This window comes from Tauraco erythrolophus, chromosome 1 (assembly GCF_009769465.1).
Source record: "Tauraco erythrolophus isolate bTauEry1 chromosome 1, bTauEry1.pri, whole genome shotgun sequence".
In the NCBI taxonomy this organism is placed as follows: domain Eukaryota; kingdom Metazoa; phylum Chordata; class Aves; order Musophagiformes; family Musophagidae; genus Tauraco; species Tauraco erythrolophus.
The window spans coordinates 51,282,696-51,354,784 of record NC_141465.1 but is presented as its reverse complement, the minus strand read 5'-3'; positions in this window follow the sequence as shown (position 1 = coordinate 51,354,784).

Below are 72,089 nucleotides of genomic sequence, written 5' to 3'. Positions count from 1 at the left end.
TGAAGCACTGTTACAAATACACTGTGCAAATAAGCCCTGTGCAATCCCACGGAAAAAAGAAATTGCACACCTAAAGCTGAGCAGATAGTCAGAACCACAACAGCGAGATAAGACATAAAAGCAGTTATTTCCATCTTAAAACATTTGTAATTTCTACTACACAACTTGTCATTTTCCTTTCAAAAAGCTTTTGCTTCTCAGTGCTGATGTAAACCCTAAATTCAGAGTCATGGGGAGAGAACTTCTATTCCTCTACAGTAAGCATTATAGAAAGAGTTTCTGCTTCCATCTCTCCTTTGGACCGCATTTCAGCCTGAATTTGACCTTGTTTCGCTATACAAAATAGTTGATGTGCATATAAGTGAATGAGATTAGAGGGGAAAGTATGTTTTTGCTTGGAAACATGCCATTACAACACAGTGTTGGAAAACAAAGTATATAATCTGAATAGACTGTCCTTTTGTGTTTGCTGAGATACTTCACAAATGTAGGACAGGTGTATTATCCTTTCTAATACATAAACTAGGCCAGAAAAATTGCTCTCACAAACACTAAAATCACTTTATTGATCTTTCACAGTATGTGCCTAGATTTCTAGATGGACTCTAAACTACAGGGGTCAATTAGATACAACAGATATCTTTAAACATAACAAATTATCTGAACAGGAAATGTTAACAAAATAGGTTACCATTCATGCGTGCTACATCTTTCAGAAGCAGGAAAGCAACTTTCAAGTTATGCCCAGGGAACATTTCAGTTAATACTTCTCTCGATTTTTAGCTAAGCTATTTCTTTCTTTCATGTACTATTTTTGAAACTTTATAAAAATTTCCTAAACTCTTCATGCTAATTAGATTCTAATCCAATTCGCCAGATGTGGGCAGTCATCCGTACTCTTTGCATTAAGGACTCGTGATTCAAAAAAATATCCAAGTTGCTTCAGTTCCTCCTTGGCAAGGGAGCACTCTTCAGTATTTCGCTCTAATAAAAGTATCAGCCAGGGACTGAAGCGAGCAGCACGGGGTACATGCCTACCTTAGAGGAGGTTTCTCTTCTCGGTAGCTTTTGTATCATTTACCATTTATTTATGCTTGTGCCTAAACACAACATCAAAAGCACGAACTATTTTCAGCTGCAATAGCAGTATTTTGTATTTTAACAGGTTATTTCGCAATGTTCCTTTTTTAGAGAGCATTTTAAGGAGCCAGAGGCAAATAGAAACACAGTTTTAAAAGTGAGATTGTTAAGACTTATACTGCACTTAGGAAACATCCATGCAGCAGACAAAATTAACTAGCAACTATGACATCACATTTAAATGTTGGCACCCAGTATTTACTGATTAGCACCCTTCTGGAATTCTGCTCCTTTTAAGAAGTTTTGTTCTTTTGCCTTCAAAATAGCTATGCTTTGTTAATACAAGATATGCCCTAATAGCCCTCTGACAAGGTCTACCAACACAGTCTTATTTTTGCACTTGCATTTTCACATCGTTTGAATGCATGGATCATCAGCCTCCTCTGCCCTCACCTCTCCTTTCCTACATTATGTGCAGTACCCGTTTGTTTCAGATTATAAAAAGCACTAGTGGATTATGAAGCCACTAAAAAGCAGCTGACATGCAGGATCTCCGTGGAAAATTTGTTCCAGTATGCGAAATGAGTCTCAACTTTAGAAGTAACTGGTAACTAGGAGAAAAGTTTCAAATAGTATTACTATAGGATGGGTTGGATTGTCCTTTTAAAGTTATATGGAAGAACTGTGACCACTGCCCTTGCAGAAAACTGCAAGAAACCTGGTTGGTTCTTTTTTTAGGAACAAGGCAGATGGCCTTGGCTTCAAACATAGAAGCCCTTCCTACACAAAACAGAGGTGCTGGCACATGATACGTGGGTAGAAGGATTTTTCTGGGTACTTTCCCAGGAATGTGTGCACCCAGGAGGTAAAATAGCAGGGTAAGAGAGAAAACGGGTGGGGGGGAAAGGCAAAAAACTCAGAAGGAAGAGGGAAGAAGGAAGCACCAAAGCAGCAGGCTCAGAAGGCATGATGACAGAAGTCTGTGGCAGAAGAAAATGCAAAAAGCATAGCTTTCTGAGCAGATGGGGAATGCAAATGCACCTTTACATGGGGATTCAGATCGATCACTATTTCTGAATGACTAAAGGGGATTTGAGATGGTGAGCAAAGAAATTACTTCAGTTCAGACACAGGAGGTGGCAGAGCTCTGTCAGGCTCCATCTACCTCCTATATGAGTGGGAAAGCAGCACCTCGAGTCCTGCAAGCAGGCAGGGTAGTGCCAAACCCATGGTGGGGTTTCACCCTGCAACTGGACCACTTCAGGAACCCAAACTGGAGCCTCTCCCATTCAAGCAGCAGCTACCAGCACTTGCCTTCTCGTTCACGGTCTTCCTCCCCCAATGCTCGTCGCCCATCACAGACATAGGCTCGCTTTCTTTGTCTCCCTCCCAAATAACTCCTCCTGCTTTCAGCCTGTGTTTAATCCTCCAGGAAACCTCACTCTCCCAAGAAGAAGAGTGCTTCTGTACGTAATCTCCAGACAGCAGCTGTGACCCCGGCACCCAGAAAGGGGATCATTGTGCAGAACCATGGTATCAAGGATGAACTTCCCCTCTCCCCCCACCACTTATTTAAGGGCTGCTGGAAGCACACTGTTAGTTTATGCACGCACACTGCCAGCAGCGATTTTCGCTGGCAGCTGTGGGGTGCTTGTCCCTTCGCCCTCGTTGCAGGCTACCCTCAGAATCTGCACAACCATCTATTTTTTTATTTTTTATTTTGCATCTTAAGGGATTGAACTTCCCACCTGCCAACAGAAGGAGTACTTGTTTTTTGCATTCAGTCCTCGAGGCTACAGCAGTATTACTGAAAAGTCACTTTGTCCATTTTTAATATCCAGAAATGCAGAACAGCTGTGCTTCCTCGTAGTCCTTTCGTATAAGAGCGGCTCAGAGACAATACTAAATTCAAGGCTGCTAAGGCTTGGATCTGAGCAGCCTTAAAAAAAAAAAAGCTTTTTTTTTCCATTACCCCCCCCCCCCCCTTTTTTTTTTTACACTGTATACTAGCTCTCAAGACAGACTACCCTACTAGCACCAGTCAGTAAAGCAACAGGTGCTACTTTAAGGCAGAAGAATTTGAACAACGTAATGCTTCATGGCAGGCTTATCAGCCTTTTAGCACACTCAGCTTTTATTATTCTGACACGAGATAAAGCTTACATAACCGCACAGAATGTACTAATTTACAGGATAACAACATGGATGCCGAGTTCAGAACACTGTTACTTTTGTTTCAGACTGTGGATACTTCCCATACTCCTAAGAAAGGCATATGCTGCGTAAACACTTTTAAAAGCATCCAAGTGGAATTCAATATATTGAAAGAAGCTAAAGTACTCCAGTGATTAACAAACCCGGTTCAGCATAATGGCACAAAAGGATAATTAAGGACTAAACCCACAGAGATACTGAGACAACTAAAACCTCTCTAATTTCTTCTGCCATTGATCAGAAAAGGCCACTTCCTCATTGATGGTACACAGGTGGATATAAAATATAAAAAAGATCACTGCAAGCAGCTACAAACCTTCCCCATCTTCTAATGCAAATCCTCACTTTTGGAGGATTTAAGTGCTCCTGTTTGGAGACAGTGAAGATATATGTGGCCACGAAGCTGAACAATACCCTTTCTCCGCCTCCTTCTCTGGCTAATGTTTCTTTCTCAAGTGCAGAAGAGCACTATAAGCCATCCACTCAGGAGCTGGTCTCTGGCAGATTAAGAGTCAGATCAAAAATGGTATTAGAAAGAAAGAGCTGTTTGAAATGGCAAAAATGACAGGGGGAAAAAAATGCTAGGACTTCTTAGTTTTACAAAATTAGCTCACTTGACCTATCCTTCATCCCACAGGACAAATACAAAACACCTCAAGGACGAAGAAATGTGGGGTTTTTTTCCCTCTAGCTCAATAAGTTTTCCAGACTCTGCCTATGCAATCCAAGGCATCATCTCTCCACTGAAATAACGCAATTCTGGTGAAAGGTAAACAGTCACCACTCACCTTACTGAAACAGACCACAGTAAAACTATTTTCTTTGCTCTGGTCCTTCACAAAGTTTCCTATTCACTCCTTGAACTACTGTTAATATCGAAGTCCTCAAGCAGAAAAGGAAAACAACCAAAAAGCACTCACAGTACTTCCTCAAAGGCTGAGACAGATTTCCAGAAGATTTTATACTGAGCTACTATTTGCCCACGTCTAAAAGACACCTTCCCTTCCCTCCTTGGAGAGACTTCTCATTAAAAAAGGTACATGCATGTACACATTCCTGCTAGCTTTGGCACACATCTTCAAGATTTGTGGGCCTAGTGATGAAGACACTTTGCTACCATGGCTGGAGAAAAGCTCCCTGCTGTAACTCCACATAGGTGAGCCCTTTCCACTCACATCTGTCTCCCTTCTCTCTTCAGAATACAGGTAAGCAGTTCTCTATCTGCCATGTCACTGCTGCATACACAAGCTGCCCTGACTGTCTAAGCATTTATACGACGATCCAAATGAGGTGCCTCCAACCAGTCAACCGGCTGAGGACCCCATCCCATAGTGACAAATCGCAGGCAACAACAGCCCATGAATATTCTTACATTGCTCTATCCGTTCATGTATCATCAGCGAGCACCAGTGCTGCTTCAGGTGGTTGGCACCAGCACTGCCTTCCTCATCAAGTGCTTTGCAGTGAGTAAGCAGCTCTGAGGCAGATCTGTAATCACTGCAGATGCTGTTTGCCTGCCTTCACCGTGTCTACATAAGTGAACATATGGCCTTCTAGCGCAAGGCCAGCTTATACAGTCATTAATTAGATGTAATTTCAGCCTGTTCAACATATCTGATACAAAAATCTGTCTTCTGGCAGGAATGCCCTTGTGCTGTCAAAACTTTCTCTCTTTTTGAGTTGTCTCGTGACAAGGAAGAGTTAATTCCTTTGCCTGTGACTGGATAAATTCCTGTTAATTGCAAAGGCAGGTGTAGCAGCGTAAACATACACGAGGTTCCCAGTGGGTTTCTTCTCACTTTCTCTAGTGAGCATGTTGCCTCACTACAAGCAGAAGATGGGTGCTCCCCTCTCTCCCTCCAGCATGCGGTAACATATTCTCCAAAAGCACCATATCACAGCCCAGCAAGACATGATGATGACAGTGATTCAGTCATGCTGTCAAGCTCAGAGAGCTCGCTCATGGAAGTAATCATCTCACATGTAGACGTATCTCAAGCCTCCATATACCAAAGTGGACTTGGTGAACTGTCGTGAGTTTGCTTGTTTTTAAATGAATCATGAGAAAGAGGACTAATTAAGGCTGAAGACTCAGAAAAGGTGGTATGCAAAATACGTTTTTGGTCAAGGGTGGTAAGATTTTGCTCGGATTTTTTGTCACTGCTTCGTTTTCTCGCACAGCGGTACTAAACAGCATAAGGCACATACACAGCCCCAGACTGGGCTGCTACTCAGAAGTAACCAGAGCACACGAGCACCTCATCAGGGTTTCTTCATCAACACATATACGAAGGAGGACTTTTAAGTCGCACTCTCTTCCTTCATCCCTCATAGCATCATGTGGAAGTCCGCAATATAGCACCATTTGCAGAAAAGCACAGCAAATGCACGGAGCTTTTGAGATTTTCCTAAAATCAGATGAGGCGCAAACTGCCAGTTTGTAAGCGGAAAGACCTGACCTACAGGCACAGCCTGGAGTTAGTGGAGGAGAGGACCTTCCACGTGAAACGTGGGGAGTTTTCAGCAAAGCAAAGCAGATATTTTTACAAAAGATTTAACAGTAACAACAAAAACAGGCATTTGAGGTATAGCATGCAATTCAATTACTCTACTTTGAGGGTACGAACTACTCCTGAATTACTATAAAAACTTTTTAACTTCTTGTAGTATCTCTTGATTAGGCAGCAGTTACAGAACAGAAAGACTCCAACAGTGGCCCTTCCAAATACAGTGATGAGTAGAGGTGCTTTTCTGTGGAAACAGATGGGCAATAAGATCTTTCCATCAGAAGCTAGCTGGTGCACTGGTTTCCCCTTGAACCCTGTAGTGTTTGCATATGCTTATTTTTAGCTGAGCAAATAAACTTACTTGAAAGTGCATTGAACCCCTCTTTCATGCGAACCCTGTCAGCTTTACTGAAATGTTTTGCTAGAGGTACAAGTCTCTCACAGAGCTGAGTAGTCACAGATTACATAAATCTACTGATTATTATGAGAGTAAACTAATTCTAACTTCTTTGTTGTGTTTCATTGCAATGGATTATTTTTTAAGACTGACTTCCAGTAGATTCTCAGCATTAGTAGAAAAGTTGCATTTTAAACATCTATGGTATACGAATAATGCTGTGCTTATGTAGTATATTCATCCTTTCTCAATTCCTGATTTCCAATTGGCTAGGATTTACTTAGTAGTCACTACTTTAATGTAATTCTTCACTATCAACTTCTGAAGTTGGGAATTGCTGCCAGCTGATCGCTGTTGCCAAGTATAGTTATTTTCCTCATACGTCTCTCCAGATAAGGTACCTTCAAGGAGGAACAACACAACACTTGGTAGTCTACGTACAATCTAGGATTGCCTATTATTACTTATTTTAATGTCTGCAGACTGTATCAAGATCTCTACAAAATGAGGAGTTGAAGGCTTGTTTGACATCTTTGCCATCTCTATCCCTTTCTCAAAAGAAAGATGCAAAGAGTGATGACAATGAGCTGGTAACAAAGAATCACCAAACGTGGTTGATATTCATATGGAAGGCTCTAGAGAAACATTTGGGACCTAGAGATCTCAGTCTGCCCTAATAGGGTGGAGACAAATCACCGAACCGGCCCAACATCTGGTGATAAGGTGCTATAGTACGTCAGGGTGTCGCAAGACAGGTAGAAGGACAAGACTGACTGCAACATCAGAGGATAACTTTTTTATTGGCATTTAATTGGCGGTAATACGTACCACATGGAGACTTGCCAAGCTAGACAGAGTCTGGTATCCCCAAAACCTACAGGACCTATGTTTAAATTATACTGCAGAGCAGTGAAGAAAATGAAAAGATTCAGAGTACAAGAGGTTTCAGTTTCGCTCTCAACATTTGCATGGTCTACATTCTGCATCTCAAACCACGTGCACCTACCATGAGAGGAGGAGAGCTCCTAGGAGGTCGGGTTTGGGAAAAGGGGATGCCTAAGTCAGCACAAGGTTAGCACCCATCTGAGTGTAAAGGACAAGGACATTCAGCTCTGACACCTGTGAAAGGGCACTAGTCCCAAATCAACACAGTCTAAGCAAAGAGAAGAAAGGCTTGCTAGACAACAGGAATATAAGAGCAGAGACATTTCCCATCTCTAGCCTTGGTGAGTCCAGCAGAAGCCACTCTCGAGCAGTGAGCATACAGCTTAAAACAAGTCAAAAGTGTCAACAGAAAATATTACATGACTTAGTAATCATGTAATGATTACTTTGCTTCTCAAAGTTTTCTGAAGAGTGGAACTTAACTGGACATAAAAGCCTCCAAGATCTAGTCTTGCCCTTTCTTCTCCACAGGGCACTGATCTGGATTTTCGTTCTGTATTTTCTTTCATTTCCTCTGATGCCCAAACAAATGCTCTGCTAGAACAGATTATAACGTGCATCATCCATTCCTGCGGTGAAAAGACTACGAAGCTAGCCCACATTTCCTTCCACTGCCAAAACCACTTAGACATTTTGGCAACGTAGAACACATTCTTTATATTAACTGGCAGCTACTGTCTAACAGCTGTTCCGCAGCCTATCTGAAAAAAAAAAAAACCTGATGGCCTCACTCCAGTTCCTGACAGACCTATTCCAGATCACAAAGCTTCCAGATCATTATAGCCCACAAGACTTCATCCAGCGAGTCCTGCATCATCTCACTGTCTTCTACCTTTACTACAAAGCTATACCGTTTCTTCTGGAGAAAGACAGCTAAACTGATGTCTTTAAAGACTTGGCCAAATGAGGAACCTACCAGATTTATGGATTAGTTCTTTCATAAATGAATAATCATCATAATAAAGAGTGTTACTTATCAGTAACATGCATTTTATGCTCCAATTTCCAGACATCGAATCTTGTTATGCCATTGCCTTACGAATCAAACTTCTGCCCGCTCCTAGAAGTATTCTATCACATATAGATTGACCTGGCAACACCTTAACCTTCTCTTGCATCAAAGCGAAAAGCTCGCTCCCTCACAGCTTTTCTAGACTTACTGTTCTCCCTGCAACTCTTGAGAATCACACTCTTTCACACAGTACTGAATCGTTATCGCTCCTGTAAAGAGGGATCAGCTGCGCTCCTTTATCAAGTACCTACACGGAGAGCTCATGCTTCGTTATTCATTGCAAATCACATGTGCCTCTCAGACTGCAGTTCTTCCCCCTCTTGGACTGTGATCTACGTTTGGTTTCTAGATACAATCTCTTTTCCAACTATACCAATATTCTACCGTCATCAATATTCTATCTTCATTAATTAAAAAAGCGATTATCCTTCTCCCCCTCCCGCTCTCTCCAAAAACCATTTACTTGAAGCTCACTGGATTTTTATGAAGCCATTTTGCCAAGTATAATTTACTCACAATAGGATTTACAGTTTAAATGGCATTACCAAGATTTTCTTATGGGCTTTTTTTTTTTAGTTATTGGTTAATAAGAATGTAACAGTCAGCCTTAATTAGACTTGTCAGACTATGCGGCCCAGGTACTCCAGGGACGGCTAACATTAAGTGAATTACTCTTCCACTTCTAGGGGTGATGGGAGGAAAGAAAAACATCCAGGTATTGCTTTTTGAGTCACAGCTACAAAAATTTTCATCTCAGCTCAGCAGTGTGACAGTTTTAAATGGCTTCTGCAACTTTGTACAGTATAGAAGATATATCTCAACACTACTTTGCTGAGTTCTTCCCAGAAAAAAAAAAAATGATTCTTCAGAAGCATCTCAAAATAAGAGACTTTGTCTTTCAGTGAACATCACCTAGTGCTTCCTAAGGTCTGTAGTCTTCCTCAAGTTACCTGTCACTTTAAAAAATAAGCAGAAGGACACCAATATGCAGAATGCAACAGAAAACAAAATCCTCTTACCTATCTCTCCCCAGCCTGGACCACACACTTAACTGATTTAGAAATTCTTTGACATTGAAGGCCTAGAATTTCTATGGACCCACAACAGGATAGCACTGACACATCTGTGTTAAAAACTAAGATATCTGAATTAATTAATTACTTCAGAACAGCAAGAAAGGAAACATCTAGAATATGGAGCCCAGCATTTTCTGGAAGCCATACTTACTTTTTGCTGAAACACTTAAAGTTGGTTAATGCTAAGGAATTTTCCCTTTCTGACCTGTTGGCCTGAAGAGCATCTACAATACCATGTCTTTTTGCTCATCTTGAATCTCTCTGGCAACCGGCAATCAGTATCCTCTCCAACAAGCATAAATCAAATCCAAAGGCTTACAGAGGATTAAAACTGGATATCCTTGCTACTTCACGTGTTTAGTTTAAGCCATGTGAAAATTTAACATTTAAACATGTTTTGAAACAAGTACTTACTTGGAAGAAGTCCTGGAGTTTTGCTGGGAGGAGACAGGTGTGTGAAATTGCTGCTATTTGTTTTTCTCAGCATTCAGGGACTAGTGCTATGAGACTGGATTCTTCTAAACTGGTCCTGGCAAAGGGTCTACACTAGGGAAAGTAAAGCTCTACAGTACTTTAAACTTACTATTTTCATTCACCAGTGCATAATGAAAATCAATCCTGGGCATACCTTTTCACAGCTACTTACAACATGACAATCCTCAGACAGTTGCAAAGGAGTAACAAACACACACACCCCCTCCATTTCATGGCTGCAGGATAACATCCTGAACACACAGCAGCTGGATTTCTGACCTCTACCAAGACCATCCCCTCTCAATTTCTTTGCGGTTGTCAGCTATTACACAGAAAATATGATCATGTGACAGAATGACAAACTCATGCAATAACATACACATTGCACATACAATGAAAGGTAATTTCACAGAATCAGAGAGTAATTTAGGTTGGTAGGGATTCCTGGTGGTTTCTAGTCCAATGCCTTGGCCAAAGCAGGGTCAGTTAGAGCAGATTCCTCCTGGCTTTGTCCAGTTCCATTCTGAGTATCTCCCAGGATGGAGCGTCCACTACCTCCCTGGGCAACCTCTCCCAGTGCTTAACCACCCTCATGGGGAAAAAAAGATCTCCTTGGGTCTCATTGGAAATTCCCATATTCCCATGACTCAGCTTGAGGACATGGCTTCTCATCCTAACACCATGTACCTTCAAGGTGAGCCTGACTTCTTCTCCAAACCCTTCCATTAGGGCATGAAAGACTATCTACCACGAAAAAACAAACAAACAAACAAAGAATATACTCGCTTTCTTTCCCCCCCCTTTAAAATATTTTAGTCAAATACAAAACTGATATCATCTTCAAAGCATTTTGCAATCACAGTTTTTATGGAAGAGCTGAAAATATTTGTAAAAAAAACACACTTTGAGAGGATGCTTCAGAAAAAGCCCCATTAAAGACCTTATTCTGCGCATTTGCAGATTTCAAAAGAAAACTGACTGTTCAGTATTAAAGGAAAAGCAGAGAAGAGGGAGAAAAATTTCCTTTGTTAGTGCCAAAATCTTCAACTCTTTCAAAAAAAGGAAATCACATCCTGTAGTTCGAAAAGCTGCTGCAAGAATCAACACAGTATTTTTTCTTCCAGGAAGAAGAAAGTTAGTTTCCCATCAGGCGATCACGGCTAAAACAATTCATCCGCATTGTGATTAAACGAAACTTTTAGAATGTCCTCAAAAGCTACATTCATTCCTGTAAGGAAGAATGACCTCCCTCATAATGAACTCTGAGGCTGGCAGCCAGCTTACAGAGGTTTTATAATGACCAGTTTTGGCTTCAGAGTAGCTTGTAGCTTCATTTTGCATGTAGCATAGCAGATTTGGGGACCTGCTGAGACATTGAAGAACAAGACTCTAAAATCTGCAACTGGGGCTGGAAAATGTTGTTTTCATATTTAAGTAATATTCTACAAACCTCAAATTTGGCTTTTATTTTAGTTTTCTATCTTCAGATAAGCACTAGAGCTGGATTACTGCAGGCAATCTTAAACGCTGTATTTTAATTTTAAATAAATTGTGACATGAGAAGAGAGCTCCATACATACTAAAGAACATGAGTTGGATCAGGGGAAGGACAGCACTCCTGAGCACAGTTTGCCTACTAAAATCCTAATTCACGTAAGAGCCAAAAGACACCCTCTATCTGCACCAGAGCAAAAGGCTACCTTTGAAGGAAAGATGAGGAAGAGCTGAGGTGACAGACAACAGGGCTGCACAGATCTGCTGCAGAATGGACCCGTGACACGAGACACGCAGTGGGGTCCCTCCGCACCCCACCACTGCACATCTCTAGTCCCAGCACTGCCCCGCTGCTGCTAACACAACAAACTGAACAGCAGAAGAGGTACAGCTGCTGTGCAGTTGGTCCATCCTGGCCTAGACAAAGCAGCAGAACAAATCTGAGGTACCTGGCTGGATTTCAGTACTTTGAGCTAGGCAGTGAGGTTCTGCAGAAGACGGCTGTTGCCTGCAGGCTGGCAGCCAGGCTGGGACCCAGAAGCATGTTCACACTGCGTGATGAGAACCTCCACTCTAAGCTTTATTTAGATTTCAGGTGAAGACTTCTGCACGCTCCAGACCCAGGCATGGAAAACGCTGGCTGAGAAGAACTTCTTGAGAGCCTCTCTTCCGAAGCCTGCGGACCACATGAAAAGAAGCCAACGGGTGGGTGACAGCAGTGAGAGTCACTGAAGTACACAGAAAGAATACATACATGCGTTCAAGTGCATGGTCCATGCCTGGAGCTCCTCCTCCATGCCCTCCTCCTCACCAACATTTTAGAAAAACACAGTGGCCATCAGTGCATGATGCCAAGTATCCAATCTCAGAAACCCACATTCACAGGAGACACAAACTCTCTTCTACATCCCTCCCTGCCTTTGGTACAACACAGGTCAGGACTAGGAAGAGAGACTGAGCTTGCTCAGATATAAACATAAGAAAACTCCGTAAGCTCCCCTGCACAAGGACGGATTCCCTCAAGTTTTCTGAATTTAACTGGGAAGGGATTTTCACATTTGGAAGCTCAGTCTTAGGTAGCTGAAGCCTCCTCTGGTGTGAGGTTTGGCCTGAAGTTACTGTACCTTATAATAATACCAACCCTGCTGCTGCAGCACCATTTTTTTTTTAAATTCAACATATTGGACACATTATTGCCACATTAAATCAAATCAGAACATAGAGAGCTCAGACATGTGTGTCTGCAAACACAATTAAATGTCAAGAGTCCAATAATCAGAAGTGCTTTTCCAATAGATGGATGCACAATTGGCAAAGTTGGAAGAGCAGTTTGCTTGTAAAGATATCTCTGAAGCAAAGCTCTGTATCTTTGGGGTCAACATCAAACCAACAATCCTCTTCCAGAGACCCTTCTAAAAGGATACATCCCTTTAATCTGAATTATTAAGAGGGCATTCTGTTAGTTAAAAAAACATCAAACCCAAAAAAGCTTTGTTTGTATTCTAATATTCGACGTTTATTTTTGTGGGACTCCTGGCTAGAACATCATCATCAAGCAAAAAACATTACAGGAGTAAATTGGGAGGGGGGACAACTGGAAGAATTCACACTGACCCGTACAGTTTTCATACATTTTTCTCCAGCACGCATCACTGTTCAGAGGCGCAACAGTAGCACAGGAAGGCATGCCCAGATTCTCTCTAGCTAGCATAGTTATTAACCACAAGCCAAGTCACAAGGAAAGAGATGCAAGAACAAGATGTACGAGTTCAAGTGCATGGGCATTTAATCTGAAATGAAGGGCAAAACACCACAATTTCACTGCAGCCCCCAACGAAACCGAATCTACTTTGATAAGTCTGACTTGACGTCCCTCAGTCTTGCCTGCATTTTCTCTACAGCCACATCCAGCAACAAGGATTGCCACAGACCTTCCCTCCACTGGCCTCTACCTGCATCTGAGTTACTAGTAATAGAGCACAGTAACAGAGATAAGCAAAACATAAGCCATTTTCCTCCCTTCCTTTTAGTAATTTAAATCTACTTTCTGGCTGCAGCAGCAAGTGCAAGTTAAACACATAAGCACCATTAAAGCTCTAAGACTTGGGCATGATGAACTCAAGGGAAGAATGTGACTCCGCGCTAGCACAAAGTACAGTACGCAATTACGACGACTACAAATATTTTATGCGGAAGATTTATTGGCAAACCTCCACAGGGCCTGTAATCCCTAGCACAATTTCCTGTTCTCTTATTAAAGGAAGATAACCTTTTGGCAATTGTTTTTAATAAGACAACGGTAATTACTCATGATAAAGAGCTTAATTAAAGAAAGATAAAGTATTTAATTGGAGAAAATGACAGCAAAATATATTCTGTATAATTCTCAACTTTTGTAATACCTGATAAAATGAAAAAAAGTCTTAAATTTAGGACAAGAAAATATTTAATAAAACATAGAACGGGGATTGGAAAACACTTTCCAGCCAGCTGCAGATAGCTGGACAACAGCATACACATATTCGACTTTCCCTTGGGTCGTTTGTGGGTTTCTTGTTGGAAATGGAAGTAACTGTGGTATACACAGACTTCTAATGAAATGTTGTAATGGAGCCCTTTGTTACCGTGTGACTGGGACACTGCAGGACCACGTGCTTCATTTTATTCAGAAAAGAAGCCAGAGGAATTTTAATCAAACACAAATGCAACACAACATACAGCATGGCCAAAAGTAATCTAAGACATCTTGTCTTAGACAAATGCCATCCTAAAAACTTAGCGGTTTCTAGCCTTGATCAAAAGAACCCTCAGAGCCCCACAACATGCGATAAGCCGAGAGGCACAGAAACACAGGGATTATGAAGCATGAAGGCAACCATTGCTCCATGCCCGTAGGTGCTCACAGTTGCCACAGCAACATGAGATAGGCTGGAGGAGGCAAGAAGCAGCCAGGAGATATCTAAGACCGCATTGCTTACACCCTCCCATCCCGCAGCTCATACATACCACCAAACGTTGGCAGTTCCGAGACATCTAAACTGCAGAGGAAAGACCATCAGGAAACATACAGATGGACCAAAAAAACCTAAGTCCACCGAATAGTAAGTGGACTTTACACTGGCTTGACTATTGCAAATACCAGCTCCTGGATCAATTTCTAGACACTTCTACCTAACAAAAGCAAAACATAGGCTCAAAAACCAGGAAACTGAAGAGCACACCTCAGCCAGCAGTTAGGTGCAGATCCCAGCTCTGTGTCAGGTCCAGCTTTTCCTACCAAACCATACCAGTTTGCACACAGGTGCCATCAGGAACACACTCACACACGCTGGAGCGGGGAGGAGTTGCTCAAGAGCAATATTCCAAGCTCTCCCTCAACAAGGAAGACGAAGACGGGTGCTTTGAACATCAGCATCTACCGGGTAGCCAGAGAAGTGGACAGAATACAAACAAGTCACAGCTGGCCATGCTCTATCCTGACCCTTAATTACATTTAGACAGCACAAGGTAACGAAACACATAGGACTCAATGCCTTTTCAGGTAGCAGCAACTGCTGCTCCAGGGTACTGAAGCAGAGTAAAGATGTTCCGTGTTCAGAAGCAGAAGCCTTAGCATTAAACAGAAACAAGCAAAAGAACCACATGGTTCATTTGGCTACAGGAAAAATTTTAAGATGGCAGCCAAGTACAAGGTCCTGCACATGGGTTGGGGCAATCTCAAGCACAAATACAGACTGGGCAGAGGATGGATTGAGAGCAGCCCTGAGGAAAAGGACTTGGGGGTGCTGGCTGATGAGAAGCTCAACATGAGCCGGCAATGTGCGTTTGCAGCCCAGAAAGCCAAACGTGTCCTGGGCTGCATCAAAAGAAGCATGGTCAGCAGGTCGAGGGAGGTGATACTGCCCTTCTACTCTGCTCTCATGAGACCCCCACCTGGAATACTGCGGTCATCTCCGGGGTCCTCAACACAAGAAGGACATGGAGCTGCTGGAGTGAGTCCAGAGGAGGGCCACGAAGATGATCCGAGGGCTGGAGCACCTCTCCTGTGAAGACAGGCTGAGAGAGTTGGGGCTGTTCAGCCTGGAGAAGAGAAGGCTCTGGGGACACCTTCTAGCAGCTTTCCAGTACCTGAAGGGGGCCTACAGGAAAGCTGGAGAGGGACTTTATAGAAGGGCATGTAGTGACAGGACAAGGGGCAATGGATTTAAACTGAAAGAGGTAGATTTAGATTAGATATAAGGAAGAAATTCTTCACTCTGAGGGTGGTGAGGCAGTGGAACAGGTTGCCCAGAGAAGTTGTGGCTGCCCCATCCCTGGAAGTGTTCAAGGCCAGGTTGGATGAGGCTTTGAGCAACCTGGTGTAGTGGAGGGTGTCCCTGCCCATGGCAGGGGGGTTGGAACTAGATGATCTTTAAAGGTCCCTTCCAACCCTAACCATTCTGTGATTCTACGGTAAGAAAAACTCCCTTCAAAACAAGGAAAGTCAGAAACAGCAAAGGGTTAACTCATCCCAACACAGCAGACAACACGCGTAAAAGCTCCCCATAGCTGACTGCTACCTGCACAGTTGGCAAAGAAGTGAAACTGGCCTGACATAGGAAAGCACCAAACTTCAGGGAAGTCAAGTCAAAATAACCTTAGAGGTAGAAGATGCAGATGCATGTCCCGTTCTGGGTCCCACTAAGAAGAGGCACCTGCCTGCCCTAAAGTGCTGGTCACCCCATGGCTCAGCAGGAGGGGTGCTGCTCCCCTAGACCCGTCATTGCAATCCCTGCAGGAGCCAGGAGCTCTCAGACGAGCAGCTGAGCGGAGAGTAACAAACATCCGGGCGCTGGTACATGGCCTGTCTGCAGGGTCCACATCTGCCTCTGCCCAAAGGGAATAGGCATTTCACGGAAGCATTTTCTCCAGATGTAAAACTAGTTTCTAAAGCCAAAGAGAACCCAGAAACGTATCTCTTTGCTTGGCCTGGCCTCAGCAGAGCCCAATGTGAGACACTCACGGAAAACCTGGGCTCGTGCCAGTGGCAGTTGGAACGCAGAGCTTTTTTCCTCCTTTCCACAGAAACCGGCTTGAGAGGTTTACGCTCATGATCCTAAGCATGCACGAATACAAGAAAAGGAACGAGGAAACCAACCTTTAGGACAGTTATGGAAGGTGGCAGAAAGAACTGGCATCTCATCCATCCTCCTACAGAGCCACCATGCCTCTGAGAAAACAAACTGATAATCTAAGGCAACATGCAAGCCTTGAAAGGACACACATTTTGAGCACATGTACAGAAACACCATTTTCAGAGGTCCAAACCCAAGCTCTGCTGAAGCCCAGTTGAGTCCTGTAAGGCTACCATCAGCTAATTTTGCACACTTGTGAACACCTTCAAGCTCTTGCAAGATTTCAATTGACAACGACTAGAAGAAATCCTGCTCATCTCTGTGTGAAGTTTATCAGTAAGGGCAGGCAGTCATGTAAAGGACAATACTGAATTAAGTGTGCAGCTAATTTTCATTCAGCTGCTTTCTTCTAACTAAATAGATTTTGTGGTCATTGGAAGCTATCCAGGAAACAGGTCATAGAGAAGCACTGTTACTAGAAACCGCAAGAACAAGATACTTCTGAAACACAGGATGAACACTTCAAGGCCTTGTTGTAGCACACGTGCATGCACATGTACGCATATATGGAGAAATTACTTGTTCAGGGACTAATCAGAAGTGGTAAATAATATCTATACAGCACTCAGCTGGACCAAGCGCTTTCCAATGTCCCTTTTTTCCACTCCTCCAGTTGAGAATCTGTTCAGAGCCATTCAGTGACAGGGATCTCAGTTGAAAAAGCTCTCTCCTCTTTGTAGAGCATCCTTAAGCACTACCATCCAAATCACACTTGCTAAAATGCTTTGGCAGCTCAGAGGCTTATCAGCCAGCACAGGACAGCAACATCCTCAGTCTGCACACGGCATTCGGCACATCAGCTGGGTAACGTATGGCCCAAACGTGAAAAGCCAACAGTGCAGAAGTGACTTGTGCTGTCTCCTACGCACCTGAAGAATTTGCAAGTTGGGTTCCTGCGAATGCACCTCCACCAACAGGAACTTTGAAACAGAGTTACAGGAGGTTGCATAGACGGTTTCACAAGACCCCACTTGCTTAATTGGAAACAGAAGCACATTTTTCTTAGCAATTGACATCTCATGAGATTCACTGCTTTCTGAAGTACAAAGCATGTGTGCAGGGAAATACGAGGTCTGTCATATGACCTTCCATGTCTTTCATAATCTTTTTTGGGGAATAAAAGTGCGTCAGCCCTTGGCACATCAGGTGTCCTTTTTCAGACTAAAATGTGATGTTTGTTTTAACAGCTGAAAATCATCATCTTTCCAAGCAACTGGTGGCAGAATCATTTTTTTCAGTGTCCTTGTCACTTGTATCTTAAGTGTCTACAGAGGCAAAGCAATGGCAGGTAAGTCTATGGAAGTATTAAATCCCTTGCTAGCCACAACTCAAACCATTCGACTTCATTTATACTAACACTGAGCTTGGCTCTCCTCCTCAAAAACATTAAACCAGCATTTTAAATTAATACTCATTCCCATAATTTATACTGTGCTATTTGTCACAAGCACTACCAGATTTCTTTTTGAAACACTACCCTGCAAACTGCAAGTGGTTGAATGAAGTATTTTACTTGCATACAGCACAGTCTTCGATTGAAACTTAATGGCCATACTCCTTCACCATTCATATACAGTGTGCTGAGGCAATGTCTATCATAAAATGGCAAACACTTCAGGCAAAGGGCGAATAAAATAGCTATAAATTTCACTGATCTTCTAACTGTGCAATTTAAGATGGGTTGTTTATGAGCCTTCACTGAAAAAATAGGCCATGGTTTTAAATACTGAAAAAAAACCAGAAAGATCTGCTTAAGAAACGTATTTTCCTTATATTAAGGTCAGCTTTTAAACATCTGCATCTGATAAACATTTTTCTTCCATGGTACAGCATACAAAACACAAATGACAGTTCCAGTTGCTATTTTAATTCACTTCAAGAATTTACAATATGGCGCTATTTTGGTATGGTAATATGTAGTCATGTTTGTTAGGAAGATCATGATCAACTCTAAGGGAGTATTTCTACAGCTCTAAAGCAAGTGTTGAAGCTTTTCAAAGTAGGTAGAATGTGTAATATACCAAGTGGTTCATCTTTACATTAGCAAGTAATATTTTTCAGTAGGCTACCATACAACTTAAACACCATCAACCCTTAGTTTAACCCTGTAGAGGATAAAACTCTTGAACATCTGAAAAACTGTATCAAGCTTTTCACTTTGGCCACCATGATCTATTGCCCTCATCACTGTAATTCCACTCTTCTGGAGCAGACAGTAAGTACAGCTGCAAGTCCTCTGACTTACTCTGGGAGAGGCTGGGACTCCAACAGACGGTGGGTAAGAGACACCTCCACCTCGGATACTCTCAGCATCACTTCGGAAGACCAAACCAACCAGGAACCAGATGAGTAGTGGGAACGTGCACTGATGAGGACCGAGAAGTGGAGCTGCTGAGAGGTCACTGAGCGTTATTTGCACCTGCTCTTGCCCCCACTGTTCATTGCCAGTGCCCCCCAAACCAACTGATGCTGCATTAACAGCACAGCCCTAGTCAGCACCAGCGTGGGCTGCTGGGTCAAGAGTTAAACTTGCTCAAAGGCAAATGAGGGTGTGAAAGGTCTTTACATCCGAGTGAGGTCTGCACGAACCTCTATGGGGACTAAAACACCATGGCATGCCTGTACTCGGTATCTGCTTGTTGAAACCATAAGGAAGACATGTCACTGTTCAGCCATTTGTTCATCAAGTTAAGAAAGGAGGAGGTGAGCTGTCTTCACTTTCCTTACATTAACTTAGCACTTTTATAATGCAGCAAGTCAATACAGGATACAGAACATTACCATGTGCAAATGTGGCTCGCATTGTTGAGTAATACCGCTATTTTAAACCCTCTGCTGCTAAGCAACACTGACAGTACGGTTAGAACATTTTGGAAATACCGAATGTTTCAGTTCTTCCCCCCCCACACACACGTACAAAAGCTGCTCCTGCACTGTACATCCATCCACAAGCTATTCAAAGATGGGGCTTCAGTTTTTATCAGGCTGGCTCTCCACAGCATTGCAAGGACACCGGTCAGTATCTGTGCAGAGGCAGCCCCATAAGAGATGCACAGACCTGGCCCCTTGACTTGTATTGAGGCATCCCAAAGGAACCATTCACAGAGAGGCTCAGCAGTCAGCTGCTCCTGCTGGACACTCACAGTTAGCAAACGAAAAATGCTCAGTTTCCTTAACTGAAGAAAAACTTGGGCTTGGATCACCTCTGAATATTGTGCTTACTGTTCAAAAAAGGGTAGTTTATGTCCTTTCTTTTAAGGGCCAGAAAGGTATTTCTGACCACCACTACAACCCCAAGAGTAATTGCTGACTGCTAAAGTGAAAAATTTCCAATGCTTGCAGAGCAAGAGGGACAGAAGAGAGCATGAAGAAAGCACAACATTTAACGTCCTAGGAGGCGGCCAAGATATGGGAGGACTTCGGTGAAACTGCACTTACTACGCTGAGGAACTCTTTATTTTAAACCCTTCTATTTACCTACGCTTCAATAGGAGAAGGTGTGAAATGGAGCTTGGAGGGTTGTAGCCCAGGGGCTGCCAGCAGTCAGTCTCTTTAAACTGGTCTCACTGTGTGAAGGACTTTAGCACTCATCTTCTATCAAGCAACCAGCGCAAAATGGCCTTGTGCCCATTAACTCTTTCTTCTTGGATGGACTGTTTCACAAGGCTTATCTGTTTCCATCGGCAGAAGCATACCTCTGAGATACACCCGATTAAGAAACGTTGCCCAATTTTGACAGAACATACTTCAAACTTTTCATGAGCTCACTCTTCTCATTGTTATTCTAATGTATGCAAGACTACTTCATTCTGCCACAGACACTAGCGAGGTTACAAATATTCACGTCTCTCCAACTATTAATTTTATGGCATCTTTCACTTCATCATATATTTACCCGTCTGTTAACTTGCATGGATGATTTCATTGCTAATCACTTCTACTAACACCCTTTTAGACATTTGTGACTTCAATGACTGAAGATGTAGGTGGCTGGAAAGACTTGTTTGTCTTCCTCCTCCCTCCTGCAATCTAAAATTAAAATGATGTGACCAGGACAGCGTGCCTCACACATCCTATACTCCTTTAGATAGATAGCACAGGTCTAGACCCAATTTCCACTCAAAAAGTGAATCATTGAAGAATGGAAAGGCAAAGTTTCTCTTCAGTAGGCACACTACAGGACAGAGTGACATAAGATAGATGTAGAACCCAAACTCAGGTATCATAAAGGTACCATTAGGTAAGACACACTGTGAAAAAACGGTGCTTTTCTCCCAGTTGGCTGCTTTTTACTGGCACAGATCCCAATTTCGTAAGGAGAGAAACGTAGTACTGTATGATTATGCTCTAGTTGAAAAAGGTCTTCCTACCTACAGGAAATGCATTTAAGATAACGTCCCTTCAGATCATTCTCAACTTGTTCCAAAATAGAGTCCAGCAGTCCACTCTGGACTAATTAACAGAGCCTGGTAATTCTAATCCCATCGCATACATCTCCCTGATCTGCACCACAACTACTGGTGATCAACTGCTGGAGAAGACAACTTTGTTCAAGCGCAGTGGCCTTCAGCCTACAGTATTTAAAAGCCCTCTTCAGCTATCGAAAGGCGACTCTTTCCTCTCTTTTCGTCACGACACACTGCAAAACAAGAGACTACAGCATGACTAATGAATCCCTGAATTCCCATCTGCCAACACAAGTCAGTCAGTGTTTCGCCTGCTCGCCCCCAACTACTTAGCACTCCAAAGCGTCTGTTAAGCGCTGCACCCGATCGGCCTCAAAATGGGGTCGCTGAGAACCACAGCACACGCCACACCACCCCACCAAAATCTTCCTGGCAGGGCATCGGACACCTCTCGCTGGCTTATGCTGTTAGACAAAAGGGTATTTTTGATAGCTTTCTCTTCTTTGGTTCCACTGTCAAGTTTCATTGGCTGTAAATCACAGGAAGACCACAAAAAGAGTTCATTTTAATTTCCGTGTCCAGTATCAAGGTTTACTTTCACTACTGCTGGAGTATGAGACAGGCATAGATCATTATATAGTATGTAATTTAATTATTTGCTGGCAAGTTTTCCATCCTCATTAGAATTCTCTTCTTTAATTAAAACCCTCAATGCAAAAAAAAAAAAAACATGCTTCTTTCTGGAGCATTTCCTGCCAAATTCAAGGCAGGATGAAAAACTGAGTAATTAATTCAGATATTCTTAAAACAACATACCTTCAAGGTCCAAACTATTGGAAAGGAGAGACGGAGTGGAAGCGATGGAGCTCATTCTCCTCTGCCTATTTCAGTTGCCACCCAATGACCTGTTTTGCAAGCCCAGTAAGTCAAAACAATCCTCCATGTCCTCTGTTCTCTCTCCCTTTTCCTCAGTCTACCAACAGTGGATCCCACCAAATCTGAAATCAAACACTGCTACAACCTTGCTGACAGGTACAACCTACAGCACAGATACTCAATAAGGGCAGAACAAAAATCAACTAAAGGTAGCACAGAGGGGAATCCACAGCCATTCTGATGCAGGTTTGCTCCATCTGGTGAAAAGCAGAAACGCAACAGACCTGCTGAGGGTACCTCGCCCACCCTGCAGCTCTGTTGCGTGACAATATTCTTGTTCCGCTGAGAAGCAACCATATGCTGGAAGCTGTCATGACCAGCAAAAGTATTACTGCATTAGCACCTACAAGGCTCAATTAGGGAGAAGGCTCCTGCTGCGGTAGGCACGGCAGGAACGAAGAAAGCAGACTGCGGTAATCCTAGACTGAATTCTCTGCTATACAGACAAGTTGCAGGAGCTAAAGAAAAGAAGCAGATGGGATGGAGTATCCCTTAACTAACAGGATAAAGCAACAGTGAAATCAGGGCACGTTTTATCAAAATCTGAGACTTCAATCTGATGTTCAAGATCATGGCCAGCTTGATACTACCAAGGTAGGTGCACTCTGGAAAGGGACCTTTAGCTAAGCATCGGTTTTCCAGACTGGGAGCTCTTTCCACATGCACACGGCAGCACTACGAATAACCAGAAAGCGTGGCAAAAAATGCACGACGAAAGTCAACAGAGTTGTTTGAGCAAGAATTCCTATCCAGATCAAGCTGGTGTCAGAATACCTTGTTTGTTCACACGCATAAAAAAGGAAAAATGCTTTAATCAATTTTCATACTTTTGGGAACGTACTTCGTAACAATCCAGAGGCAGTTTAGCTCAGAGCAGGTCAAAGTCAGCATTGTACCACCATATATCGTTACCAAATCCCACTAGTGCATGCATAGGATACTGCATTTAGAAAAGGGGTTCCCCCTCATCACTTCTCATTCACAAAGATGCAAAGGTCAAACGTGGCTTAAATAAGCAGTGACAGCTCAATATTGTCACAGAAAAAGTCAATGGGAACATACTGCCATGAAGACTCGAAGAACAGGGGAAAGACAATGGCAGTCATTCATTTTTTAAAATGATGTGTTGCAGCGAGACTTTTGAGCAGTGCTTTCCTTAACAAAAAGCAGCAAATATGATCAAATGCCCATCCCCCCACTTCTTTCACTTGATTTTCCAAACAGAACAAACAACAAATGTTAAGTAGCATCACCCATCCTTTACTCCTCCAAAAACTTCCAAGAGCACCTGGTTATAGAGAATGATGCCTGGCTTCTCCATTTCTGATGCATCATAACCAAGGCTGTCACAGAAAAAGAAAACATTCTTCCTATGAAACTGGGAACAATTTGTTTCCATGGCAGCATCACATGCAGTGATGAGCAGCTCTGGCAAATAGCTATAGAGAATTATTAAGACCATAACGAGGATCAGATGATTTACATACAGCATAAATAGTGCAGGAGGTGACGAGAGCAAGCAATAGCCTTTGAAGAATGAGAATGATAGAGCCAGTCATCAGATCTAGACTTCTGTCTTCCCTTTTCATCCCTTTGCAGAATCAGGAGAAAACTGTCAGTGCAGGTAGATAAACAGCACAGGAGGAGATACGATGGCATCTCTGAACTGTAATGCTGAAATCCCAAAGTGGGCTTGCAACAGCTGACATCTGCATGAGAACAGCAGTAATTTTAACAATTTTCAAAGTAAGAGGTAAACTTTGTTTAATCTACGCTCTGCAACACACTGTCAACTGTTACCTGAAACAGTCTGACAGACACTGTACTGCAAGTTGCACATCTAAACCAACACCCACTCAAAACTCCTTTTCGTCAGTGAAACAAATGTTATCCATCCTCAGCTCTCAGGGCACCGACACATAAATTCAAGGTGACACAAACCCATAAGGAGAACCCATGTCAGACTCCCAGTCATCTGTACCGAGCACAGGATTTCACTCCCTCCCTCTCTCCCTCCGTCCACAAATGCCCTAAACTATTAGAGGATCTCACCTTAATACTGTTGTCTAAGCTCTTTACAACCTAGAACTAGAATTCTAGTTCCAAAACTAACTGAACTAGACATGTTGATTATCAACCAGCTGCAAGTTTCTGAAACAGGACATATGCTAAAAAAAATCAAATTCCATAACTTTTAAAGAACAAAAAATTGCACATTGGCTAAAAGTTTCTCCACTGTGATAGAAGATTAAACTCCCTGTAAAGTTTTTCTACCTGGATTTACTTCATTTTGTTTATTATTAATAATGAAGATTGCTAGCAGGCACATTTTGAAAGCCGTATTGCTAATGCTGTTATGACACTGCAACCTTGAAGGCACCTTGAAGACTGAGTAGCATGGCAGCTACGCCAAGGCTAATCCACTTAAGAAAAATCAAGATAAAATTCCTCGCTCGACATTTCTGAGAACAAGGTGACAAAGTTTTAACAAACCTATCATTGAAGGTACTCTGTATAAGACAACTCAGCAAGTTTTCACGGAGATTATACCCAGTCTCCAGTTCCAATTATATCCATATAGCTTGATGCAAATACCTAACTGAAAAAATCAGGTGGAGTGATTGGGTGGATAAAAATATTTTCTTCTACGTGCAGCAACAAAACGTTATGCTCTCCCCTTCAGGTTCCTCAGTCCCACATTACACAAAAAGAAACTTTCTCTCAACTAATGAGAAGTGTGCCAGAGACAAGCTTTGAAAGAAGAGAGACCTGACATCTTCCTGTTTGGGGAATTATCTTTTGCAGTCATCAACTAGTCTTGAAATAATAGCATGGGAAGATAAGCACTATGAGGGTCCATCCATCCCCCAGGAAATAAACATGTCCATATGTATACACAGAAAAAATATCTATAGCATGATGTTTGTGGGAACGTGGGAACAGGAATTCTGTGTTGCTTAAGAATATAAGTAATGATGCCCAGCTGTGTCAGAGCAATAGCCATCTAGCCCAGTATTCTGACTCAGAAAATGACAAAAGCAGATGCTATTTAGAAAGATCATGCAAGTCGGGCCATTTCTTGCAGCTCCTTCCCCTTATACTCCCTGAGGATTTGGAATTGCTATATTAAAGAAGCCAGTGGGCACTTGATCACCGAAATTTTCCCTGAAATCCTGTCTCCTTTCCCATCTGTATATTACAATCTTCCAAAATTAACCCTCGCTGTGGTAGATGCTGCAGAGTTTGATGAACAGCAGCACACTGATTTCAGTGACACAAATAAAGCCTCAAAACATGGCACAGGCAGGTATCTGCAAATCATTAATGTCTATAATGATTTTTGTCTTTTATTATCTGTGTATTTCAAAGGGAGGAAAGTCCTCCTTCAAGTTAGTTCAATTCCTATTTGTTCATTTAGGAGCACTTGAAGTTGAATTCTACTAAAAATTACTAAAGCCAAGCCAACATGCACTGGGGATCCTGGCAGAAGAATGTCGGTGCCGTCTTTATTTCCTTCCTAAATGGCATGAAGGCCCTTTCCAGGAAAGAACATTTTTACATTTCATTGCCTTATTTTAACCCACCATTTTTGTAATTGTTCCTCCTGCATTCACACTCTTAGACCACGTTCCTTTACTTCCACAGTATCACAGCACTACAAGGGACCAAGAGGCCACACCACCCCATCACACAAAGTCAAGCTCAGTCACTTGAGTTTACCATAGCTCTGAAGCAGCTGCTACCACCATGCTAAACCTCAGTCAAGACCCAGTAACAAACCTCAGGCCTTATTCTCTTCAACACATCCGCACAAAGTCAGACTGCTGATTTCTATGCAAAAAAGCCACACATTGAAGTTAAACTCCCACCCTTGCAGTCCGTGCAGAAGGCTGCCCACACAGCAAGCACGCTGTTTAAAAGCGAATCCCTGCGGCAGTTTGGTTTACTGTCTAGCCAGGAAATGCTTCTACCTCCTCCTGCTCAAAGGACATTGGCGTTATTCAAGTTTAGCAAGAGCAGCCATGATTCTGGCCGAAAGCAACAAAACATCACCCGTTGAGTACACTAACTGCAGGAAAGCTTTGGGGCGAGAAGAAAAGCCCAAGGAATAAACAAGTACGTAAAGAGAGAAAGACCTTGCTTGGGACTGGGTCCTAGTTAAAGGGCTGCGTAAGTATGCTGATACCTTTTTTTAAGCTAGATATGGAAGCATTGTGTGTCGTTAGTGTGCCACCAGACTACGATAAGCAAGGCACAAGTGACATTGGCTCCACAGAAACCTCTATTGGTGGCAAGTGTTAGCTGAGTTTTGATGTACCTGGCAAGTCCATGGAGGCAGGGTCTCAAACATTTAAATCTCAAATGCTTAAATGCAAGCTTATAGAGCACTGCCTGCATTAGCCTGACATAGCATACTTGCTCCAGATCAAGGGTAGATCCTCACCCACTGACAATGTCCTCCTTCACAGCATGTCTGAATAGGCCCAGGCTAAAAGCTAAGCACAGAAGCAGCCACAAGGAGTTGAAGGATCACTTGAACTTGTCAGGGAAAGCTCCCTGGTTGCTGTCAGGCCAACGATGCCCGCATGGTTGAAATGGGTTTGATTAAATTGAAGCACATCAGTCAAGAGGCCAGTTCCTTCAGGGTCTCTCGACAGCCAGCACTGCCAGAGCACACCTGACATCGGCTGCCATCTCCAAAGAGCCCTTCTACGAGCTCCCTCCTGCCACCACGTATGGTTCCCTAGAGAAAGCCTCCTCAGCTACAAGGCTAAAGTTAGCTGGTAACATAGAAACACATTCTCACTACCCACATCTCCAGATGTCAGATTAATTTAAGCGTATTTAACTGTATTCAAAATCTATGCCTCACCAGAAAAACAAGTGCACTAATTTGTGCCTGTGAGAACTTCAACTGGCAAATCCAGAAGCAACACATAAGTGATAAATAGGTTAGATAGTGGAAATATTCATGCATTTAGTCTTGGCTGTAATTTGTCAATATAGGGCTTTTAGCAAGCAAAAAGCATTTGAACAGCTACCTAGAAAATGAAGCACTGCCAAAAAGATCAGCTGCTAGAACCAACACTGCCATCTCATGATTTTATTTCAAGTCTCATGATACTCAGTGCTTTTATCAGGGCTTCAGCTTCTCAACCATTAAACCTCAGCACCAACCTGTTTTAAAAAAACAAAAACCAACAAAACCACCACAAAACAACACCAACAAAAAAAGACACCTCAAATTTTCGTGCCTCCCTGTTTTCTGAGAACATGCCTGAGAACGTAACCTTCAACAATTCACAAACTGGCAAAATTGATCAACTCAAAGCACACAACTTAAAAACAAACTGTGTGCTTTTGAGTTATGACTTTCCAACAGCCTGATCTTCTGCATCAAACCACTGTCCTCATGAGCTAGGTAAGCATAGCTGGAAACCCAGCAGATGAGTTCACGGAATGATTTGAGAAGGTCTGACTCCCTGCTCTACTGGCTCCAGAACTCAACCTCTGGGTATCTGAGGGGGGAAAAAAATACTCCCAGATAAGAGCACACACTTTCTTTGTACTACAGCTGCCAGAAGGGACCAGCACATCCCAGGGCTCGGTAACTTTTCTAGTCCCTAGCAAAAACTAAACACGCCTGATGGAGAAACAACCCACAGATCTCCTCTCCCCCACTGACAATTTACTGGCAAAAGGGCTTTATAAAGACGCTGTGGTTTGGAGTTCACAAGTGCATGAAGAGTCACTTAAACCTGAAGCAAGAACGCCTTTTGCTGTTCAGAGCAACATCTTGCTTGCTCTTCAGCTGAAAATGATGGAGGCACAACCTCCATACTGACTTCTCTCCATGACATTTCTCGCCCCAGCTCCAGCTTTGCCCCAGCTCCAGCTTCTCCCCATCACGCAAACACTCTCCATGCTCTCCATGGCATGCAAACCTGCTGACGTGCTTTCTCTTGGCCCAGCACGAGCAGGGAAGAGCCCTGTACCCACACCAATTCAAAGTATCCTCTCAGCGATAAACATGAGCTTTCTTACTATCAGCTCAAGGCCTCTCTTGATTTTACCCGTTTTATTTCACCCACAACAGCTGGAAGGCTTCCAAACAGCTTTAACTAACTGCAGGCTTTATTTATTTCGGAAGGGCAGGAGAGATTAAGCCAGACCACGGATATTCCCGAAACAAAATAAGCAAGCCTTGCCAAAGAGCACACCGGGCACAGTACCCTGAGTCCCCCTGGCTGCCCAACCCCAACAAGCCTGCAGCTGCAACCCAGAGCCAAAGCCGGTAAGAGCTGTGCTTTGAGGCTCAGGAGTTTCTCCCAGGCCACATCTGCTCATGGAGGCAACAAAACTCTAATGCTCAGCAGAGGAATGTGTGCAGCTTTGAGAGCTGTATTCTTGGTGGTAGGTCTTGATTCAAAGGGCTCTCTACAACAGCAGATACCTTAGAAGGGCAGTCTTCATTCTTCCTCCCAAATTTTACTTACAAAGGAGAGATTTTCTGGACTACCACGTTTCCAAAGGAGCAAACTTGAACAGTAGAGCTCGCGATTTCTTTCCTTTGCAGAGGAACACCAGCAGAGGCCACCACAAACCCAACTGAGCAGGTTTTCAGTTGCACAGGCAGGTGTGTGAATTCACCCACACTGATGGGAAAAGGGACGGGAGATGGGATCAGGGCTTCAGCTACGTCTCAACCAGCGTTTGAATAAGGCATCAAAGCAAGCCTCATCACTGGCAGACTGCAGATGCTGCTCTTCTATTATTCAGTTGTTTTTTTTTATTCCGTTCTTCTTCCATTTGAAGCTCATTATTACACTCAGAAGTGCACAAGGGAAAAAATGGTAAATAACACAACTATTTCCTGGGCATCACGCAAAGTGCTGGGCATTCAGCAAGGAGAAATCCCAGTGAATCTTTGTCAAGAGCAGCTGGGATTAAGCTGTCATCCCTACATACTCTTGCAGTTCACAATAAAGCCTCACCTACTGATGTCAAATCCTGTTTCTGCTAGGAGAAACTAATACAGGCCAGCTATTTTTCCTTTCAGTTTTCTCCCCAGTCAAGCTATCACCTCAAACTCCTATATATGTACAAAGACCCTATCCTTATATCCACTCCCTTCTTAGTATCAGCCACCAGCTGATTGAAGTACACAGAAAACATGCAAGGAGCCACATCTGTACCCCCAAACAAGGTTGCTTCAATTTAACAGTTATAAACTGCCACTGGACTAACAAATGCAGTGTGACCAGGCCACCTCAAGCTGTTTCAGAGCTTATACACACCAATATAAACTCCAATCTGAAATGCAAGCTCATTTTGCATGGTAGCGCACATTTTCTGTGGGTGATGAGTTGTGGAAGGGAGATATACTCAGCGGAGGTATTTTTGGCTAATGCTCTTGAAGGCAAGCAACTGGAGTTAAGGGCAGGGTGAGTTTTTAAGATAATTTAAGAAGGCCTAGATTTCTAACGAGCTACAAACAAGGTGATCTGGTCCTTGTTATTACTAAAATATTGAAGGAATATTGTAATTTCAAATACTGCAGCAATCTTCAACTCTCCCTTTTCTATGTATGTGCACTTCCATGTTGTGGCTTGATGGAGGATCAGCAGATGAGCAGTATGCCTGTAAGTTTACAGAGACCACTTGGTTTATCATGACACTTGAACACTAATCCTTTTTCCTTACTGCTTTTCAGTAACATCCCTCACACAAAAAAAACTCCTTTCCTAGTAATATTTTTTTTTCTATTATACTACTGACTATAGATCATAGAACCATAGAATGGTTTGGGCTGGCAGAGACCTTAAGGATCATCTAGTTCCAACTCCCTGCCATGGGCAGGGAACACCTTCCACTAGGGCAGGTTGCTCAAAGCCCCATCCAACCCAGCCTTGAGCACTTTTAGAGACGGAGCACCCACAACTTCTCTGGGCAACCTGTTCCAGCGTTTTGCCACCCTCATAGTGGTGAATTTCTTTCTTAGATATAATCAAAATCTACTCATTTAATAAGATAAATAAGGCAAAGCTAGGTGCTGATTGTTGCACATATGATCATTATTTACAAGACGTGTCTCAGCTGTAGGTATCAAGGCACGGAGGAGTCACCAGTAATAACAGTTTGGAGGCTGTGTCCTAGTGGCACCTTTCCAATTCATCCATAGGTAGTGCTCGGATGGAACAGCCAAGAATAAACCTGTAACTGCAGCTAACTACTGCTGCCAGCTATTTCTAAGTCATTCTTCACTGCCTAGCTGTGTGTTATTGAGCATTCTGGGTCATTAATTGAGCATTAAGGGTTAAAGCCACATAAATCAAGATGAGCGGTAAACAGGAAGAAAGTGTACACGTGTTTTCTCCCAACTGCTCATGCTACATATTTGCTACTGAACAGACCTATGAGTTCACAGACATCTTTTAGACTCAGATGGACCTCCATCTGTCATCAGATCAATAGTCTATTATAAAGAAAAGAAGGAAGCGTGACAAAAGATTTTGAACATCTGAAAGGTTTCCGCAAAGAGGATGAGAGCATATCATCCTCCCTATTCACCAGGGACGGACAGTACAGTTGGCTTAAAATAACGATAAAAAGAAATTTAGACTGGTTATTAGAAAACTGGCGAGGCGGTGGTTGAGGGAAGAGGAACAATGGAAAAAAACAAAGACAAACCCCGGCCTGAGGTGTAAGGACCAGAACAGGTCACCTTGAGGTGCCCATACCATCAGTCCCTGGAGGCTTTTCAGAGTAGGTCTGACAAACGTGTGCTGGGAATTGGACAGAGACTACGAGGAGCTGGGGGAGAACCAACGGGATGATAAGACATCAATGCGCTTTCTTACAGTGTCATGATTATCAGATTTAATTCACTGTCTTTTTGTCTTACAAGTGCTTTTACCAACAGCCATGTACCTATAAGATAGCTGACAGGAGATTAGCACTTAGAGGAAATAGATTCACCAGGGGTGAAAGGCAATTTAAGACTTTTTAAAAAGGTCTGAAGAGAGGAGAAGAAGCTCTTACCTTCAACAATTCACCACTGTCCCAACTCTTTTACAATGCAAAGACCCATTTGAGGGGATTTCACAGACTTTTAGGAACAGGGACATTGCCATTTCCGTTTTGATCCAGAGGGTGAGAGGGAATAAAGTTTGTTTCATTGATTCCAGCTACCCAGTTATCTTTTACTGGATGGTACGTGACAGAAAAGAAAAATTCCTTTGGTATTTAGTTGTTCAGTCATAAAGATCAGTATTTTGAAAGCATAACAATTATTTCTCCAGGTCAGCAAAAGAAGGTTCATCACACTGGGTTTTTTATTGACTCAAGAACAGTACAACTAAGCTCTTTTCTTCGCTCTTCATGCTCATATATATAAATCCTTTAAAATGAAATTTTGTAGAAGTTGCTTTTCTTTGTTTAACTACGTAGTTAAATAAATGGTACCGTAATGCTCTGGATAATGCATAACAGCTTTTATCCACAGATTTTTGGCATCTGTGTTTTTAAAGCTGTCACAGAAAGCAATAGAAAATTTAAAAATAATACCAGGAATTTCTGAAAATCTTTTATAGTTCATTAGTGACCAGATCTTTCCAGTATCTCCTAAGACTTCGGCAATTATTTCCACATATTGGCACTGACTGCACTCCACAAATGTTAACTATTCAACATATGTATTTGCTCTGTTTGGCCATCAGCTTTTTAGAAGCAATTTTTCCATTCCAGAAAAGTCTGGTTATGAACCTACAACACAATAACCTTAACCACATAACAACAGTAAGTTTCAATGACACTCAGTCTAAAAACCACCAGACCTGTTTTAGACTCACTTTAACAAGGAGTTAAAACCCAGTATCAATGGTTCAAAACATTCAACAGCTCTCTTCAAGATCAGAAAACACTTAAATGAGCCTCTAAGGAAGCACTCCAAACATCTATACTGCTTTTAATCCAATAACATGGAACAATAATTTCAAACATCTTATGAGTGCCTATAAAACCGGTTACGTTGCACGCCTGCACTTGTACATGGAAACAGTTGCAGAGTTGGGCAATTCTACAGTGACATGCAGAAGATCCGCAGAGGGCAGAGGATCAAGGTGCACCCACAGCTTCCTGGTTTCTCCCCTTACTAGCTAGCTAATATGCTTAATGAGAGAATGGTGGCACTGAGAACCAAGGCACTGACAACTGTGACGTAAGGGAGGGCAGTCCTGTTACCACAGATCCTCGATACACCAGGAATACACAAATAAGTATGTGATTGAGCTGGGCTAACAAGTTCTCAGCTCCCAACCAAACTTCTTGACTCCTGAACAGCACTGCAGTAGGTCTTCTGTTTGTTGTGGTGGTGTTTTTTTTTTTCCTTCATGTTTTTAACTGAAACACAAGAGTCAGTGATTATTCAAAGTGGTGGAAAGTAAAAATCCCTTAACTTAAACGCAGTATTTTTTCAAGCTGGAGAAAACACAAAAATGGCTGTACTATTTATTCTGGTTTCTTAAAATGGTGATCTGATCCTTGAGCAAAGATAGTAAGAGGTGAACCAAGTAATTTGACTAGCTAATGTATAGGGAAATGATTAAAATTTCATCAACCCTTTAAAATAAATGTTTGCTATCTCAAGGTGAACATGGAAAATTGTCCTGTGTTGACTGAAGCCACTTCCATCTTAAGGCATAAGGTAGTTCAGTCTTTGCATTATGCAGTGGTCACACAGTCAACCATAAATTCTCATAAAACGGCCTGACTCATTAAATAATGCTTAAACAACAGGCACTCGTACTAAATCTTTCATTAATAAAGTATTCAGAAAGTGTTTGCCATCAACAAAAAATAGTAACAGACTATAAGACTACATGATAAGGGTGGAGGAGAGGACAAGTATGTATTAAATGAGAGCTGAAACTTGATCTCATTGCAGAGTCTTCACTCCTCAGTAAAAGTGATGTATGACACTACCTGGTCACATACAGCTGCTAAGAGTTATAGGAATACGTTCCCACAGATATTTAATATCTATTTAAAATTTGACTTGGATCTTTTTAACCAAGAAAGTCGTGACAAATCACAGATTAATTAAGTTTCCGTGTAAAGTTTGCCAGTAGTTTGAAAGACCCGTTGTCTGACAGGACCTTCTCAAGTAGCTCAGATAATAAGCATAACAAAGACTTTTTCATGCCAGGGATTTCTCTCCCACAGTTATATATCCATATTTCCCTCCTGGAGGGGGTGCAGGAGAAATGGAGGAAGAAACAGGAACCATACACACTCCACAAAAGCGTGTTACGAACTGTGCAAATTAAGTCAGAGTCATTTGGAATGGACTTCTGGAGGTGAACGAGTCCAACCTCCTGCTTATAAAAGGACTAGTTTCAAAGTTAGATCAGGTTGCTCAGGGCCTTGCCCAGCTGAGTTTTGAAAATCTCCAAGATCAGAGTTTCCAAAACCTCTCTGAGCAACTAACTTCCAGCACTTAACCACTCTCACTGCAGTTCTTCCTTCTTATGTCCAATAAAAAATTTCTCTTATTGCAACAAGTGACAATTGCCTCATGTCCTTTTGGTGTGCACATCTAAGAAGTATTTATCTCCACCTTCTCTACAACACTCCCATTATGATTCGGGGATTACATCTGAGTTGGGGGCCCCAACCCCAGCCTTCTTTCTTCCCTCAGCCTCATTCTTCATATGCTGCAGTCCCCTAAACATTTCACTGGATTTCTGCCGGACTTCCCTCTTTGACCTCTCCATCCAAGATACAGCAGTCACAAAGAAGTGGTAGCTCAAGGAACAACAAGTCATTATTAATCTGCTTTGAGCATTTTAGTGGTTCTTACACTGACAGGACATGGAGAGAAGCACCAACAAATCCTTTTCTGAACAAGTAGTGAACATAACAAAGTACCCAAAAGGCATGCTGCTCTTTTCCTGCAACAGTTAGGTCAGTCAACAACTTCTGTCTCATTGACCTCTCACTAAGAGCCACCACCTTTTGTCAAAAGTCTTCTACCAGAACAGACAAAAAACCCCAAATCTAACTGCACTGTAAAAACAATCAAGATGCATCAAGACAGCACTTGGATAAAAAATAAACTTGCTGGACAGTAAGAGTTTACTTCTTTTAATTATAAGCTGCAAAAGATACCTAGCAAGCTCAACAAGAATTTTTATAAAATATCCCAGCAAATATAACATATGCATTTCAAGTTAAAACAGGACAGAAGGATTACAATACTAGATAAATACTCTGACCATGTAGAAAAGGGTTTATATTTACATGTGTGTGTGCACATATGTGCACTAAGTACTTTCACAGGCTTACAGGAAGGAAAACCCAAAGGAGTCTGTGTTCTGACTGATTTTATAGAAGTAGCAGTCTCCTGCAAATAAATACAATTTTAACAGCCAAAGCCCCGACTCAGCTCCATAAAGCAATCTGAGAAACAGCATTCTGCCTCCCTCTCAATAAACAAAACATGACCTTCCACATTGGTATAGCATTATTTCAGCTCAAAACAAAAAAGAAATTTCTCGGTAAGTGTTCCACTTCTCTTCACAGGAACTACCTCCCCATCAGAAGCCTACAAAAAGCATGAGGCTTCAAATGGACCTATATTAAATGGAAAGCATGAAGTAGTCATTTATGGGTTTTTTAAGAGTAAGGCACTTTTGAGTGATTTGTTTAGAAAGTGTGTTTTAAACATCTAGTTATCAGTTTGATAACAGCTAAATTAAGTTAGTAAAGACAGAAAATAAGTAAGCTGTATAATGCTAAAGATATCACAGTGAATGCACTCACGTCATTTTGAGGCAAACGCCTGCACAACAGAAATAACTTTTACATTAGTAGAAAGTTTGTCAAGAGATTACTGTGCACAGTGATACCCGTCCAGAGAGGACTTCTAATATGTAGCCTCTTCTACATACTGCCTGATCAGTTTTGCTCATGGAGGTACAAAGCAAGTGCATCTGTGTTTACACTTCAACTATCCATCTTCCCAATGGTAAAACCAATAAACAATTAGATGGCTTCCTCTGTGCTAGAACTGGATGAGGTATTTTTCAAAGTCATTTCAGAAAGCAGAATAAAATGGAGAGTTTTTAGACAAGACGAGAGATAAATGGCAGCAAGTTCTCCTCCTGCATCCCAGGCAGAAAGCAGTAATATTGTTGCACAACAATTCAGGTGAAGAGGCAATTAGCAAGTCGTCATCACCCACAGCTCCCATGGTCTCTGTCTAATATTTCAGCCATCAACCTTGACTGGTCCTGGAAATAACACTTATTTTGTGCATATGGTCCCAAAAACTGCTAAAGCAGGAAACGGATAATTACAAGGTAACAGCTTGCATCAGCTGGTTCTAGCAATGAAGCAGGTAGGAAATGATTAGGGAGAGGACAAAAAGCACTCTCAACCAGTGAACTGAGCACTGAAGAAGGAAAAAGTTCAATAACTCATTGTAAAAGACATGTTGCACCTTAAAAAAAGTTTACACTTCCACAATATAGGTAGCTATCAATGGTCAAGTTCTTTGCTCCAATTTCATTAAAAATCATACCTTCCCTCTTAAAATGATTTAAAACCAAATTAATAAGGGTTGATCATTATTAAAGAAAATGAAAGTAGCCTAATCCTTTACATTTAGAAACTACTACTAATAAAATGAGTATAGTCTTATGATCTTCACTCATAGAAGATGTAAGATGCAAAGACACTAGCAATGACAAGGTCAACAGCTGAGCAGAGTCAAAGATGCAACTGTGGCAAAAACGCACCCTCCATTTCTCCTTCTCTGCTTGCTGCTTAGAAAGAAATATCAAGATCTAAGTCTGCAAGGGAAAACAAGTACTTTCAGTTTATTGTCACAACTCTTGAAAATTGAGCTTTGTTGAATTCAAACATCAATGAGATCTATAGCAGATCAGTAATTACCTTCGCACACACCACTCCACTCCACCACCACCTCCCTTCCCCCCCCCCCCCCAACCCCGAAAATGGCCTTACTAATCAAAACACATTTGAGTGGAATTCTATAGAAAGTAATTTCATTTTGTTTGCCCAAAATCCATTTCTGGCTCTCCCAGAGAGCGAACATCCCTTTTTCTACTTTGGGGTAGTTTTAGTTCAACAGTACTGAAACATATTACAAAAACATTCACGTGCAGGACAGACAAGTTGCCAGTACTCATCTGCAAAAGTTCAATTTTTCCTTCTTCTCAATTCCTATAACTGCCAAAAGGTATGGAATTTTAATTTCTATTTCAGTTTATTGCTTTAATTATATGGTCTGTATCTTTGGCTTACGTAATGATTATATACTTAGCAAGCAGATGCAAAGACTAACACACAAGTTTCAGGATGTCACACTCCGGGCAGGTGGTGAAAGAAGGGGAAGAAACATATCAGGATACAGAATATTCCCATAAATCATTTTCACAAAGCAGTCACAAAGAAAGCATTTATCTGAAACCGAGTAATTTAGTGTTGCGCTGGTCTGCTTTCCAGCTGCAAATTAAACTCTAGCACCGAAAGGAATGTACTAAACCTCTTCCAAAATGACCAGATGTGCACACTCAAACACCATTCACACCACTCTGGTGAACAGCTGGAGCCAAGTTTTGACAAGGGCAACACTGCAGTTTAGTACTGACAGACAATACCATCTGAACTATAACCAAGTGATATGCTCCAGTCAAAAACAAACAAACAAAAACAAAGCTAGGGACATTGGAGGAACACATTCAATAGCCAGGGAATGCTAATGCTAAATTTGAAGAGGTAAAATTAGCACTGTCCTCTTACAAAAACACACATGGATTGAACAGCTAGGGAGAGCCTATACTACAAAACTCCAAAAATTACTATTTAGATGAAATGGCAAATGATGATTCAAATTACAGCATTGATGGATAGGGGAAGAGCAACTGACATCATCTACCTGGGCTTATCCAAAGCATTTGATACTGTCCCACATGACATCCTTGTCTCTAAACTGGAAAGACATGGTTTTGATGGATGGACCACTCGGTGGATAAGGAATTGGATGGATGGTCGCACTCAAAGAGTTGTGGTCAACGGTTCAATGTCCAAGTGGAGGCCAGTGATGAGTCGTGTTCCTCAGGGGTCGGTACTGGGGCCAGTGCTATTTAACATCTTTGTTGGAGACATGGACAGTGGGATTGAGTGCACTCTCAGCAAGTTTGCAGATGACACCAAGTTGTGTGGTGTTGTGGACATGCTGGAGGGAAGGGATGCCATCCAGAGGGACCTTGACAAGCTTGAGTGGTGGGCCTGTGAGAACCTCATGAAGTTCAACAAGGCCAAGTGCAAGGTCCTGCACGTGGGTCGGGGCAATCCCAAGCACAAGTACAGGCTGGGCAGAGAATGGATTGAGAGCAGCCCTGAGGAAAAGGACTTGGGAGTGCTGGTGGATGAAAAGCTCAACATGAGCTGGCAATGTGCACTGGCAGCCCAGAAAGCAAATCGTATCCTAGGCTGTATCAAAAGAAGTGTGGCCAGCAGGTCGAGGGAGGTGATTCTGCCCCTCTGCTCAGCTCTCGTGAGACCCCACCTGGAATACTGCATTCAGCTCTGGAGTCCCCAACACAAGAAGGACATGGAGCTGCTGGAGCGAGTCCAGAGGAGGGCCACGAAGATGATCCGAGGGCTGGAGCACCTCTCCTGTGAAGACAGGCTGAGAGAGTTAGGGCTGTTCAGCCTGGAGAAGAGAAGGCTCCGGGGTGATCTTATAGCAGCTTTCCAATACCTAAAGGGGACCTACAGGAAAGCTGGAGAGGGACTTTTTACAAGGGCATGTAGTGATAGGACAAGGGGCAATGGATTCAAACTGAAAGAGGGGAGATTTCGATTAGATATAAGAAAGAAATTTTTTACATTGAGAGTGGTGAGGCACTGGAACAGGTTGCCCAGAGAAGCTGAGGATGCCCCATCCCTGGAAGTGTTCAAGGCCAGGCTGGATGAGGCTTTGGGCAACCTGGTGTAGTGGAGGGTGTCCCGGCCCTTGGCAGGGGGGTTGGAACTAGATGATCTTTAAGGTCCCTTCCAACCCTAACCATTCTATGATTCTCACACAAATCCCCCAGCCATCCTCCCCTTACCATACCTTGTCCCACATTGCAGTGTGGTCTCAGAGCACACAAACTGGCTTTGTTTTTACTGAAACTCAACAAAAACGTGTGCTCCAGGAGCACACTTAATGTACCCCAACTATGTAAACGCACTCAGTCTTCAGGCTCAGACCACAGCTAATTTGACACAATCCTTCACCCTCCAGTAACATATTCAGCAAGGACACTGGGACGTTACCAAGACCTGTTTCACCCTACAGATCCAACCCTTATGTCCTACTTGCTCATGTAGGACACAGCCACCCCAGGCTGCATCTACTAGTGGTGCAGCCTCCCTCCCTCCTTCCCCTCCCTGCAGCCCCGCACTTGGCACAGGCAGCCATGGCTCTCATCAGGCTCAACCCAAGATGCAGGTTTCACCTACCGGGCTGCAGCAAGCTGTGGTACGTGTCCAGTTTGACTAAAAATATTAACGTATTTCCTTCAATACTCTATCTGAATGAGCACTCTAGAAACTCAGGAGTTGTGCTACAGCTTATTCAACAACACCATTTAAGCATCACTTCATTGTTTTACTTCTTCTTGAAGTCTGCTCTGTCAAACCTAAACACAATTTAAAGAGAAAACTACAGAAACTATTACGTGTCAAGAAAAAGCATCAAATAGCTAAAAGCCAAGACGAAATAAAAGTCACAATAACTTCATTCTCTTGTGGCATGCCTTTTACCTTCTGACTTTTCCTACTTCACATGCATCATTTCCTTGGCATAGACACTACTCTGAACCATGGTCAGCTATACAAGCCCAGCTGGGGGGCTGTGCAACGGGTGAGGAAAGACATACCACAAAAGTAAATTTAAAGCACATATTAAAGACTGCCTTTAGTTTTCTTCAAAAGTAAAACTACTTCTGAGCTTTGACAACCTATGTTGAGGCGTACACTGATACACTACCTACATGATTGCTGTGTGTAACATATACTCGAGTAGTTTATGCCTTGTGTCAGGTTTTAAAGACAGACAAATCAGATTAGCAGCAGTCACCAGCTAAGTACCCAGAATTAGAGGCTATCAAAATGGCTTTTTTTTTTTTTCTTTAAATCCTTCTTTTCCTGCTGTGGTGCAAACATTTCCCTCATTTCAATTTACTTCCTAGCCCAGTCACTTAGAGTTGAGAGAGTGATTCAGATTTGGAAAAAGCCCAACCTTAGCCATCGCCTTCACCCACAGGGCCACGGAGTGTTCCCCAATGCCGGCCCAGCACACCCCTCCCGCAGCCACAGGATTTTCGTGACCACACTGCCAAAAGCAGCATGCCACCGGACTCCATCAGTACAAGCCATCCAACCTCACCGGCCCGCCGCAAGCAGGAGCCCTCAGGATGCTGCCAGAGGCAGCCAGGTGGTACAGGGAGCCCATGCCTGCCCCTGCCCTGCAGTCTACAGCCCGCTCGCGCTGCGGGAAGGCGAGTGGCAGGGACCACACAGAGGGTGGGTGAGCACAAGCTCACGGCTCCCCTGGTGGGCTCCCCACCTCTCCAGCTTCCCTCAGACCCGCATCTCCTCATAAAGACTTGTGTCGAAACAAGCATGCATGGCTAGCAACAAGTGGGAGAACGCATGTGGGTTTAAAATACAGCATACACGTAGTCAGGAGTGATCAAGATGCAACTATTTCTACTTACTAGCTACTTACGTCCCCTTTTCAGGCAGGTTTGGTACACAGTATTAACCTTGTTTTAGTCAACTAATAAATTCTGAAGGTGTTGGAGCGCATTAAAAGGATGTGCTCTTCAGTCAGACAGAGCCTGACTTTAAACTGATTTATTGCTTAAAAACTGTAATTCTCCATCTTCTAATAAATTAAGAAACTCAGATTATGTATCTTCTGAAAGTAGGCCTGCGTATCGCATGCGTAACAAAACCATGCATGAACTTAGCACAAAGGCCATCTATAGCTCAGGCCACCAGTTTTAAGTGGTCACTGGAGAATCAACTGAGAAATAAATTTGCAAAGTGACAGCAGCTGACGTGAGACCTCAGCAGCAACTGTTTGCCCCTTGGTACCCACAGAACATGTTCCTCCAGAGGAGAGGAGAAGAGGTGACTCCAAGCCAGCTCTAGCCCGATCCCACGCACTGAGTGAGTCCCAGTGGTGGGGATTGTCCAGGTGCCCTCCTGGAGAGCACATTTCAGTCCAGTTTCTTCCAAAAGAAACCCAGCTCGCATGCTCCAGAACTACCCTAAAATTTGAACCTAAGCACAGTGCGTGAAGATAAATGAGATTTGCTTCAGAGCCTCATCCCTGGGTCAAAAATAAAACGGAAACACGGAAACACCCGCCATCTGTTACGGCCATCTACTTGACTACAGATTTCCCTTCGCTCTCTAAATTTAAAATATTTGAGCTTATAGATTCCTCTGGCACAATTTTCACTGTGAAATAATTTTGCCCGCAGTTCCAAAGAATTAAAAGAATTCCCTTCAGCTTTACAGCTCTCAATTTGCAGCTTTGCCCGGTGACCCCAGCTCTGGCGAGTACAGCACAGCTGCAGAGCAGAGAGGGCTGCTGCCTCTGCACTCCCCTCTCTCCTTCCCCGTCTCATTGAAGGGTTAGCTTATTTGCACGCTTATTCACAATTCCTTCCTCTTCAGAATGCAGTATGGGGTGCAGCCACTGCAGGACAGCTAATTTTAGGAATATATCCTCATTAAATCAGAAATTTTGCTCTGTAGCTAGACTGAAACAACACATTCCATTAAATGTAGCAGATAAACACTTTTCAGCTGAGCAAAATGGTACCTTAATGGTGATTTGCAATCAATCACAATGCTTGACCTAACTAAAATGAGGTATCGGGGGCCTGGGAAGGAGGTCTTCGCCTACCGTTTCGTCAATAAGTTATCAACAATCTTACCAACAGTAGGACAGTACTTCTCAAGACTTTCACATCATGAAATATATTTTCACAGATCTCTTTCAAGGAAAATAATCCTTTCAGCTTGATACTTCCATTTATCCTTCAGCAAATTAAAAAAAAGAAAAGCAGCACAAACATTAACGGTTAATAAAATACAGTCTTAACATGTACTTTAAAGTCTGTCAAAGTTTTACCTAGCTACTATGCTCAATAATAATCTGCAACATATCTCCATTTGCACACACACACAAAAAAAAGAATGAGTTAGTGTCAAACATTCACATGCCCATGCCGGAGTTCAAAGTGCTGGTAAATGAGCATTCCAACATTCTGCTGAGAATTGAGCTGCATTCTGTACAAAAAGTACTGTTGCATCTACATTGCACCTAACGTTAAAAAAAAAAAAAAGATTTATACATATGTAACCAGATACTCAGGAGTGTGACTAACTTAAAAATTATGTCCAGCTCTTCTAACAAATTTGACAGCTGTTCTGGAATACATCTTTTCTCCTCTCTTCATCCCTTTTTTCTTCTTCATTTTCACTCTAACAGATGCTTTTATTCTGTTCCTTTTTTTTTGTTTCTTCTCCTCTCTTCAGTGGCAGCATCAGGGGGAGTGAGGGAGGGAGGGAGGAAGCGTAGGGATGCTAATGCACAAAGCAGCGCTTGTTAAAAACTGAACATATCCAGGCAATTCGCCAAATTTAATTCCAAAGACCCCGCTTGTGATTCGGTGCTAAAATGGAATATAGCATTGTTCTATCTGTCTGTAGGACACTGTGTCTTCTATGGAAGAGGGGTTAAAAACAAAAGGACAAAAAACAGCTTGACACTCCCCCAGCCGCCAAACACACACTTCATTCCAGAAAATACCATATTCATTGGCCTTCAGAATTGTTAGAAATAAATCAAGCAGAAAAAAAATGGGATTATCTCCCAAACATAATGAAAAAACATTATTGAAGTTCACAGCGGACACGGTAAGAGCCAAAAAGGGGTCAAATTCTGCTGCTTTTACCAGATCTGCTATGTTCAATGTTTGGATTTGGACCGTGTTGCAGTGAAAACTGTTCATTAAGAAAGGATATCAGAATCCGGCCTGAAAATACTGTGCCCTTGAAAAACGTAAAAGTATTGACAAAGCTTCCCAATTTCTCTTGAACCAGACTGTGAACCCTGCATTTGCTTCATAAGCAATGATCACCCGAGGTGAGAGGAGAGGCTGCTCAGGTGAGAAACTGCTCATAGATGTAAATCACTGGCTCTGAAGCTAAGACTGAGATTAGTTTATATAATAGGTGGGGGAGAAAAAAAAAAGAGATTACTTATGCTTAAAATCATAATGAGTAATAGTCACACATGCTTTCTCTCCCACCATTTGCCACGTAGCCCCATTTGTCCCAACAGATACTAAACCATAACTCCTAACAATTTAACAGTGGAAAGGAATACTAAATTGTGGAACCGGCACAACGTGAGTTTAAATTCCATTTGATTTATGCCACGTGCCATTACTAGCATTATGTACCCAAAATAAAATGCATATACTGACAACCATAGAAGTAATAACACATTAAACTATATACAAGTTGCATGCAGACATAAATCAGTATTTGACTGATGGGGTCCCAAGCACAAACTGGAACTTCACATTTAGATCATTTTTTCTTTTTTTAATCTCATAAGCCAGAAGTGCTTCTTTTCCCATGACTTTCCACTTTTCCCCCATGTACAGCCTTTCCCATCTCTTCCTCAATCCCCCTGCTCATGGCCCACCCCCTCTCCTCTTCAACCCAGGTCACTCGATCACTCGTAAGGACTCCCAGCAGATGTATCTCTTCCCTGCTCCAGCTGTGGGGTGTCTGCCTTCATGCAAATGACAGCTAACAGGGTACAGCTAACTTTTCTTGCAGAGCACAAGAAAAAAATTCATCTTTAAAGACAGGTAGACAAAGCAGGAATGGACTGCACATCTCAAGGCCAGGAAAGAGCAGAGAAGCTTCTCCATTCAAGAGCCATCAAACACGCAAGCTCTAGGAAACACAGTTACGCTTCTGAAAACCCTAAACCTCGTCAGCCAGCTCTTCCTCAGTCATGCAATAGAGGCAGAGGTCCCTTCGTCACGAAGATGACTTCCCACATAAACACAGAAAGCAACAACAGGCTGGTTTGCAGCCGGGGCATGCTGCTTACTTCTGAAGCTACAGAGGCGGCAGAGCCACAGGGAGCTCCAAATCAAAAATCTGAAGCAGTAATGGGCTTTTCCAGGGTTTTTTCTTGCTTAGTTTTGAGAGTTTGTTTTGTGGTGGGTTTTTTCCCCACTCTTAAATGATAAAAAACTGTAAGTCTTTCATAGTTAGACAAACATACACAGAAAGGCAGGGAGGAAAAGAGAACATGTTGGGAGTGCGCTGGAAGGAAACTAAACCGCAGCAAAAATTTAACATTGGTTTTCGAAAGGCAAAGCAATGCCTCTTCCCTCAGCCACAGCCCATTTCTTCTTCTTCTGCTTTACAGTTGCAACAGCAGAAGCCAAAGGGAGAGAGAGGATTTATGAGTCAGACATCACTCTTTTGGAGGGTGCATACACACAAACTAGTTGAAAATGATAAAAACAAGTGTGAATCAATCCTGCAACTCTAAGTCATGTTTTCTTCACAGAGAAACCTCTTCAGCATCATCTGCCATTTAGGCACCAAAGCATTCTGAAGATAATTGTTACCCATTAAGCATTCTGAATACACAAGCAAATGAAAGAGAAGTGAGCTAGAAGAATTCAACTCATTTCCTCAAAGCCATAAAACCAAGAAACAGGTAACAGATATGATGATAATTCATGTAAATTACATGACATTTGCCACTACAGCATATTGCCTTAATGAATACCTTAGCATTTTGCTAAGTCCATATGCAATATGTTCCTGTAAAAAAACACACTTGGGAAGATTCTCAAGAACATTTTCATCAGACGGCACTTTCTGTAATCAAAAACATAATGCTCTCTCAATAATGTTAATGTGCAAAATCGACATTAAAAAGCAAGAGTGACTAAAAGGGCTTTACAGTAACCCTAAAAATTATTCAATTACATAAGACTTGCATTTCTCAATGTTCAATACATGTAAGATCCACTGACTCCTCTCATTACTGTTTAGGATGCCATGCTCTTGAGAATTTCAGCTGTTAGGAAAACTTGCATTTTCTGAGTCTAGTATGTGTTATCCTATTTAGTGTCACAGCTAATGAAGTTTAAACATTACAACAAATGAACTACCTCGCAGCTCTTATGTTGCAAATTCCCACAGACCTGGCTCTTAAGGAATCAAGCTTTTTGGAAATTCAAGAGTTAAGAGAGCTGTTGTACGCAAAGTGTTCATTTAAAGAGGACACAAGTTCTGCATCCTCAAGCATTTTCTTTAACACCCCACTTCTTAACAAGGCATTTATTTCCCAACCTGTCACACTAAATAACCTGGTGGTTCTTCAGTAACTCTACTGCACTCTTCTTACAACAAACCAACTTGCGTAACTTTGATAAGACGGTGCACTCAAAAGTCCTTTTTATGCTTTTGACACAGCACAGGTAGCTTGCAGACTAGCAAATCTGCTGTAATGAACAGAGTCTGAAGATAGACAGCCCTTGCACACATTGCTGACCCAATGTTTTACACAGAGGAAAACTCAGCAAGACCCAGCCACCAGTGCTCAAACTCTTGCCGGTTTTTTGTTTGTTTTTGTGTTGGGTGTTCTTTTGCCTTGTTTTCTAACAGTTCCTTTAATCAAAGCACATGACTGTTCTTTGTATCTCTGTTATGACCGTACAACTGAAGAACTCTAAAGAAGTTTCTCGGGCAGGAAAACCACTTTATTGCTTTAGCCTAACAGCTGTCAGCTTTAATGATGGCTCTGTCTCAAAGCTCAGAGATATACGCAGAGCTGAGCTTAAGTCTTCTCTGGCTTCCAACCTGAACCACAGTAGCCATCAGCCAGATACTACAAAGAAAGGGTTGGAAGGTCAAAGAATTTAAAGCAGCTCACCAAAACGACTTACCACCTTTGCAGGTAAGCAGTGCCCAGCAAAGGACTGAACAAACCATAGGCAGAATTGCAGTAATCAACCGAGTTTAGAGAATTTCCTAGCAGGGTATAGTGTTTATTACTAGTTCCATTTGCTTTTTATGTTCATTTAAAAGATAAGGCATTCTTTTTGAAGCAGTAGCATATCTTAAAAATACAGAAAACTTTTTCCCCCAGATTGTTCCCCATAATCGCTGCATTATAAAGGGATCTAGACTATATCATTAGGATGAGTTTCAGCTCTAACGAGTGATACATAAACCCATGAAACAGTCCCTGCTCGCAAGTATTTACATTCTAAGTTTCTGTTCTCACAGGCACACTCACATAACCACAGCTTCTTTCACAAGAGCAGTTTAATTGATGTATATAGTTGTACAAGGTATGACAGGTAAACAACTTCACAGTAGAGGGTAAGAAAGCCAAAACAGAAGCATGAAGTGCCATCTATCAGCTGTTTTTATTTTTAAAACCCTTAAACGGTAGATATGCAACAGAAGAATCTATTTCTAACCATTTAGACACCTGGAGAATATATGCCATCAGTAAAACAGAAGGAAGTTGCTTACTTTTGTCTTCTCAAAGGACACATTTCTGGCAATAAAAAGGTATCACAAAATTCTTTCTTTTAAAGAAACTGAACAGTCACTACAAAGCAACAAAGCTGCATTTATAGTATCATTTTATTTTAAAAAGGCACAGTTTCTGCCATCTAGCTGCTACATGTAGGTTTATGTATGTCTATATCTAAAGAAGTTTCAAAATTTCAGAGATGGAAGTTTATTCACAACATAACACAGTTTTGAAATAGCATATGTATTACAGCATTAGTTACGCCATTAAATGCACATATAAGCAGAGCTATCTGTATACCAGGAATCACCCAGGAAGGTGGCAGTTAAAGTAACTGTTAGCACTTCATTACTGAAAAATTAACTGGCATTTGGGGTTGTCTCTGCATTTTCACAGAAGACTGAAAAATGCAACTCAACAAAGTACAACCAGCATGTTCCCCTGCAGTCCTGGCAATCAATTCAGCACTCCCCAACACATTCATGACTCTGTCAGAAGCTCTGTATTCAATTAAGCATAAGCACATTTAACATATTTTGAAAGCATGAAACATTATAAATTTTGCAATTATACTTACAATCTCCATCACAGACCAAATTTCTACTTATTACAATACATTTGATTGCTAGAAGCAAAACAGTGGTAAGAACAGAGTTGCAAAAAGAAAAGGTATGGTTCTCAAAAAAAATGTTCCAAGTCAAAGCTTCTACACGTGTTACCCCATTACCAGCCTGAAATATCTGCTAGAAGCCAGTAATCATGCTTTTATGTGTCATTTCTCTATATAAGCTTAATCATTTGTATCCAAGTTGCAGCGTACTTCATTTCCATGAGAGCTATCTTCTACCATGGTAGGCACCTTCAATCACAATTTCCAAGATCATGCTCACAGCATGAAACACGTTTTGTAGATCTTACTATAATCAAAACTTGTTTTCCGGATTATCAAATAGTAAGGCATATTTCTGTAACTACTTACCTGAAAGACGAAGCTAAGGAAATATTTCATCCAGTCTTTAAAGCAATGTGCCAGCCAAACCAAAATTATTCCAAGTCATGCTTTATGAACCACCCCAAGCCATTTTCTTCCTACTTCTAAGTCTAATACCAAATATGACTCCCCCTGTCTGTTAAAGCAAGCAAGCATTTGCAATGGTAATGAAATTGTATAAAATTTTTGTGTCAGAAATAGTGTGGCCGGCAGGACTGGGGAAGTGATTGTCCCTGTACTTCGCACTGGTGAAGTCACACCTCGAGTACCATGTTCAGTTTTGAGGCCTGCGCTACAAGACAGACATTGAGGTGCTGGAGTGTGTCCAAAGGGACAAGCACATGTATCAGTGCCTTTCTGAACTGGGACAAAATTTTGTATTAATGAGCACGTGTCTTGAACAGATTGCACCCTAAGACACAGTTCCCCTCTGAGAATTAGTGAAATAAGCGTGCATTCAGTTTCACATTTTAGCCTATTTTTTTCGTACTCGTACTTCCATTTACACCCACTGGAGCTTGCCATAGAAGAGGGGAAGGAGGGGCCAACACAGTAGACCTTCATTAACAGCTGCTTGTACCAGATCACCAAAGCCATGGTGGTGAAACGATGCTCTAACAGGAGCTATAAGCAGCTTCTCCCCCCTCACTGCGGTAACTCTCTAACTGCTTTAGTAAAGGACAGATGTTGTGCATGACCCAATTGAATACTCGTTTTTATTTTGTTATGGCTTTGGGGAAGGAAGAGAGTGTTGCGCGCAGAATTCAGCGTTGATTAGAAAGCACTAACATTTGGCTGAACAAAACCCAATTTAGCCCCCTGGGCCTGTCTGACCCACTAACCACTGCTTCCTAACTGCTCTGTTATGACAAAGTTTGCCTGAAAAACACAGAGCTTGCAGAGTAAGAAAAAAAATGACGCTTACGTCAGTTTTACAACATTTCCTTAATAATATTACTGTGAAAATCCCCATTCCCCCACTCTCAAATTTATTGCTTTTAAATTAAACGTTTGTAACAAAGACATGACAACTAATGGAGCCTCTTTAGTGATCAAACAGGGAATGTACAGAAGTATCAGATAGCTACATTATATCGCTCAAACACAGACAATAAATTCACAGCAAGATCTTGTTTCGCTATTGAGAAAAGATAGGAGAAGCAGCACAGAGTATTTTGAGAATTTCAAACATACCATCTCTATGTTCTGGGCAGGCGCTCTGAAGTCTATTCAAATAGGTACCACCTACTAAAAAAAAAGATCCCAATTTTGTTTCCACAGTTTTCTTACAGATACTCTTCCTTAAAACACAGGTCTTTCACATGTGTTACGGGCTTGAGGTTTGTGCTTTCCTATGGACCCACAACATGGAACAGAGTTAGCCTTATTTTTCCCAAAGCAAGAGCAAAGGTACTAGCATCATGCAGGAAGAGAGGCCTGATAGTGCTTCTTGCAATGCCATCACCAAATCTGTGAAGATCTGGTGTGAAATTTAAGTCCCCATTCTAAAGCATGCATGAAAAACTGCATCTTTTATTATGAAAGGAAGAAGAAGGAAGAAAAAAAAAGTAGATTTCCATTCATCACCACGGAAGAGGGAGAATTTGAAATAAGTACCAGCCACTAAGTGCTCAGAACCCAAACAGTAAACAAAAGCCTCCAAAATAATAGCAGGTCTTGTGATTTTTTTCAGCATTCAAGGACTACAACAGACAATAGCGGGACAGGAGAGGGATCAGAAAGTGAAGGGTTTGTGGTGATTAAGAACTAGAAGCCTGTGGCTCTCCCAAGGACGCTGATCCACCTCCTGCACAGGAAGTAAGACCCTCTCTAAAGATCATGGGACATCTTACAGGTAGTGAAGGTTAATGATATCTTGCAAAAAACGTGATTCTTAAAGAGAGAGGAGGACTGTCACGTTTAGAGATTATCAACACTTAATTGTTTTAGAGGACCAAAGAGAATTATGTTTAGTGACCTCTAATTTCGCAGGCTATCCAAAGATAAATTAGAACTTTAGAGGAAGAAACAGAAAAACAGCCTAGCTCAAAATACGGTCTCTCTGTACAACTCCTACATTTTCTTTCCTTTCCAATTGCTCCCAAGCTGAGGGGACGTCCAATACAAGCCTTCAAACTAAGGATTGGTTTTGTTTCACAGCAGAGACAATTCATTCAGAGGAAAAAAAAAAAAAAGCAGCAGACCACAATGTACATTTCAAACATTTTTTCCACAAAAGATGTTTCAATTTCTTATGAGAGAAAAGCCTTTCTAGTAAAAGTATCCTGCTTGTCTGGATGTAAAAAAAAAAAAAAAAATAATTCCTACTGGTTTTTGTTCTTATGCCAACATTAACTTCTTAAACACTGTAAAAACAAACAATGATGAAAAAAAGAATACTTGCTCCATCACCACAGGTCACAGACATGGAGGACCTTACCACACCACTGTACAGCACAGCAGAACAAGGCAGCGGCATCAGAGTATCCAGGCACCATATCGCAGAAGATTTTGGGAAACCATTTCAGCAGCTCCCGGTAGATCCTGTCTGAAAAGTGCCTTGGAAAACAAGTAGCACAACTGTAATGCAAGAGACCTTGAAACTAGGGCTCCACAGGTGTGATCCAATAACAAGACAATCTGATGCAAAATGCTTCTTCTTTAAAAAGCTTTACTGCAATTTTTTGATGATAATTCACGTTCATAGTTTATCATCCCCACAAAGAGGGCTTAAAGATACTCTTTCAAATGGTGTCATCTACATATAAAGAAAACACAGGCATGTCTTCTAGCTCATATGAAAGAAAACCATAATAAGGGACTTAGCACTCAAACTGACACAACTTCCATGGTTTGAGATTAAAATGCTCCTGTAGTCTTGTTTTTTCTCCCGAAGTTCCCACAAACGCATACAAAAGGCAATGCCCTTAAAGCCCAAAAGACTTTAACATCAATGCAGTAACTCCAGGCAGTCTGATTTCATTAACTAAATACTCCAGATGACCATGAGAAGAACAGCATTCAGCACAGTTATGCATGCAGTAAAGTTACTCTCTCACTCCCCATTTTCTGCTCCCGTAGTCCTGGCTTTCTGGAGCTCGGCTAACACGAGATCCTGGCAGTCACCAGCAAGTCCTGCAGTGGGCACCGCACCCTGACAGAGTCCCACCAAGGCTTGCGATACGTATTAGCCAAGCCCTTGTTTTCTCTACAGAGATGAGTGGTCTCATCTAAACCAGTAGACGTTACTGAGCTCATGGAGCAGCAGGGGAACGAACAAACACCATGGAAGGGAAGGAAAGGGAAAGATTTAGCAAAACCAAATACTGCTAGAGTTAATCATGACACCCTAATTCAAACCAGGATCCTCTAAAGCAGTTCAGGTTCATTTTAATTGCTACACAGTTTTTTTTCTTGGCATAAGCCAAAGAGGGTCACATCAGAACTGCAGCAGCCACTTGAGAGGCAGGAAGCTGCTGTGCTTATCCTAGAAGTATCATGACCTGAATTAATTACTAAGTAGTGCTGCACATTTCCTTAAATCATCTCCAGTGTGAACATTCCTGGTCTCACATCCAGGGTCACCATAGCTCTGAGGGAAACAAAAGACAGTGTTGAAGCTCGCTGGAGCTACTGCCCTATCTCTTCCATGTGCCTCCACAGGGGCACAGCTGCCAGGGCTAATATCTGGGAAGGTATCTCCTTGTGCAAATTCCTACCATGCAGTTACAGGTAAGCCCACACATAGCGTCACGAAAAGAGACAGCAGGAGATGGAGCTCCCAGGCAAAGTTGGAAATTAAAACATCTGCATGCTAGTACATGAGGTCGAGTTTATAGGCAATTTAAGGTCACATGAACAGAAGCAAGTTTAGGTTACTATATGAACTCTGATAGGAAAGAAGCTATACAGTCCAGCAGAACACGAGCAGACATCCATCCAACTGAGCAACTTTTGCCCTAGTGCACTGTGCTGGGTTTACGGCAGGGGCTACAGCAATGGCCTCTGTAAGTAGCTGTGAAAAGCCTCATGTGCTGGCTTTACATGATGCAGTTTTGGTAGCACACGAGAGGCTGCGGAAATGACCCCTGTAAGTAGCTGTGAAAAACTTCGCTGGTTCCACAACTGGTCAGACTGGCCTCTGGCCAGGTGAGACCCTCTCCATCCCCTCAGGCCAGGGCTGAGCCTATCAGCACCTCTGCAAATGCTCTGTTTAAGACGGACAAAGGAGCCCGAAGGAAGGCTGGATCTACAGTGAAGAGAGAGGGGAGGCAGGGGGGCTGGCCCTTCGGCCTCCTGGGCAAGCAGCGGCCCACGCTGGAGATGACTGCAGTGGCACAGCTTGGAGAGCTCTGAAGCGCCCCACTCCCAGCGCATATGCTGGGAGAAGTTCATCCTGCTGGGACTGCTGAGGTTCGTCAAGATGACTGAGACCTGAGAAAAACAGCCACCCAAACACCAAGGACAGTAAAGATGGAATGGGAGGAGGTGTGCTAGAACTGAGGTTCCCCTGCAGCCTATAGTGAGATGGCAGGTGGCCCCCATCAACGGTGGATTAGAGATCCACTCGCAGCTCTTGGAGAACCCCATGCTGGAGCAGAGATGCCTGTGCGAATGGTCTCCATGAGCTGCTGGAGACTGATGGCAAGGTGGAGAGGCATCTGAAGCCTGTGGAGAACCCCACACTGGAGTGAGTGGCAGCTCCCTAAGAAGCCATGACTCTGTGGGGAAGAAGCTCACACTGGAGCAATCTGATGGGTAAGGATTGCATTCTGTGGGAAGGACTCATGTTGCAGAAATCTGTGGACTGTCCTGTGAGAAGGAGATCCACTGGGCAGAGGAAAACAGTGTAAGGAGTCCTCCTCCTCTAAGAAAGGAGTGTCAGAAACAACGTGATGAATTTACCTGCAACCCCTTATTCCCTTTCCCCCTGTGCTGCTGAGGGAGAAGGTTGAGCTGGGAAGAAGGGAGGGGTGGGGGGAAGTTGTTTTTGAGATCTGGCTTTGTTTCTTGTTATCCTCTCTGAATGAGCCGTTAATGAATTAAATTGATTTTCCCCAAGCCAAGACAGTTTTGCCCGGGGCCATGGTTGGTGGTTGATCCCTCCCTCTTCTTATCTCGACCCTCAGGCCTTTTGTTACATTTTTCTCCTCTCCAACTCACTGAGGGAGAGGAGTGAGCTAGCAGCCTCGTGATGTCTGAGCAGCCACGGGGCTAAACCACGACTCGCATATAGAGGCATTGTGATTACCCTCAGACACAAAGCCACCTAGTCCACAGGGCTTATCATAAATGAAGTCTATGTCAGCAGTACACACAAACACAAGGAGGACCCTTTCATCCAATGTTACTGTTAAGTCTGAAAAAAAAGTCTTTTCCATTGCGTTCCATAAACAAAACAAACAAACAAACAAAAAGCAGACACCAAGGAGAAAAAGAAAGCTTGCCTTGTTTCGCACTAAGCCCAGAAAGGCCATACAAGCACCATCCTCAAAAATCCTTGCGGAAAGGATCGCAGATGCCCAAGCCATGCCTCTCACTTTGTCCTGCAGCCACAAAAGTCCCTGATCATGCTGGTGTCCCACACAAGGGACACTGGCAGCGGATGTGCAGCTAAGCAGCGCTGTAATCCTGCTGTCCTTCTCTCAAGCTTTATGTTTTGCATCATTAACTTCAGTGCTTAAGAGAAACACAGCTGTCTTGGCAGGTCATGCTCAAGGAAGAAAGGCAGTTTCTCAGATAATAAGTGCAAAAGCTCCTTAAAAGCCGTGATGACCTAGGGGAAGGATTTAAAATTAATTGCGAGTATCTCCTAGCAGGAAGCACCGGCATGGTACATCCTGAGTGCTGTGGGAAGCCTGGGATGCAGGCTGTCACTAGGGTGCTCTTCCCAGCTGTGCTGTTCAGGACAAAGAGGGGCACGAAGCAGCTGCCAAGTCTGAAGGTTTTAAGCATCGCAGCTCCAGCCAAGCCTGCCATCAAAGAGCAAAGGCTTCTGCTGCAAATCAACTCGTTGACTATGGGAGTCATATAAGCGCCCAAGAGCAATAATCTGCATGTCTCTGGAACCACATACAGCAGCACAGGATCAATTAAGTTTCGGCATACTGCTGTGATGTCACTGATTTAGCCTGACACATGAAAATACTATTAAAATGGCAAATAAATGCAAGTTCAACAAGGTCAAGTGTAAGGTCCTGCACATAAATCGGGGCAATCCCAAGCACAAGTACAGGCTGGGAAGAGAATGGATTGAGAGCAGCCCTGAGGAAAAGGACTTGGGAGTGCTGGTCGATGAGAAGCTCAACATGAGCCAGCAATGTGCACTGGCAGCCCAGAAAGCCAACCGTATCCTAGGCTGTATCAAAAGAAGTGTGGCCAGCAGGTCGAGGGAGGTGATTCTGCCCCCCTACTCAGCTCTCGTGAGACCCCACCTGGAATACTGTGTTCAGCTCTGGAGTCCCCAACACAAGAAGGACATGGAGCTGCTGGAGCAAGTCCAGAGGAGGGCCACGAAGATGATCAGAGGGCTGGAGCACCTCTCCTATGAAGACGGTCTGAGAGAGTTGGGGCTGTTCAGCCTGGAGAAGAGAAGGCTCTGGGGAGACCTTCTAGCAGCCTTCCAGTACCTGAAGGGGGTGCACTAGAAAGCTGGAGAGGGACTTTTTACAAGGGCATGTAGTGATACAACAAGGAACAAGGGCTTTAAACTAAAAGAGGGTAGATTTCGATTAGATCTAAGAAGAAATTCTTCACTCTGAGGGTGGTGAGGCACTGGAACAGGTTGCCCACAGAAGTTGTGGATGTCCTATCCCTGGAAGTGTTCAAGGCCAGGTTGGATGAGGCTTTGAGCAACCTGGTGTAGCAGAAGGTGTCCCTGCCCATGGCAGGGGGGTTGGAACTAAAGGATCTTCAAGGTCCTTTCCAATCCAAACCATTCTATGATTTCTCTGCTGTGTTTAAACTTGGGTAAGGAGAAGAAATCTCTCTCCAAAGAGATCTAATAACCAGATGCAAATACAAAGCACAAGTGTTGGAGCAACGAAGCATATGCAATGAAAAGCTTGACATATTTTCTGAGTAAGGCAATAGAAAACACTTTATTTACAAGGTACAGGACCTAACATAAGGGATATTTCACACATGCAGAAGAAGACAGACTACTGACCATGTGGGAAGTGGGCACGGCAGTCACGATCACAAACGCATATGGAAGGAGAAAGGCATGCTTCCCTCCTACCAATCCTACCATCCTCTTCCCTAAAAAACAAAGGGTTAAGGATCAAGTATTTTAAGAAGCATTACAGTAGATGAGAACTTAAGCAGGCATGATGGCATTTTTTGAATCCATAAACCTGCCTTATACCACAGGAAAGAGGAAGGAAAGCTTTGGGAACTCACATTTTGGCTGGATAACTGCCTCTCCCCTCTGCATCTTCTTATGAAGTCAGTGTAAGACCCTCCTCAGGAGTCCTGCACAGGGACCCATTTAGCACAGCAGAAAAAGAACTAACGAACAGAGATATCACCTTTCCAAACTGCTGGTAGGGTTTCTTTGTTTTTTTTTAACAGAAACTCAGGTATTGTTTCTGTTCTCATCCCTCAGGCAAACTCTAACAACCGTGTTGCAAACAAGGAATATTCCTAATTCTCTAACCCATTTGAACAGAATTCCTTCTAAGAGGGAAGGTGAACTTCAGAAAGCAGACTGCCATCCTACAGCCAGTATACTCACCAGTCTGGCAAGTACCTCTACATACAAAAAATTGCAATGCTATCTAACAAACTAATGAAGCATAAACCAAAATGTTCTCATCAACTAAACACATTTTGTAAGGGGAAGAAGTAGATAGCACTGAATGCACTGGTATTTTCCTGATTTTTTTCTTTGTATGTCCTTATAAGCAAAGAAAAAAGATTCAGTGCACAGTAATTAACACATTTATACATCAGGTTTTAACAGCAGCTGGGACACTCCCATTACCCTTGGCAACAACATTTAATATTCCACATGTGCCATGCCCTTCTGTCACTGTGGAAGCAGAAAGCCAAGCCTCCAACTTCCCTCCAGTAAAGCACTTAATTTTGCTTTAAGAGAGTGTCTCCTGACTTTCTGGGGTTTTTTTTTCAAGCTATTTTCCCCCAGTGCCCCCACTGTTTTCCATCTCTAACAGAAGGACATCACTTTGAAAGAGAGAAAACCTTGCAGGTACCACAGAGAGACATCATCTATGGAAAACACACCTGCACAAGCCCAGTGCACCATTGGACACTGACACAGCCGTGCTCATCACACGTGCAAAACTGGCAAGTGCTCCTGGCTACCATTTCAGGGAGAAAGCCTTCAATGGAGGATCAAACGCCAACAGCAATAAGGCAGCCAGGGAACCATCTATCCCCACACATACCTCTGCCCTCAAAACCTGGCAGAAAACAGCTTAGAGGGAGGGAAGGACGAGGTTCAACCATGAGGTTTGGCAATTCCTTTCTATGAGGATGACAGAAAGAGTCTAAATCATGCTGGAGTGTGCTGGGGAGTTGACCGTAATGAGGAAAACATTCAGTAGTTTTTATGACAACAGTCTTGGGAAACCTAAGAAAATCCAGAAATAAAGTTTTATAGGAAAAGAAAATCCTTTAAATGAAATCTGCAGACTGTTTAAGGCTAAAATCATCTGAGTCTTGACTCACGCTGCTACCTCATCTGTTTTTTGTTTCAGTGCCACCCACTACCCGAATACTTACCTTCAGTCCGCCATGGCTACTTTAAACTGACGTTTTCCAGAGTTTTTTACTCCTTCCTGGTTCTTTTCTGCCTCCCTGAGGTTTCCACTGAGGAATAAGAGGAATTTAATATGTAGTAGATTACAACAATTTCTCAAACACAGTGTTGCAAGCATATTAGTGGCAAATAGGATGAAAAACCTCAAAGAATTTCAAGAGGAGGTTAAAGATTAAGTATCTATTATATGCTGCTTATAGCTCAAGTTTGAAGAGAAAAACAGGTATTTTCAAACTGTTTAAAAATAATTTTAAACGAGAGGGACTAAAAATTACAGGCTATGAAAACCAAAATGACTTAACCAGCTATTTTTTAGTCCATGACACTATTCCTTGAAGTTTCCAGACATTATCTGAAATGGGGGATTTTCATCAGACAATTACCAAGCATGAGAAACTGCCACTTTAATTTCAGCACAGAAAGGGAAAAATGCCTATGGAGTGAAGGTATACACCGCATGAAGGGAAATAATTACTAACACAGGCTACATCAGTCACGCATAGCAAAGCTCCTCTGCATTGCATTCCTCGTATTTGCTTACGTAAACATCTGGCTCATTGAAAGAGTTATCAGCTTTAGTACCTAGAAACTTCACTGCCTGGGGAACAGGCAATAATAGATGATGCACTAAGATTCTGTTAACATTCCCCTGACACAGTATGACAAATATCTCAGAGATTTCAAAGTTTTTGTACCAGCCCCCACCACAGAGCCTACGCAGACGTTGCACGCAGTGTTTTTGTTCATTAGACCTTGCAAGTTGTGGGCTCTTGACAGATGTACTGGAGCAGATCCCTGTGCTTGCACTAGAAGTTCTCCGCTCCAAATACTCCCGCTAGCCATCTCTCCTTCCTCCTGACTATTTTTTTTGGTAATACATGCCTAAACAACTCAAGAAACGCATTTGATTTCCCACAAGGGAAGTTCCATGTGGCGAACTTATTTTCAGCTATGTGCCTAACAAATACAACAACTTATTTTACACTTTTGTTTGGGCAACTACACGATATTTATGCCAACAGTTCTGGTAACAAAAGCGTAAGTTTACACACAAACAATCATTTAAAATCTTCCAAAAGTTATTCCTCAAAAAAAAAAAAAAAACAAAGCAAAACAAAATACACAAAAAACAACCAACAAGAAAATGAAAATTACTTTAGTAGAGAAGTTAGGAAAAAGCACTGAAGATCCAGTCAGAGCTCTGCACTAATTAGGACTTGCATAGCGTTTATCGGCACAGTGCGTGCCCAGGACTTCATTCCAGCAAATTCTGACAGATTCCCAGAATGTAGAATTTAAGCGGCTTTAGAAAGACATCTGAAGTTGACAAAACCACTCTCATGTCGTAAAACACTTGTGTCCCATCAGAAAGCAAAACACACACAAACCCATGGAGTTTAAGAAAAATCAGTGAGAAATCCCGTTTGGAAGAGATAGTAAGGTGGAACAGCAGCCGCTCTCCCGGCAGGCTCACGAAGGGTGCAGGCAGGAGCCTGCAGGCAACCAACGCTCACCTTCACCCGGCACCTTCACTGATGCACACTCAGCATCAGGACTGAAAAGCCTCAGTCAATTTTCTAGCATGCAAGCCAACAAAAACATAGACTAAAAGGTAAAAGGAAAACCAGACACTGGAGAGTCCCCGTTAGCTGTGCCTGGCTGGCAGCACGAGGGAGTCTGATTCCTCCTCGATAAGCCATCGGCAGCAGGCTCCACAGCTCCAGCTCAGCAAAAATGTCTGTAAGCCTAAACGTATGTTTCCAATATTAAGAAAACCAGTGTGCTACTCAAAAGGTAATCCTCCCCTGGCTGGACTCCCATCAATTACTCTGGTTTTTGGATCTCCAGACCAGCTGCATTGTTAACACAAGGTGTCCTTTCTGCCTGCCAGTCTACAAACCAGCACCTGTAAGGCAACCCAGCTGCTTCCCTACTCCTGAGCCATTAACGGAGCAAGTCGTGCCCTGCGCACCTTTGGTGCAATCCCATTCTCCGATTTACGTATGATTTAGACCAGAGCAATTCTTGTATTTTTATTGGCACTGAAGGAACATATATGAACATGTAGTTTTAGGCTGCAGTATGCAATGATTGCTCTACGCTCTTAATAAAACATTAAAAAAAACCCACAAAATTATGAAGACTGCATCTTATGTTGGATACTCCTAATCAGTTCATAACGTGAAGAAATCCAGTCTTCCTCATGAGCCGGGTCCCAAATGTCTTTGAACCACAGCCTCTTTCAACATTCTTCCCTCCAAGGCAACAAAAAACCCACCCAAACACTAAGTGCAAATGCATTCCTGAAAGTCGTTTTCTGTACATGTAACTTTAGGCTAATATTTCCAGGTGTCACATGCACTCAATTGTCACAGCACAAAACAAACACACATAAAACGATGCACAGCAACACACTGGGGTTTGTACCACTCAACAGCTCCGCAGCAGGCACCTCTTGCTACTAATGAAACTAAGCTCCATTCACATTTTGAAATTGCTGCTAGTTAAACAGCTCTAAAACAGGGAGAACAAAAGGTGTTGAATTCTCATAGTTCTTTGCATTGCTTGTAAATGTTTCCCAAGCCACAACTCCACATGCAAGCTTTTGAGTCTAAAACCCTAGAGACAAATAATTATGGAGAGCGAGACTGCCAAAGCACCAAAACAGAGCAGCAATAGAAAGTAACAAAACAACTAGTGACTAAGTGGTACATGCGATGCTATCTATTTGTTACACTGAATGGTGACATCTCCTCCACTGTTGTGCGCTGTGTTTACAGGGGAAGAGTGACAGAGAATTTTGATAGGCACAGCCATCCCAGCACCCCAGTTGTCAGAGGTTCATGACTTACCTGCAGGAGGAAAGCTGGGAGAGGACCAGGAGACGTGGATTCCTCCCCTCGTACTGTCACACTGAGTTCGCTTCCTCCAGGCCACAAGCTATGTTGCATATGACCTGGGAGAAGCCACCTTATAAAACGGACGTGATGGACAAGAGGTACAATGGCTCTGTTTCTTCCTTTACCCATTGTGGGTACTGACCTCTCAGTGCAGGCTTCTGCATCTGTACAGCCTTGCAGACTCAGCTGAGACCCATTACTTTAATACAACCCTCTTTGATGTCCCACATGGAGAATAAACTATCTTTCCTTACATTGCTCACCACAACTCAAACCCAGAGACACCCATACCCAAATAGATTTTAAGGAACCAGCCAGGAGAACAGAAAGGATTTCAATTTCCCCAGCTGGCTCAAACCAATCCGGCCACGAGCACACTGAGACAAAACCTGGAGAACGACCCCTCAAGTGAGCCACCATGTGTCCTGCCAGACCAGCACCCTGGTGAGACGCCATGCGCTCCAAGAGGAGCAAGCCTTGATTCCACACTCCAGGGCAAACAGCACGTACGTTAAAAGTACGCTATAAGCAAATACTTACATTCTCTGCAGCATTAACACTGTGGTGCCATGAAGGGTTCAAATTTTTTGCAGGTGGACCTGAGCAACTCACAGGAAGGCAGCTCCCACAGCTCCGTCCAGGTGGTCAGTCCTCCAGCAGAGACGGCCCAAGGAGATGTGCAGAGGAGCGAGACCATGTACAGCCCAGGTTGTTGGTGGGGAAGCGTTGACAGGGACCAGGTGCATACAAGTCTGGGGAGGGGGGGAAGGGCTGTGCTGCTTTTGGCTGGGATAGAGTTAATTTTCTTCCTAGCAGCTAGCATGGGGCTATGGTTTGGATTCATGCTGGAAACACTGTTGATAACACAGGGATGTTTCAGCTGTTGCTGAGCAGTGCTTACACAGAGTCAAGGCCTTTTCTGCTTCTCACACCCCTCCACCAGCGAGCAGGCTGGGGGTGCACAAGGAGTTGGGAGGGGACGCAGCTGGGACAGTTGACCAAAGGAATATTCCATACCATATGACATCATGCTCAGCATATAAATCTGGGGGAAAAAGAAGGAAGGGGGGGACATTTGGAGTGATGGCATTTGTGTTCCCAAGTAACCGTTACATGTGATGGAGCCCTGCTTTCCTGGAGATGGCTGAATGCCTGCCTGCCAATGGGAAGTAGGGAACGAACTCCTTGTTTTGCTTTGCTTGCACACACGGCTTTTGCTTTACCTATTAAACCATCTTTATCTCAACCCACGAATTTTCTCACTTATAATCTTCTGATTCTCTCCTCCATCTCACTGAGGGGAGGTGAGCAAGGGGCTGGGTGGGGCTCAGTTGCTGGCTGGTGTTAAAGCATGACAAGGGCACACAGAGATGGGATGTGCAAGGGAGGGACAAAAAGAAGAGAAACCCAGGAGTTTCAGCAGGAAGAACAGCTATCATGGGGAGTGTGGCAATGTAACAAACCACAGCAGCTCCCTCTGCAAATGCTTTCCCCTCAGTGAAATTTCATTGGATACGATGCTCTCACACTGCTAGAAAGATAACAAGGCATATACACACATACATAGTGGAAGTACAATATGGGCAGTGAGTCTGGGTCTGGCTGTACCAGCTGTGTATGTCAGGGAAAACAAAATCCTCACTGAGAGAACATGCACCCACTCAGCGATGACACGACGCCGCTGCACAGGGAATAAGAGAATACCAAGAAGCCAGCTTCACTGGGTTTACTTTCAATTTATTTTAACCTTATCTTGAAACAGACTTTGGTCTTTAATTTTTAGAGTAATGACTTTAGATATTACTAAATAATGCCCAGAGAAGTTGCTGATGCTCCATCCCTGGAAGTGTTCAAGGTCAGCCTGGACAGGGCTTTAAGCAAGTGAAAAGGTGTCCCTGCCCATGGCAGGGGGTTGGACGAGATGATCTTTGAAGGTTCCTTCCAACCCAAACCATTCTATGATTAGATACCATCAATCTAGAAAAACAAAAGCTATAGAAAAAAATACTGTATAAAAAAAGCAATGCTTGCAACATGATGACTGCTGGAATAAAAACAGCAAAAGCAACTTGAAAAAAAGACATCTGGTTTAAGAAAAATGATTAAATACTTCATGTCCTTTAAACACTGGAAGTGACCTGCAGATTTCAACTGGCTTAAGAAATTCTAGAAATGCTCTGGAAAAGACAGATAATCAGGCACTGCCACTGTTCTGCCCTCCCCGGGATGTAATCTATAACGCGGTATGTTTTTTTGAAATGTAACGTTTCAAGATCTATCAGACGTATCGTAATTCACACACGGGCAGCAGACTTCCCATATTACTGAACTACATGTTAAGAAAGAGAGCAAGAGGGAGAATTTGTAAATATGATGAAACCGCAAATCGTTTTGGATATTGGGAAATATCCGAAAATGCACAACATTTTCTTCTCTGCCTCCTTCTCAAACAAGAAGTATTACAGTGAGAAGGCAAAATTAAGTACTTTTTAATAGCTTAAGCAGGTGTTGTGGAGATAGAGGAAAGGCAACAGTATAAAATTTTATACTCCACAGGTTTTAAAGAGAAGATAATATTAGTTTCTTTTTTTTTTTTTAGGAACAAGGTTAAATATATTTAAGAGGTACAAGATTTAATAGAATACAGACTACACTGCTTGGCAATTGAAATTCAGCCACCCTTAATGACCGATACTAATCAGATTTTACTATTACTGTGACATACAAAAGATTTCAGCTCCTGCCTGGACAAAGTGTATAGCTGAATAGAAAAAAAGAGGACTGATTCTCTTTCAGGATTTACCCCCAGCTGCTTATAAGAAGAAAGCCTGGTTTAGGGAATATTTGAACCTACTTTGGACACGTTTCACATAAAAGCGAAGACCGTTTCTATGACTGGTAGAAGCCCCTAAGGTGGAACTGCTGAGCTTACAGCCTACTGGAAAGGCACAGTCTGCTCCAGGATGCAGGGAAAAGCTGCAGGGATGCAGGAGCAAGTACTGCTGGGGCAGCTGGATGCACTGCAGAAGACGTGAAGGACAGGGCGATGGCCCTGGTACAGCAGGGAACTTCTGGGTTTGTGGGCTCTGTGAGGCAGTGGTTCCTGCGCAGCGACTGCAAAGAGACGGGACACAAACCCACAGGAAGATGGGCATCATTTCATCCCCTGTTTGCACACAGTGTTCTCCGCAGTATTTTTTAAAAACAGACAAAACATAATACATGTATTTACTCTTACTTGAAAAAAAACAATTTGAGAAGTAAAAAGAAGATGTAAAATCATGAAAACACAGTTCCCAAGAAATTACACTGCATCATACTTTTCAAACTTCCAGGAATAAAAACCTTTCACATATTTTGTTCATTTTGTAAAATAATAGCCCTCTCCCTACCTCCTAGATGAGATGCTACGTTTGGGTGAACACATTCCAGGACATAAGACGCCAACAGGTGGGTCTCCTCGCATGAGACGCACAAAGCACTGCGTTGGTTATTACTGACGACCCTCCAGCAGACACAAATCCTAACTGGTGTTGAACACAACACGCCTGACTTTCAGAAGCACTGAGGGAGCTGAAAGCACAATGAACGTCAATGGCCGAAGTGGGCTCCCGGCATCTCCAAAAAAAAAAAAAAAAAAAATCAGCCTCAGCGGGTTAGTCCTACACAAAAGTTTTGTGCGAGCAAGGACAATTCAAAGTCTTAACAAGAACCAGTCCAATTCATCCTTGCCATTGGATCAGGAAGCTCAACATAGCACCGGGGCTCCAAACAAGTCCTGATTAGATGGTCACACCAGCCTCAGTGTACCTAAGGCCAAGGCTGCAGTTACGCAACGGCATAAACAAAACATCGTATTCATGAGGGACTGAATCCTCAGCTGACAAAGACTTCTTTTTGTGACTGCTTTTTGAAGTTTTTCATCTGAAATTTGTGCTAGAAGTTCCTTCTCCTGATCAACCACACCACTGTGACCCAGTCAGGTAACGCAGGCTGATGATTCAACAATGTTTCTAAGCAAAGATGTCGCAGACCTTGGAGTTTTGTGCTATTATCATCACTTATAAATGAAACATTCAATAAATGTTTTCTTCTCTCCACTTCCCTTTTCCCAACTATAACACTCAAGAAAAAACATTCTATATAGATATAAAACATACATTTCACACACTGTTGCAGACCCACAACTTCTGAGACTAACTTTAGTGTTTTTCTAAGATTTTAGGACTAAAATAAAATTTGCTTCTCCTCAAGGTGAATCACCTACAAAGATTTCGAACATCTCGTTGATTTCAAACCCCTGGCAACTTAGTTTACCAAAGAAAAAACAATTTAATAGACTTAGTAGCAAAGACACTTAAGAACAATTTTACGTTACCTATAAATTTTATTCCCCCCCAAAACAAGATGTTGTTATCCAATGAATACTCTTCTTTTAATAAGATACTTGAAAACATTCCTTTCTTTCCCTCTTCCATCCCCATTCCAAGATTTATTTGACATCAATCCGTGGCAGTAATGTAAAAGTGTATGTTAGGAGGATACTAAGATACAGACATGGGACAGGCTGCCAACTTTAGAGTTTCATCTAACATCAAAAGGTCACATAGGGAAAGCATAATCTAAAAAGTGAGTATCAGAATACGCATGCAAAAAATAAGGTTTCTGATGCCAATAATACAGCTGAGTTTGTTTGCTTCAGCCTTCAGAGCTGCAGAGGCAGCAGGAATCAGTACTTTAACGTGCGTGTTGGAAACTCAAAAAAAGCTTAGTAAAAAGACCATAATACGACAGGAGTCTGATCTTCACTAAGCTAGGGAACAAACTAGTTAATAAGCATTTAGAAATTAAGGAATTAGGTGATGCAAATTAATTTAACAAAGTAGCAACCACACGAACTCTGTCAGCTTCCTTTGGCTTCGGCTGTGTAATTAATTCTTTTTTTTTTTCCCCTTCTTCTTAATTAAAACCAGAGACAGTGCCAGCATCAGTATATGCATATTAACACACAGGCAGGCACTGATAGCTCTGCTTTAGCAGCTGCCACCTCTAAGCAGTAATACGCCACTGGCAAACCGGACCAAAGATACAGCTGTACTTTTCTATCCTTTTTTTTTTCTTTCTTTCTTTCTTTCTTTTTTCCCAAACCTTGTAACTTTAATTACTGCTTAATTAATTTCGATCTATTGTTGGTTGAAAGGAAAGCTCGCTGGAAGCAGCTCATGCTAAAAGGCCCACGCTAAAAGGACGCCAACACTGAAAGTGTGTGTCGACCACCGAGTGACCCATGTGCCGAACCCCTCCCCAGCCGGGGCCTTGCTCCCGCTCATGCTAACGCGCTCACTCGTCATAAGTTTGGGAACAGAAGCTGCCGGTTTCCATCGATGCCTAATTTTCCCTCCACCGCACAGACCCCAAGCTACGAGGGTGGAAAAGCCCACCACGTTATCCCAACGGCCCACAGGATTCCTTAATGCTCACGCCGAAACACATTACGCCCGGTAGACGGCCGTACTCAACGCTTCCCACCTGGAAAAAGGCACGTCCGCTCTCCTCCCTCTCCCCCCAGTTCACTGCTCCTCTCCCGAACCACACTTCACAGCCCCTGGCAGAACCTCAACCAGCCCCCAGCGGACCCGCGTCTGGAGCCGAGGGGCTGAGCGGGACCCCCCGCCGCAGCGCCGGCACCGAGCCCCGCGGCGCCCTGGCCCGGCCCGGTCCCCAGCGGCCGCCCCTGCCTCGGGCGTGCGGCGCAGCCCCACCACCACCGCCGCCTCCTCAGCTTCTGCGGGACCGGGGGAGAAGACACACTCCGCGCTGGCTGCATGAAACCGCCTCCAAGAAACTACAGCTCCGGGATTTTGCAGTACTACTAATAATAATTTATTTTTAAAGGAAGGCAGCGCTCTGCGGCTGGCCAGGTCCCTTCGCCCCGCCGGCCAGAAGCCCCCCGCTCCCGCCGAGTTTCTGTGGCAGCGGCCCGGCCCCAGCGGGGCGAGGGGGACGGAGGGGCGGCCGCCCCCGGCGCGCTCCGCCGGGGCGCTCAACAGGCTGCCGCTGCCCCTCGCCCCGCCGCGCGGGAAGAGGCCGGGCCGGGGCCGCCGCGACCCCCGGGGGTGCCCCGCACCTGCCCCCGCTCCCGCCCTCCCCGCAGCCACGGCTCCCTCTGCGGCCCCGGAGCGGGGACTCCCCCACAGCCCGGCTCGCTTACCCATGGCTGGCTCTCGTCGCCCGGGCGGTGCGGGTGGTGCGGGGCAGGGGCTCGCTCTGCCGTGCCTCGCCGGGCTGGACTAGGCTGAGCTGGGCGGGAGGCGCGGCGCAGGGCAGCGGCGGCAGCTCGCACACTGGCGGGCTCCGCTCGCCTCCGGCTGCTGCGGCGCGGCGAGAGGGGCGGGGACGGCCCCGCCTGCCTGCGCCGCCCGAGGGGCTCCCGGCCCGGCCCGGCCCGGCCCGCTGCGGGGCAAGGGGCGGCGGAGCGCCGCCCCGCGGCCTGGAGCGGGCACCCCGGCGGCGGGCGGGCGGGCGAGCAGGCAGCCGCGCCGCCCTCGCCCCGTCGCGGGGCCGGGGCTGCTGCCTCCCGCCCGGGGCCGTAGTGCCGGGGTGTCCCTCAAAGCAGGGCCCCCGTTTTCCTCCGGTGTTTTATCATTCGTCCCCAGAAGGCTGCCAGGAGCGGTCGCCCCGGGGCAGGCAGGACCCCTGCCCCTCCCCGCTCCAGGTGCTTGCCTGGGAAACGAGGCTAAGGACACCCCTGACCTTCATAGGCGCCTGCTGCTTAATTTTTCTCCCTGACAATGGCACGGGCACTGTGTGCCCAAAGATGACGTTATTTCATTAATATCTATTTCATTAATATCTGTGTGTTCAACAGTGTCGCTCTTTTCTTCACAGCCTCTTCTCAACCCCTGCGTGCGGCTTTACAGCCTTACATAGATAGCACTGCGGTGGCTGCCACTGGAATGATGTTCCAGCCACGCAACCTTGCGTGACTCTGCTTGCAGTGACTTTTTTATTTCTCTAGACGCCGTGAGAAATGTATCTTAGCTTTTGGAAAAAACAGTGAAGGGGACCCGTAAGTAACAGACTGGGTGATTTGGGGGCATATGGGTGGCTTCTCCACTAGGAGCTTACCTGTAAAACTCCTCCATACCTAGATATGTTAGAGGCAAAAATAATTGTGTCACACAGGACACAATTCACGTGTCCCTCGTGAATGTAGGCGATGTGTATGGAAGAGAGTGGAAAGTTGGCTTTTTCAGTTCAGTTGCTTTTGTAAGTTGGACTTTTACCATCAGCGTCATTCGATTGCTTCAGATGCAAAGGCCAGCTCTTCAGTGAGAATAAATGCATCTACAGTGACTAATATCAATCAGATTGTGCTGATTTACATTAATTGGGTACTTGGCATGCATTTCCTTTGTCACGATAATAGTATCCTCATTTTCTATTATTTACATACAGTATAAGGACATATTTCATCTTCTTCCATGATTATTAACAAATTGATCTATTAAATTATGTAACCATATTATTCCCCTCTAAATGAGATCGATTGCTTAAGAACACGTATTAATAAAACACGAAGGCAAAGGAGTGACAAAAGTGTGAACACTTTTTTCCAAGCAAATTAGTCCGTACTTTGCCATTTCAGGCCCCTGCTCCCTAAGTAGTGTGTGTCTGCGCTCACATATAAAGTTGCAATGTTAAAGCTGTGGTTCGTTTTCCATTAAAAGAAAAATCTGAGTCTGTCGGGCCAAAATCGTCTGAGGCTTTCACATTGATTAAGTAACATACACGTTTTTCCGGTAAGGAATATGGGCCCAACACCATGCAAGTGCTGCAGCATCAGAGAGTAAATGCTTCTTCTCTAAGAGGTAATAAGTGGATGGATTAAGTAAGCCATTTTGTAAAGATAGGGGAAAAAAAATCATACCAAAGCTGATCACTAGCAAGCTGCCTCCAGTCCCCGCTGGGAATTAAAGTAGATGAGCTACACACCTTTGAAAAATGAGATTAATTATGAAAATAGCACATGACCCTTAACTAGAGTGGCACTAAATAGCACTGAAATATGGCAGGAACTGAAGGCAAGTGGTAAGAGCACCCTGCTGTGTGCAGCACTATGTGCTGGTGAGGGTATAAATCTCATTTCATTTTTTAAAATAACTTATTTAGTTAAATTTATGTTCTGTGAAGCTTTTGCAGCATACTACATGGTTAATATTAGGATCAGCTGGAAAATATGTCTCTGATTCTGACTGCGCTTGCACTTAACTTTGCATCATTGACATCCGTGAGACTACTTGCTCAAGGGAAGTTGTTCAACACGGTCAGTGCTGTCCGATTTGGGTTTATATATTTGGGCCAAGGTATGGGATAGACATTCCTATGGCAATGCCAAAGGAGTTGTCCCTGTTAACACATATGCAGTGAGAGGAGGGACTCGCTGTCCTTTATTAGCTTTCTGTCATCCTCAGAAGCGTTGGTCATTTTTCTCTCCAAAGAGTAAAACAAAGAACAGCTGTCCAAATATTGGTTATGGCTCAGCAGTCAATGGGGATTTCCACTCCCAGAGATACCGAGTCTCTGACGAGTGAAGAGAGAAGTTGACAGGGCTGACGTCAGAAGTTTTGGTTCCTTAAGCAAAACTACATTATAATACTCGAATGAGGTCAAGAAGGCAGGAACACTTAGCTGGAATTTCTACTAGGAATAGAAAGTAACAGATTTCATTTCAGGACTAAGATGTCTGTAGAGAAAGGTACTTCCCTGGTTGGGAAAGGCTTACGACTGGATTCTGGTCTATGCACTCAGTCATTTATCTAGTATATAATGGAAAGGAGAAAGGCTGGAGTGTGCCATGTTTCAGTGAGTCTCAGTAGCTGAATGGCTCCTTGGGTGCCATGGCTGGTAGAGCTAAAGGCCTGCTATAAATTACGCTGGAAACCAGATTGATCTTGGTATCAAGGGATTGTAAAAATGAGCTGGTGCCATTGCAAATTTCATCTATGAAAGAGAAGGGGAATGTTAGAATTCTGCATTGATTAATATCATTTTTTGTCTACGCTGAGTGCTCAGAGGCTTTTCCATAGCTTGGGTAACAACCTGCGAACATTTCTTTATTTGTAGTGTTACCTAATGTAAGTGTGATGATACCAGGTATTTAAAGAAACACTTCCACTCCCTGTAGCAATATGCTTGGTGTATCTCCTTAGCTGGTCTGGAGCAGTGTGTTCTTCTTCTCTGGAGAGGTTTTAAAGAGGCCATCTGATTTACAGGAGAAAATTTAAGCTAAACTCCAATCTCAAGATCAGTTGAGGAGCAGTAAGATGGAAAGAAGTTACATTTAGTAACTTCTTAGCAGTTGTAACCGAGCGCACGGTTCTTCTTTAGTAAGAGTGTCTTAGCAGTTGTAACTGAGGGCACAGTATCAGTTTGAAACTCCAAATTTTACCGTGTTTGACCATTTCCAGCAATCAGTGGTGAAACAGATTTTGCGAGCAAATGAAGGCTGGTTGCATATGATTCTTTGGTTTGTTTTTTTTTTTGTTTTAATTTACCATGCTCCATCTGGTCTCCACTTCTTCAGCAAACAATATTCTAGTTCTAAAACAAATCCCTATTTTCTTTGTGGACAACAACCTGTTTGCTCATCTCTCTTTTTCACTCCTACCGTCTTTCCTCAGGCTGTCTAACCAGACAGATTGCCCTAGATACGGAAACCTTTCCAATTAAAAGCAGAATCAAAGGCAGTATGTTTCCACTTAATGTTTTAGCTTTGACTAAACATTTAGTTGCATTAAAGATAGTGGTTTAATAAAAAGATGTTTTAGTGAGACACCTGCTTCAGTGGGTTCTCAGCTCATGCCGTCTCCTGCCATTGGCTTTATATGAGCCTCCCTCCCATGGCTCCCTCTTCTACCAGTGAAGCTAGGGTTAGTCGTGAATATTGCTTCTTCTGACTACTGCACAGGCAGTGACAGTCATTGCCAGTTTCCAGAGGATTAGAGTGAGTGTTCAGGGTGCCATTCCTACGCTTCATTTTGCAAAAATCCTGTGAATCTCCAAAACGTTATAAAACTGGGGACTCGTAAAAGCTTCCCTTTCAATGTTAACATGAGTGTATTTTAGATTTAAGGGAATCAGAAGTGATAAAATCTGATTTTAGTTGTAGTGAGTGTTCTCCGTGGCCTTTCTCAAGGGGGTTCATCCATCCTCTCTGTCTCCAGCTTCTGTGATTCCACGTGCAGTCGAGGCATGCTGGGGTTTTTCTCTCCCATGTGATCTTCGTTCAAAGTGGTGTTACAGAGGCCACAGATGTTAAAGAGAATAAGATGACAATTGGATCACTTTGTACTGTCATCTGCGTGCAAAGAAGAGGTGACCTTTTTGTGTTTTGAACTCAGCATCTCGGTGTAGATTAAGGGGAATGACTCATGCTCTCCTATGTCGTTTGTACCTTTTATATGAAGATGATCTGCTTTAGACTCCAACTGCTGCTACCAAAACCCCTTCTTAATGCTCACTGCAGAGAGCTGTGTGCAAAGTTCATCCAGCAAAATGCTGAACAAAATCATTCATATCATTAGTACCACGTAGTCTAGAGGAAAAGAGAGGAAGGAAAAGATAAAAAATGAGAAGCGATTTGATAGTTTAGCCAGCATATAGATACTCCTCCTGGAATTTAACATTCAGGTATAATAGTGTAAGGAATAAATATTCTTCAGAATCAAAACTGTTTCTTATTACCAAGTAGGTCTTATTTCCAGCAACTGTTTCTCAATATGTAAATATGAGCAGTGATTGCTTTAGAATAGATATAATTATATATTCAACAGAATGCATAATTTTTCCCAATGAACCATAGTTAATTTTATCTGAAAATTAGTGATTACCATTTTGATGTTAATTACAGAGTACTAAATACATCTTCAGTGTTAAAGATAGACTCATACACCCCAAATCACTTGTGGAATAACCAATGTTCATGATTTTAAAGATACAAAAAAAACTAATTAGAAGATACCATTGAAAATGAAAGATTAATGTTTAGATTAGGACCTCTGGCAACTGAAGAATCATTTTTCACTTAGCTCTACATGAGGGACCTTACCCTAAGAACAATATTTTGCACTTACATGTATGGCTATTCTGGGAGTGTCCATGAGAGACCTGGGTCTGGAGGGAGACCAAAGGGAAGAGAATAATACTATTAGCTGGTTTTATTCTGGATACACACACTTGTGTCTGTGTCTTTCTCTCTCTGCATGCCACATAGGTAACCCACACCTGGTAGGGAACCACGTAGGAGATAATATGAGGTCTGAAAGAGGGGGGAGGGTCTCAGTAAAGTCTTATACATAGTGGAAAGCTTGTGAGAGAGAGAGTAAACTAACATCTTTAAATTAAACAGATGCTTGTTTTACAGAAAAAATACAAGTCAGTATGACCTTTCCTTCTGTGTGCAGCCCAGCCTGTTTCATCCTCCCTAACAGATCTGTGAAATGTGGATGAGAAATGCTGACAACCATTTTTCCAAATGAGGGAGGGAAAACTCTTTCCTCCTGCTATGAGAATTATGATAAAATGATCCTGGTGAAGGCATTCTTCCGCACGCCTCGTTCTACAACGTTTAGGCTCAAAACTGCACATGAGTTTGGTCAGAGATGATGGTTTCAGTCTAGCAGGCTTGGCTATAAACATTTACTGAAGTGCTTTGCTAAGTTCCTGTTATGTTGTGAGCTAGGATTGTGTGGGCTGGAGAGGCCAGCCTGTCTTTAGGAGGAGCTGACTCAAACGTATGGATTATCCAACATTTTCATTAGTACCAGTGGGGAGATTTGAATGTGGAATAATTTGCAAATGAAGAAACCAGGCAGGGGCAAAATGCATACGCAAGGATCATTCATATTCAACTTCAGAGCAACTTCTGTGGGAGCATATATGTACTCATTGCAATATCCTGAAAATAATTGCATACATATGTATGTTAGCCCCACCCTCCAGTGGTATCAATGGATTTACCCTAAGTTTTATGTTGAGTTGCAAATTAAGGGAATAGACTTTATTTTAAGAGTGTTGAACACATGGCTGCCATCCAATAACTTCAGTATGGCACCCACCCAAGAAAGTGCTCCAAGGCAGCGTAATCAGGACAGCATTCCTGGCAAAAGTACATTTTGAGACAAGGCTCGCTCTCTTTTTCCAAAGTAGAAAACTCCTTTGATGGCAGGCACAGAGAGCATTTAAGAACATTCTCAGGTGCCTTTTTTTTTTTTTTTTTTTCTTTTTCCAAACTGAAAATGAAGCTCAAAGAGCTGGGAAGGAAACTTGCAGGACTCATTTTAACACTTTTTCTGATCCAGTTGGGCAGTGGAGGCTGAGTAACAGCCAGCTGATTTCATTTTAGTTCTCATTTTTTCACTTCTGTCGATAGTCACAAGCTCGTAACTTAATACAGAAGGTTTTAATTCTGCTCTGTAAACATGAATGGTGCCTAAGACTTAAACTGTATCATAAAGCTGAGTTAAATTCTCTCATAATGGGCTACCCAGCTTTAGTTTTCTACCAGTACACATTTCAAAATGCTGGTTTGGGTTTTGTGTTGAGGTTCCCCCCTCCCTGCTCACACTACATTTTATTGCTTCTCTACTGCTCTTCACACTCTGCGCAGTCCACTTCTAGCAAATGCCTATACTCAAGAGTTGTGGTTTGTGGCAAAAATGTAATGTGTTGGAGAAAAGATGGGAATGACTCAGTAACCCAGCAGCAATGTAACTCGCTCAGAGTGCCCGACAGTGCAGCAACATGGTGCAAACAGGCTGCAGAGGATGGATGTCCTATGATATGAAGCTATGGCAGCTGGTGCAACCCTGCAGGTTCTTCACTGGTAGGTGATAGAGACAGGAGTGAGATACCACGTCCTCCATCAGCATTGTGAGGTGTGGTTTTGGAAGGAAGATGTGGCTTCAGGTCTGCTGGTATAATAGAAATGCTTCACAGAAAGCCAGATATATTAGACCCGCTACAAACGTGACATTCAGGAATAAAAATGCACAAGCCACTCTGGTCAGACGAGTGACAGCCCTCCAGGAAAGCCCAACTAGGATGAGAATGCAACTAAGGAACTTGAAAAATAACAATCAGATGAAGTTTGATATTAAACTTTAGTTTTGGAAAATTAGTTCAACATCTCATTCCCTAGATTAATAAACATGGTGTTTTTCTCTCAAAAAAATCCAAACAGATATTCTAAACATAAGCATTTTCCTCCTATTTTCAGTCCAGACACTGAATTTTTGCAAATGCATGAGCATATAATTAAAAATAAAGGAGTAGAACACACTACTCACCTATATCTATCCATTCTCCAATTAGGAGAGATGAAAAAGTAAATAAATGAAAGTGTCAAGTATCTTACATTAGTAATCATTTTATTTTTCATTTATAGCATACATAAGATAGGTTGGAGAGCCTGTATTTTTTAAATAAAGATCTCTTTTTAAGACTCTTGTTATTTGGTTCTTGTTATCTTGAATATCATGTTCAGCAAGCAGAAAAATAATGCCATTTTAAGAGAGGAATGTAATAAAACTTTTTATTAAAGCTGTGTTAAAAATGGGCTACTGTCACAGGTGGATTTGGATTCTTACTTTCTGTACTTTTTTTTTTAAACTAAGTTCAGGCAAGAAACAAGTGTTTCTTAGTTGCCAGATAGCCTAGAACATTAATTCTGGCCTCCCATATTCCAGGGAAATAACTTCTTCGTGTTTAAAAGGTGAAACAGACACAGGCAAACCAAACCTCATATGAATCTGGCAGACAAAATGACCCAGGACCGTTATGGAAACTGCAGCTTGGGAAATTATTCCCAAAAGACAAGGGCATTTCCAGCAGCCCTTGGACTTTCCCTGTTTGGAGCCCACTTTGAAAAGGGCACAGAAGTGTGTGCCCAGGCCTTGAAATAATGTGTAAGGGCTCATGCATATGAAAGCAGCAATGGGATGATGCTGTGAGGAGCT